Source organism: Aptenodytes patagonicus, chromosome 7 (assembly GCF_965638725.1).
Source record: "Aptenodytes patagonicus chromosome 7, bAptPat1.pri.cur, whole genome shotgun sequence".
Taxonomy (NCBI): domain Eukaryota; kingdom Metazoa; phylum Chordata; class Aves; order Sphenisciformes; family Spheniscidae; genus Aptenodytes; species Aptenodytes patagonicus.
The window spans coordinates 43,689,123-43,761,211 of NC_134955.1; the positions used below are offsets into that span (position 1 = coordinate 43,689,123).

Sequence of the window (72,089 nt, forward strand, 5' to 3'; positions counted from 1 at the left end):
GTCTGCCTCGCTGTCAGCTCTGCACACTGTCCCTCCTATATGTCATTCCTAGCTGGCTAGGGGTATACTGGCTCGGGTGGGTGTGGGCACAGCACAGAATTTCTAAAGACACTTGGGGCATTCTAAATTAAAATCAAGTTGCTTAGAATATTAAAACTCATATGGCAGGAAAGCACACCATGAAAACAATTTTCCCAAACCTCACAAATATTAAATTCACCAGTGGCTCAATGTCAGACTCAAGAAAAAGAATACAAAGCTCAAAATTCTTCCATTGCTTTAATGGCATAGTGCCGAGGTGTGCATCGTCTCAAATATACACTACTTCAGCTTTGTGGTGCTGCAATGAGACACAGACTTTGTCACCTAGCTATGCATTTATTCCCATTACTTAAATTCATCTTCTGACACAGACAAGAGGTTTTTTTCAAACTAAATTAAGTCACTACAATATCTTAGACCCTTACTTAGACCATGAACACAAACCTTCCTTCCTCACAGAGTCTCTGTAACTGAGCCACTGCTGTAGATGGAAAGATACCTCCCTAGAGTCCACACGTCCCCCTTAAAAGTGGGAAATCCCAAATGTCTCCTTTGAGAGATTCTTGCTTTGGCTCAAAATATCTTCTCCCCTGCTATTTTGGCCAGGTCCAAAAGAAGAAAAAACTTTGGAGAGTGTGATAAGTAAATGGATCTAAGAAAACAGTCACTTCTAATTAACTACAAGTGTGTAGTGATACTACTTAGTAGCGCTACTTAGTAATGATACTGCTATAATTGCCAATGTGACGCCCATCTACGAGAAGAGCTGGAAGGAGGATCCGGGGAACTACAGGCCTGTCAGCCTGACCTCAGTGCTGGGGAAGACTATGGAGCGGTTCATCTTGAGGGCGCTCACAAGGCATGAGCAGGACAACCAGGGGATCAGGCCTAGCCAGCACGGATTCATGAGAGGCAGGTCCTGCTTGACCAACCTGATCTCCTTCTATGACCAGGTGACCCGCCTAGTGGATGAGGGAAAGGCTGTGGATGTGGTCTACCTGGACTTCAGCAAGGCCTTTGACACCGTCTCCCACAGCATTCTCCTTGAGAAGCTGGCAGCTCACGGCTTAGACAGGTGTACTCTGCGCTGGGTCAAAAACTGGCTGGACGGCTGGGCCCAGAGAGTTGTGGTGAATGGAGTTAAATCCAGTTGGCAGCCGGTCACGAGCGGTGTTCCCCAGGGCTCAGTTTTGGGGCCGGTCTTGTTCAATATCTTTATCAATGATCTGGATGAGGGGATTGAGTGCACCCTCAGTAAGTTTGCAGACGACACCAAGTTGGGTGGGAGCGTTGATCTGCTTGAGGGTAGGAAGGCTCTGCAGAGGGACCTGGACAGGCTGGATCGATGGGCCGAGGCCAACTGTATGAGGTTCAACAAGGCCAAGTGCCGGGTCCTGCACTTTGGCCACAACAACCCCATGGCAGCGCTACAGGCTTGGGTAAGAGTGGCTGGAAAGCTGCCTGTCGGAAAAGGACCTGGGGGTGCTGGTCGACAGCCAGCTGAACATGAGCTGGCAGTGTGCCCAGGCGGCCAAGAAGGCCAATGGCATCCTGGCCTGTATCAGCAATAGTGTGGCCAGCAGGAGTAGGGAAGTGATCGTCCCCCTGTACTCGGCACTGGTGAGGCCGCACCTCGAATACTGTGTTCAGTTTTGGGCCCCTCACTACAAGAAGGACGTTGAGGTGCTGGAGCGTGTCCAGAGAAGGGCAACAAGGCTGGTGAAGGGTCTGGAGAACAAGTCTTATGAGGAGCGGCTGAGGGAACTGGGGTTGTTTAGCCTGGAGAAAAGGAGGCTCAGGGGAGACCTCATCGCTCTCTACAACTACCTGAAAGGAGGTTGTAGCGAGGTGGGTGTCGGTCTCTTCTCCCAAGTAACAAGCGATAGGACGAGAGGAAATGGCCTCAAGTTGCTCCAGGGGAGGTTTAGATTGGACGTGAGGAAAAATTTCTTACTGAAAGAGTGGTTAAACATTGGAACAGGCTGCCCAGGGAAGTGGTTGAGTCCCTATCCCTGGAAGTATTTAAAAGACGTGTAGATGAGGTGCTTAGGGACATGGTTTAGTGAGCATGGTGGTGTTGGGTTGACGGTTGGACTCGATGATCTTAGAGGTCTCTTCCAACCTTAATAATTCTACGGTTCTATGATTCTAATTAGCAGTAGTTGTTGTATTAGCATCAGTAGTAGTGGTGTTGTACTGTAGTAGTAGTATCACATCTACTATCCTGTAGTAATGATAGTAGTGAAGATTAAAAAGGAGTTAGAGTCGTACGCACGCCTGCTATGACCTTATTGGCATCACGGAGACATGGTGGGATGGCTTCTATGATTGGAGTGTTCAGATGGAGGGATACAGGCTCTTTAGGAAGGACAGGGGAGACGAGGAGGGGGTGTCGCCCTCTATGTCAATGACCAGCTGGAGTGCATGGAGCTCCACCTGGGGATGGATGAGGAGCCGACCGAGAGCTTATGCATCAGGATTAAAGGGAAGGCAGAGACAGGTGACATTATGGTGGGGGTCTGCTACAGGCCACCTGACCAGGAAGACCAAGCGTATGAGGCCCTCTATAGACACATAGGAGCAGCCTCACACTAACAAGCCCTGGTCCTCATGGGGCACTTCAACCACCCCGACATCTGTTGGAGGGACAACAATGCAGGGCATAAGCAATCCAGGAGGTTCCTGGAATGCGTCGATGATAACTTCCTTCTCCAAGTGGTAGAGGAGCCAACGAGGAGAGGTGCTATGCTGGACCTTGTTCTCACCAACAAGGAGGGGCTGGTGGGGAATGTGAAGCTCAAGGGCAGGCTGGGCTGCAGTGACCACGAAATTGTGGAGTTCAAGATCCTTAGGGCACCAAGGAGGGCGTACAGCAAGCTCACTACCCTGGACTTCAGGAGAGCAGGCTTTGGCCTCTTCAGGGATCTGCTTGGTAGAATGCCATGGGATAAAGCCCTGGAGGGAAGAGGGGCCCAAGAAAGCTGGTTAATATTCAAGGATCACCTCCTTCAAACTCAGGAGCAATGCATCCCAACAAAGAGGAAGTCAGGCAAAAAACGCCAGGAGGCCTGCGTGGATGAACAAGGAGCTCCTGGACAAACTCAAACACAAAAAGGAAGCCTACAGAGGGTAGAAGCAAGGACAGGGAGCCTGGGAGGAATACAGAGAAGTTGTCTGAGCAGCCAGGAATCAGGTTAGGAGAGCTAAAGCTCTGATAGAATTAAATCTGGCCAAGGATGTCAAGGGCAACAAGAAAAGATTCTATAGGTATGTCGGGGATACAAGGAAGACAAGGGAAAATGTGGGCCCTCTCCGGAATGAAATGGGAGACCTGGTTACCCAGGATACGGAGAAGGCGGAGGTATTCAATGACTTTTTTGCCTCAGTCTTCACCAGCCAGTGCTCGAGCCTCACCGCCCAAGCCACAGAAGGCAAAGGCAGGGACTGGGAGAATGAAGAGCCGCCCACTGTGGGAGAACATGAGGTTCGAGACCATCTAAGGCACCTGAAGGGGCACAAGTCCATGGGACCCGATGAGATCCATCTGTGGGTCCTGAAGGAACTGGCGGATGAAGTTGCTAAGCCACTATCCATCGTATTTAAGAAGTCATGGCAGTCCAGTGAAGTTCCCAGTGACTGGAAAAGGGGAAACATAACCCCCATTTTTAAAAAGGGAAAAAAGGAAGACCCGGGGAACTACAGGCCAGTCAGTCTCACCTCTGTGCCCGGGAAGATCATGGAACAGATCCTCCTGGAAGCTATGCTAAGGCATGTGGAGGACAGGGAGGTGATTTGAGGCAGCCAGCATGGCTTCACCAGGGGCAAGTCCTGCCTGACTAACCTAGTGGCCTTCTATGATGGAGTGACTACATCAGTGGACACGGGAAGGGCTACAGATGTCATCTACCTGGACCTCTGTAAGGCCTTTGGCACAGTCCCCCACAACATCCTTCTCTCTAAACTGGAGAGGTATGGATTTGATGGGTGGACAGTCTGGTGGGTGAGGAATTGGTTAGATGGTTGCATCCAGAGGGTAGTGGTCAATGGCTCAATGTCCAGATGGAGACTGATGATGAGTGGCATCCCTCAGAGGTCCGTATTGGGACCGGTACTGTTTAATATCTTAATCAATGACATAGACAGTGGGATCGAGTGCACCCTCAGCAAGTTTGCAGATGACACCAAGCTGAGTGGTGCGGTTGACATGCCAGAGGGACGGGATGCCATCCAGAGGGACCTGGACAAGCTCGAGAAGTGGGCCTGTGTGAACCTCATGAGGTTTAACAAGTGCAAGGTCCTGCACCTGGGTTGGGGCAACCCCCGGTATCAATACAGGCTGGGGGATGAAGGGATTGAGAGCAGCCCTGCTGAGAAGGACTTGGGGGTACTGGTGGATGAAAAGCTGGACATGAGCCAGCAACGTGCACTCGCAGCCCAGAAGGCCAGTCGTATCCTGGCCTGCCTCCAAAGCAGCGTGGCCAGCAGGTCAAGGGAGGTGATTCTGCCCCTCTACTCTGCTCTGGTGAGGCCCCACCTGGAGTACTGTGTCCAGCTCTGGAGCCCTCAGCATAAGAAAGACACAGAGCTGTTGGAGCAGGTCCAGAAGAGGGCCACGAAAATGATCAGGGGGGTGGAACACCTCTCCTATGAAGAAAGGCTGAGAGAGTTGGGGTTGTTGAGCCTAGAGAAGAGAAGGCTTTGGGGAGGCCTTCTTGCAGCCTATCAGTACTTAAAGGGGGCTTATAAAAAAGATGGTGGCAGACTTTTTAGCAGGGCCTGTTGTGACAGAACAAGGGGGAATGGCTTTAAACTAAGGGGGGGTAGATTTAGACTAGATATAAGGAAGAAATTTTTTATGCTGAGGGTGGTGAAACCCTGGCACAGGTTGCCCAGAGAGGTGGTGGATGCCCCATCCCTGGAAATGTTCCAGGTCAGGTTGGACGGGGCTCTGAGCAACCTGATCTAGTTGAAGATGTCCCTGCCCACAGCAGGGGGGTTGGACTAGACAACCTTTAGAGGTCCCTTCCAACCCAAACTATTCTGTGATTCTATGATTCTATAAATAGTTGAGGTGGTATCAGGATAAGTTAACAGTACTGCTGGATTTTTCTGTGCTTATGAAAGTCTGCTTAACTGAGAATGTTTCCAACTTCCTTGACCCTGTGCTTGCTTCTACCCTTTTCAGTCACTGATAGACTCATTTTTTCATTTGTGTACAAGATTACACACTGTCAGAGGTTAGCAAAGTAGGCAATTCGGAGGCTTCATTTTGGAATATTATTTGTCTGCTGACCTTGTAATACTATCATTTGATAACTGCATATGACACCAGCATTTAATACTCTGTCTGAGCTGGCAGATAAAATTCAAGGCTCAAATCAGTAACTGTCCAAGGACCTGATCACCACGAAGACGGCCTGCCTTTTCACACCATGCCCAAACTAATACTGCTTAAAGAAATCTGCATGAGCAATTAGAAGGGGTTCATCATGGTGGGTCACTGGCTCTTAAAATTATTCCCTTTATAATTTGCTACAGCAGAAACTTGACAACCTTGTAAGAGGCATGCAAGAAGCTTTTCTTCAGTTGTCTAAAATGGCTGATAAATGCTGTGATGTTATATGTCAGAAATAACATTTTCTTCGATGATATGGGTGGGTCTGAGGGCCTGCAAGGCAATCCTCTGCTCCATGCTACAAGAAGATGTCACAGACTAGGGCTCAAAGAGTACCAAAATGCTGATCACTATCTCAACACAGTTTAACAATAATAATAATAATAATAATAATAATAATAATAATGATGATGAATTGTTACACAGGCTTATTCATAATTATTAGTTAGAACTGAAATCTGATTAGATCTTCATACACATCCCTTCTGTATATCTGACAGCCCTCTGCTGAGAAATAAAGGTGAGTGGCACGTGCTCAGTGAAGCTGACCCACAGAGTGAAATGGTTTATGAGAAATGACAATATATGATGAGAATACAAAACTTGATAATAGGTTTATTTATTGATTGAAAATAAAATTCATGAACTGTGAAGCTGAAAACTGCACCGGAGGGAATTGGTCCAAGAGGACGGGGGGGGGGGCAGGAAGAGAGAGAGAGAGAGAGAGTGCATGTGTGTGTATTACATGTAAACTAAGTTAAAGGCTGCCTAAAGGCTTCTGATTCCACAAGCAGAGCCTCTGAGGACAGGATCTGAAAGCCTTTAATGCTACTAAGACTTTGTCAGTAAGATATTTGCATATTTTGCCTACAAACCCAAAACGCTGTATTAATTCATTTTTATTTACCTTTCTGCCGCTTCCAAAAGAAACCTCGCAGGAAGCCATTAATGACACAGCTTCATAAGAGATAATTTTCAGAGAGGCTTTGCAGGGGGAAAAAAATGTGTGTCAAATTTAGGTTATTAACAACATAATCCTTAAACAGACGGTATCTCAAAAACTAATTCATCTTCAAATTTGACTGTAAAAACTGCATGATCCTTCGCTCTGTGTGCGTGTGAATTTATATTGCATGTCTTTTTTTCTTCATGTTTACTAGAAAGGGAAGCAGGAGAGTTTTGAAGCATCTGGCTGGAGGCTGGAAAACACAATTTCATCTTCATGCTATCGCACCTTCCATTCAAATTCGGGTCCCTTTCTCCACAGTCCACCAGCAAAACCGCTGGGCAAGCAGCTTTCTCTCACAGCCCATGTGCAAAGCCATGGGGTAGTGCCAGGGCCTGTTTCCAACAGCGGCTGCCTGGGGAGGACTATTTGGGCAAGGTGGGCCAGTGGGGAGCTCTCTGCAGGGCACCCCCCGGTCCCCAGCAAGTGACAGACCAAAGACTTTGCTCGCTTGGGGCGTTTGCCATCTCTGGCATCACGCACGGGGAATCTGGATTGCCACAACTTACCGCAAGCCAAATCATGCTGGTATAATTTATCTACATACTAATTTGTCTACATTTAACCTATGTTTAATCATAGGTATACACATCTAATTTATCACCATACAGTAGCCCTTGTCTCCCCACATGCTGCATAGACCTCCCCACACCTTGCATCCCTTGTTGGGCTGGCACGTACATCGTGTCCCTGTGTACAGGCGAGTGCCGTGTCCTGGTTACAACCCATCAATGGCTCTCAGAGCCGAAACAAAAGGTTATATAAGTGAACTATACAAGGCGCCAGGCACCCGGGCCCTACTGCCCCGGAGGCTGGGCGGAGAGTGGGGAGAAGCAACGTCTTCATTACATGACCACCATCCTTCTGCCACCTCCTTGGCCACAGTGCCTGGTTGAAGCCAGTGAAGTTTTACGCAACTGTGAGGCTTCTCGGGATGGGGCAAGGAGGAAAAAGTGCCGCCTGATCATGCCCTGGCACCTCCAGCCCCTGCTCCCCAGTTGCACCAAAGTGGGTCTGCACCCAGACTTTCCTTTCTGTTCAGAAGAAGACTTGATCCATAGTGTCCTGGAGGAAGACAAAACACCTCTATTCCTCTCAGAGCAGTTATTCCCAGGAGCAATCCCACTGAAATCAATAGTACTCCAGTGCAAGTGTTTCAAAGCCTGACCCCGCTGCCGTGGATACACCTCGAGTCCATTACAAGGCCCCTTCTTCCTGTGATAGATGAACAGCTGAAATGTGCTTAAACGAGGGCCCTGGCCTTCCCGAGTGCCCGCCATCCTCGTGTGGCATGGACACGGGTGAGCAGGGAGGCGTACGGGGAGGCATATGGGGAGGACAAAGACATACTATAAGATAGCAATGACAAATTGTGAGCCAAAGGGCCTCAGTTTCTAGTGGAGCGTTACATGTGTTTTTAGGAAGGTTTTCACAGCTCTGTACTGAAAGACTACAGTGTGTTGCAGTTATGTTTGTTCCTTGCAGGTGCTGCTTTGTTTTCCTGGGGGTTTTCCACACGAACTGAGGAAACGTTGCATCTGGAAAATTGCAAGGTCAGCTTGTGCCGGTAGCTATTGCTGGGGAAGCAGCCCTGTGACACCATTAACCAGGCCACTGCCACAGCTAATTAGTAGCAAACCCTGAAGACGTTTCTTAGATCACGACATAGAGAGGTAGTGGAAAAAGTAAGAAAAAGATATTTCTGGGTAGGGGACTTCAAGCTGGGACATTTCCTAAAGCAATTAATATGGGAGGAATTAAAAACCAGAAAGCTCAGGAACGTATGAATGTCGGCCATTTCTTCCTCCAAATACAAGTGCCTGAGATATCTTTGAAAACTAGCAGCAGCTCTGTGCGACTGTGTCCTTTCCCGCTGTGTGCTGTCCCAGGGACGTGGCAGGGGAAGGTGCTGCAGCAGTGAAATCAGGGGTGTGGAAAGGGTGTTCTCCAATGCGCATGTGTTCACTGAGTGTGCACGCGTAGTGTGCAGAAAGGTCTCTTTGTGCTGATTTTCATGCCCTGTAATTCTAATATGACAATTATTTTATAATCCTTTAATATATTTTTAATTAATTTAAAGTTCAGGGCTGACAGTAGATTAGCCATATAGCTCAATTATTTAAATGCTTAAGCCTTTTCTAACATACCAAAAAAGAGGGGAGTTTAGGTCTTTCAGCTTTAATGCCCCATGATAATTTTTCCTCTTCCTTCAAAAATGGTTGCAAAACAAACAAATAAATAAAGTTAAATGTTCAGGGCTAGAAACTGTTTCTCTTTGCTGCTCCTCAGAGGTCATTAGCAAGGTTTAATCCTTACTTGCAGTTCTGTAAAACAAGCAAACCACAGGCAGTGATAGAACAGGGCTTGGGGCTGTGCGTTAGTGCAGGGCTGGTCTGTCTGATCGAGGTGGGCACTCGCATTGTGTGCCCACACGGCCTCGCCCGTGGGAGCAGCTGGCACCGCCGGAGGCGATTCAAGCCAGGCGAGACATGGGTTGTGCTCTGGAGGTGTCAGTCTGCAGACACCTGGAGAGGTTAGCCTGGAAGACTACCTGATTTAGTCACCATGTGAGTCAGCACTGGCAAACCCAATCCTCCACCCCCTTGTCTCTGATGAATTGCATGCATCTGCTTCCAGCATCCAGCAGGACTGCGATGCATCTCCAAAGATGACGATCCTGGCACGTGGCATGCTGCGTGCCACATCTGTCATGAAAGTAACCAGGACATGTCTTTGCTGCTAGTGGGTTGCCTATTGCTCACGGCCATTTTAATTTGGGTCAAATGCCTCCAAAATTGTTCTCACCCCACTATAGCCCTCTAATATTTGGTCTACCATTTTGCTCACCAAAATGTACACACTCTGCCTAACCAAACATGCTTGAGTTTTTGGGGTTTTCTTTGTTTTGTTTTGTTTCTTTTCTTGTCAAAGAGACATAGCACAGTATTCACTAGAGATTTAACACCTTCGGTGCAGGCACTGTTAAGCCCAGAAGTAAAAGTAGAAACAACTAGAAAGCTTCCTGGCCCTTGTAAAGTTTCAACAAAAATAAGATGGTTCTAAATAGTTGTCAAATACCTTGCTTAAAACTGTTCTTTGTCGATGAACAGGGTTTTAGTTGAAGTCATAGAAAGTTGTCCGATGACACCTTTGTGTTTCATTTTAACATGGTTTTATGACATTTTTTGTTTATGCTTCTATCTCTTCAGTAAGAGAAAGAATCTAATAGAGACGAAAAAAGGTATATATTCTGCTTACAAATGTAGGTGCGACAGATATACAACAGATATAACCATGTACAAACAACTGTGTCATAAAGATTTGGCCTCTTCCACCTGCAAAACCTCACGGGAAAATAAAGAAAACCTAATTTTGCTATAATAATTTCCAAAATAATTACTTCATCTGCTAGTCAATTTATTGTATCAAACTGTCCGCTTGATTTATCTGTGTTAATTATGTTTTAAAGGAGTAGCAGTAAAAATAAGAAGTGAAAGAATCATATGCAAATGTGATGTCTAAAAAGCAGTCATCATATTGGAAAAGAATTAGCTATTCATAAATGGTCAAGTTAAACTTACTCTGTATAATAGAGTAAAACATAAGCCATTTCAGGCAAGTTCCCCTGCTCCTGATAAGACATATTTTAAATAGATCTGATATCCTAATTATAATCTTCTCCCTCTGGGTAACAATGCTAGGTGTTATTCAGGTTAACATCCCCCTTTACATTTATTTTCTTTCTCTTTATAATGTGAAAAAATAAAACTGAAATGTATTCACACTCACACTTGTAAGAGCTTTGGAAGTTATGCAGCAAGATTTTTGGAGACCTTTTCTCCTGTCAGGTGTCACTAACACATACATTTGCCAATTCCCTTCTAGTGGTTCCTTTCAGGAGATCAGCTGCATTAATTTAACTAACTTCTCTACTGTGATTTGTAGTTAACAGAGACTAAAGCTGGGATAAAAGGAGCTTGGTGACTGCTTCTGCCTTTTGCCATCATTTGCTTGGTCTGAAGATAATGGTGGCAACACTGACAATGTTTAAAAAAAAAAAAAAGGAAAAAAAATGAGGAGTACTTCAGGCTTTCACTCTAAGAAACAAAAGGCAATTATCCAAAGACAGAGAGAAAGGGAGAGGTTGTTGAAAGAAAGCTAAGCGGTGTCTGCTGAGAAAAGATGTCAGCTTTGAAAAAGCATCTTTTTGACCTAAATCTTTCCTGTTGGACTCCCATTCCAGGTGTTCAACTTATCCATGTGGCCAACCCAGCACTGCGCTGCCACTGCTATATGAGGGCCCACCGCAACTTTCAGTTCTCCAGGCTCCTGCACCACCCGCACCTTTCCACTCCCCTGTCGTGGTTTAACCCCAGCCAGCAACTAAGCACCACACAGCCAATACATCCTCATTACCCACCACCCCCCTTCCCATCCTTCCCCCACCCACCAAAGAAAAAGGACTGTTCAGCTGGTGGTTTTGCCTGTGCCGGCAGCCGCACTGCACGGGAGGCAGAGGGGTATGAGACCTGCAAACCCTCCGCACCTCCGGCATGTGCTGGGATTTAAACGTGCATGCCCAGAGGTGGGATCTCTGTGTGTGTGTGCACATGTGTGTGTGCATGTGCACAAGTCTCTATATCCCTCACTTTGCCTGCTGCTGCCTCGTGCCCCAAGTGGCTCTGGAGAGACCTGTCCCCATGGGAGAGACACCTCTCAAGGATAATGTTGTATGCCTCACAATATAAATAATAAAGAAGCACCTCAGTCTTGTCTCCACAAAAATTCTCTTTTTTTTTTTTTTTTTTTTAATCTAGGCTTTCTAAACAACAGGGAAGCAAAGGGCATTATTAAACTCCAGCACAGTAAAGAAAAACAGGTGGCTAAAGTACAGCGTACTTAGTACTTTGGCTGAAAAACAAACCACCTTAGCACACACATAATTGCCATTAAAAAACCATATAAATTTGCAGATGATTCCAAAAGTGTCAAAGTCACTCAGGAGGGGCTACACTGGAAATGACAGGAGTGGGCTGGGAGGTTCCTCAGCCAGTCGTCAGGGCCTGGGGGGCACGTTCCTCTGTGGGGCCACTCTCTCCACTCACACGTGAGGTTGCAGAGGAAGGGATATGCCACATCCCATCAAGACAGGAGACTGTGTCAAAGACAGTCTGAACAGTCCCATACATCCAGAAGACCCTTCATATTTGCCTCTCTGCTGCATGCAGCTCCAGAAGAAGCTGGAAGAGGCATGTAATACACCCCGTGACTGCATGGAGATGGGTGCTAGTATGATTGTTTAACACTGAGGGAAGTAAAATGCATCACAAAAAGAAAAAGATAGGTAAACAAAGCAGAAAAGAATCTTTTTATAAATACATCAGGGCGTCTCAGATACATCACTGTGATCTATAAATTATGAGCCATTGCCTAACACAGCTTGTACCACTTGGTGGCAACACTTCCATGTTTGATTTATTGAACCTTTCTCATAATCTTTCTTCTGCTACTTGAAAGGACAAGTGTAGGCCCTGATATATGCAATTAATTACTGCAGAGAATAAAAATAAAAGTTTTGAATGGCTTTGCTACTGCTTTCTGTCCAGGAGTCATACTAAATAGTTTACAAGAGCATGTTGCTTTAGGTCCTGAGACTTTTCTAATAGGAAATGTTCACATGCCACAGAGCCATCACTGAGCAGCCTTGTACAGCAATCTCATCTTAAATACTGGCAGCAAACAATTTCTTCCAATATGCAACCAGAACCATGAAAGAAAGTGTTAACCAACTGCTTGCAGAGCATCAGGTGGTCTGGAAAGACAGGGTAGATGGCTACAACTGTGCAAGGTTCTCCATTGCAAGTGTGTTTTAAGACTGGTACACATCCGAAGGGCACTCAAGCTGTAGTCTTGCATGGTGCCCAAACAACAGCCATGCCATGACTCTTTCTTGCAGTTTAAGTTTGATCTGCGAGACTCATTCTTCAAGCAAAGATCACTCAGTGTCCCCACCTGCTCAACTCTTGTCCCCCCACTAAACCTGACAAGTAATGGCATTAATGTCAATAATTTCCCGAATTGCAGGATGTGCGGATTCACTGGCATTGGGCCCATACATGCAGTTTGTGGCGTCCTGTTCTGCCACATGTCCCTACAGTAACATGACCCCAAGGTTATCAAGGGGCAGGCAGGATAGCTGTGGGAAAAGCAGCCCAAAGTCACGCAGCAGTGACTCAGTGGTACTGAGAATGGGGATGCTCCTGGGTCTCTGTTCACTGCCACAGGCAGATTCTGGGTGGCAAAGCAGTCCACAGACAACATAGGTGAGGTTCATGTGCTGCGATAGCCTGCAGGAGCGCTCTCCAGCCCAGACCACTGTAGCCTCAGGCAGAACAGGGACAATGCAAAAGGCACCTGCATGTACCTATTCCTCACCTCTCAGGAGACAGAGCACAAATTCAATAGCACAAAGTCCTTGAGATCAGCAGCTGACACAGCAAACGGAGACATTGAGTCTTAAGACTGCAGGGGAGAAGTCTCCTAGATATTCCCTTGCCCTTTGTGCCTGCTGCACGGGGTGATGCTGGTCAGGTTGCTGGCACAGGTGCTCTATCCAGAGAGGATGGCAGTGGGGTCCATCCCCTCCAAAGTGCTGAGCCAGCTTGGAGAGGATGTGCCATTTGCAGAGGGTGGGGAAGCCCCTACCTCCTCCAAAATGGCCTCGTCTACATCTTCTGACCATGATTTGCTGACAAGGGGAATGAAAGGAAGCTGAGACTCCAACAATTTTCATGTGCTCCCTGGGCACATTCGCAGAGACTAAGCAAAGGAAATACACTAACAATAAGGGGGGAAATGTTTGGCTTATGATATTAACATATTTATAGCAGCAAGAATACTATAGGTCCCAACCTTATATAAAATTTTGATGGACTGCCAGTTTTAAAAGTGAAAGAAAAGTTTGCAAGAACTACCCATGGTATTTAATATTAATAATAAGCACATCTAGGCCCAAGTACTGATATTCCAAGTGCTTGAATTTACGATCACATTAGTTAACTCAAGTTCTTTCAGACGTATTGAAAGAATTGATGACTCAACTGAGAATTTACTTACAATATACTCGGAAATCGACACAGCTTTGCAAAGGGGAGAAAATGTTCAATGGAGGTAGCAAATGCTGACTTTCAGATGGACGCATGCACGTTCTCTTTCATCAGGACATGAACTGGGGGAGGGAACGGAGGTTCCTGCCTTCAAAACCCCATATGCTCCCAAAGGCTAACTTCTGATACCCCACTGTATATTTCTTCATCGTTCCCTTTTTTTTTCCCCCAGTATTATTTCCATTTGTAATGAATGATTGAAGATGATCTATAACTCAACATTTCCTAGAAAACAGAGAGCCCAACCAGCTGCACAGCTGCTCTGGATAGGAGGGAAAGCAGGATGTGCTCCCTGCTCTAAATCTGTTCTCGGCTCTACCTTGAGGCTAGATCCAAAGGGGCATTAGGCTCAGAATTGCAATTCCTGAATTTGAGACAGGAAAAAGAGGAGGAGAATCCACAGACCTAGGCACTAGGTCAAAAGGTTTGGGCATCAAATAATAGGATAAGTGTAACATGCATGAACTATCTGACAGGGAGCGGGTACAAAAGGAGCTACTGATACCTCGTTGCTGTGGAAAACATGGGTTCAGCTCTTTGCTGCGCAGGAAGACGAGAGATGTTGCTCAGCACAGAGCAGTGCCGGGCTGCAGGGTCCTCCTGCGGTATGTGCTCACCGTGCCCGACCTGCTGCACGGTGCGTGCAGTATGCGTACCTGCAAGTGTATCGGGTCAGAAAGAAGAGGGCAGGGGAGGACAACTGCTGAATTTCACTCCTTGGGAAGGGTAGACCTGGCCTCGTCCCGCACCAATGAGTGGTAGTGGTCCCCACAACCATTCAATGGAATAGGACAACCCCAAACCTCTTCCCTTCCATGGAGTACCTCGACCACTTAGGCTCCAAAATCACGCTTACATTACCATGACACAGGACATGTCATCTAGTCTGGTCAGTCGCTACTCACTGCTCCAAGAAAAAAAATCACTTCTACCTACATCGCTCCTGGCAGATGTTTCTCCAACCACATCTCTGGTAATGACATCTCCACAACTTCTTCAGGCACTCCAGTGGTTCAGTGTCCCAGCCATAAGAAAGCTCTTCCTAATAGCTAACCGGCAACTTCCTTGCTGCAATTTTATCCCATTATTTGTGTGGTATCTGTCACAGGTATAGAGAACAAACTATTTCCTTATTCTTTGCAGTAACCTTTCCTGCATTTTAAGACTCTTATTGTGCTTTTACTTCCTCCTTCTCCTCTCCCTGCTCTCCTTATCCCTGGAAGAAACAATCCCAGGCCTTTTAGCTTGTCCTCACAGGTCATGTTTTCTAGGTCTCTGATCATACTAATTTTTCCCAGTGGACTGATAGAAGAACATTTTTTGGCAATCTTTATTGAAGGCAGCCGAGCCACAATATTCCAGTTCAGATAAATTGCCTCTTGAATCCATGAAAATGTATTTATTCCCTCAGAAATGGAACAGCTTCAATGGGTTAACCAGTTAATGGTTAACCACACTTCCTCACCACAAGGACATGCTGTGTAGCCTAATACTCAGGATCTTCTCCTAGTGGGTGAATGAAGCCAGTTTGAATCTCCTTGGGTAAGCCTGATGTCAGACCTTCGGCATCCTGCCTCCGCGCACTGACAGCCAGAGAAGGGCAGAGCGGGGAGCTCCTCTCCCTCCTGCTATGGGCCACATGGGACCCAGGCCCAGAAGATTCATGTCTGCTCAGCACTGTCAAGACTGAGGCAGCTCTTGACCAACTAGAAGGAGGTCTGCTGGTGCTCTGGGAACTTTGCTAAAATAAATGTAGACAACTGTGGTGGTAGGCAGGAGGTTGGGAAACTCCAAATGTAGGTCTCTGGCATGCAGTGTAGCACTTGGGCACCCAGGGCCATGTGTATGCCAATTAGGTATTACAGTTTAATAAGCTGAGCAGTTTAACTGCTGGTGGCTTAGAGCCCTCCATCTCCCTGGCCATGGGAGGGATTCACGCCCCAAGCACTGCATTCATAAGATTGCACCACAGATCGCAGCACCGGCTTGGCTCTAGCCCTGTCATGTCCATGCATTGGGATTGCAGCGCAGGGAGCTAAAAATAATCAGCCTTTCCCAAATCAAGGAAAGATATTGCAGGTGAGGACCAACAGAGTGGGAGCTAAGTAGAAGGGGAAATAAAACATTTGAAGAAAGAGAAACCAAAACAACTTTCTGTATTGACACTGGTTTTTAAACTAAAGACAATTATCCTGTTGCAAGCCTTGGCTACAGAGAAAAACATCTTGTTGGGAACTAATTAAAGAATTAGCCAGTGTTTAACTTCTTATAGATAAAGGAGCATAAGCTTTGAAACAGAAGTGTTTGCAGTGAGCTTTTGAAAACTCTCTGAAGACAGCTGAGCTTAAGTCTGTTAAGCCTCTTCCTTCACCTATTAAATGTCTGTTCGGATGTCTTTTTTTTTTTTTCCCCCCTTTCTTTTTTTCTTCTTATAAGAGAAGCCCCTAGTACCTCTTAACAACAGGCATTTTCTCCCTTGCTTGGAGCATGGGGTGATGTGCTACCATACATCACAGTAATGAACACAGGGCATCCACTGAACCACTATAAAGGTGGGACAAGTGTCAAAGCTGGCACGAAGTACAGTGTTTAGTAAATAAAAAGCAACCCACTGTTGCTGCATGCCACAACATCACTCCAAGGTTACGGTCTGACCAGACCTTTCCCAGGCACAGCAGCCTTGCCTGGCCCGTCTGGATCAGCACCGTGTCCCTGACACAGACGACCTCTGGGTGCTGTAGGGGATGCCCAGTCCCTTTTAAGAAGCTGACCAACATCTTGGTCATGTGTGGGGCAACTTTCATCCAAGTTTTCCTGCCTATGACCTCTTTTTCCTTGCTGGGATATCTTTTATCAGTGAAAATTAAAACTTACATGGGTCAAAAAGCTGAACGTTTTACAGACCAGTTCCACCTAATGGCACTTTTCTGACTAGCCTGCTGGGCAATTGGTGAACTTGGCTGTATCCCCTATGCTCCACTGTATATGCCAGAGAATGGTGGTACTTAATGTATGTAGATCCACAAGGAGATCCTGAAATCCCTCTGCCAATTGCCCTCTAACACCACCGTGAGAACCCTTAATTTCTAAGTACTTACTTCAGGCATTGGATCTGCGCTTCTCCCAGTGCCTCCGCTGCCTATGTCTTGGCAGGGCCCAGCAGCTGACATCTGACTGAGCCCCTGAGATCATTTGGGCTCCTCTGCATAAGTGGTCCTCCCTTTGAGGGAGACAGACCACCCACCTGCAACTGGCAGGCACCCTCAGTGCAGCCCCAGCTACACACTCAAGGGTCCTACCACATGCAGTGGCAGCCACTGCACTGAGTTTGAAACAGCAGTGACGTGGCCACTTTATCCCCTTTGTGTACTGCATATAATAACTTTGTATAATAACTTTCTGCTCTCTGTATGGACTAGCCACCAAGACAGAGTGCTTAAATGCAACATGGGAGCTCTAATTCTCTCCTTGCTTTAAGGATCCAGTTTCTCTCCCTGCCAGAAAAATGCCATTAAATCTTCTTTTCTTACTTTTCTGGAATTGTTTTCGATTCAAGTTCAAGAAGAAAACCAAGCCTTGATTAGTTTCTCTTTTATTTCACATGAATACAACATATATTGAAACATGAAGATATCCCCAACATAAAATGTGAATTATTTTCTCTGTCTTGGGGGAAAAAAAAAGCAGCATTTTCCTCACTTTATTGGGCTATCAGCAGTCACTGAGGAGGAAGGCAGGCGTTTCCCACAGGTGAGCAGGAGACTTTACAGTACCGCTACAGGGAAATACCAAGCCCTCTTGGGTGCCTTGCATGTGGTTAGAAATAGCATGACTGGCAGGTTGATCAAGCCTGAGTTTTTGGCCAAATGTGAAGTGTCAGTCTATTTTTTCTTTTTCTTTTTCCTTTCAGATTAAATATGGAAGTGTTATGCAGTTTTCCCTGATTTCAAAAGTTTTTACATTTGTTTTTAGGTTTCCACACTAATGGTCCTTTCTTATCTCTGCCATTAGGTCTGGCCAACACCTTAGCCATAGGCTCAGAAGGCCCCTCCAGACCCTGAGGTCTCAGAGCCGCTGGGACGCGTGCTTGCGGTCATGCAGGACACTGCCTGAGGCTGCTGAAGCTCATCCTGGGCCATCCGCCTGGTCAGGATGGCACACAGGGTCTCATCCCCAACATCTGAGCAGCTGATGGTGAGGGGTGGGTGGTGGCAGGTAGGTGGGCAAAGGCCTTGAGTCCCAGGTAAAAGCATTAAGCTCTTTGGGAATACGTCTTTGGAGACATATTTTTCAGGGCTATCAGGTCCATCACAGGTAGCCTCTGTAAAACAGCCTGGGGCTGAGCTTTGCCCCAGATGAGATGCACCTGAGTTAAACAGATCCAGAGATGGAACAGTGCGATAGCAGCAATAGCACTGATTTTGTTTCCCACTTTGCATGCTCCTGACTGACATGCAGTAATGCCATGTTGCGAAAGAGCTGGCAGAGGACTAGATGGGAGAGCTGGGAACTGCTGTGGTTTACTAGTGCTGCAGACCAGCCTAAGCCTGCTCCCTCGTGAGAATGGCGCTAATAAGTTTTAGTTATAGCATGAGCAGATGCTATACTTCTATGTTTTTCTAACTGCCTCTCCTTCAGTTTACTTAAAAAAAAAAAAAAAAAGACAACTTCAAAGACGCACCTTTCAGGAACAGTAAATATTTTAACTATAGATCCCTTCCTATGTCAGTCCTGGCAAAGGGAATGAGTCCCTTCTGTACACTGGAAAATGCAACATATCTTTTCTCCAGTAGCAGTAGCTAGTGAAAGAGCCTGGGAGGTTAGCTGAGCCGTAACAAAGGCTTGGTGGGAAAATTACTGCTGTCTAAATTATTCCGCTTTCAAAAGATGTACTACATGGTTTCATTTTGCAGTCCCTTTAGGAAAAAGAACTGGTTTATATTACCAACACTGGTTGGTAGCAGAGGAGCAACATTCAGTTTTTCTCAAATTAATTCCCCCTGGAAATCAGGCTTCCCTCTAGCTGCACAGGGAAACAAACACGCACACACTCTCACATGCCTGCCGAGACCGGCAGAGCCTTGGATGCTTTTATCTTCCCTCTTCCCACAGGCAGCAGCTGCCGAGTCTCTGCTACTGCACTGCGGAGATGTAGCCGGTTCCTTGTACTGCTATCAGAGCGAGTGAGAGGGGACGGTGGCAGTAATGTGTCATCTTTCATAAACTTTAACAGCTCGATGTCCTCTGCCAGGCAAGAGACAACCCAGCCTGAAGAGCGGGGATGGCCAGCCTCTGCACAAGCTCCCATGGTGGTGTGTGTGCTTGGCACTGGGCGCTCTCCTCGGGCATAACTGGGGCTTGGCTTCAAAAGCAGCTTTTCTCTACCGTGAAAGCAGAGTTTGTCACTATGGCTGACCCAGGCAGGGCAGCAGCCACGGTGGCGGCGGTGGAGCTGTGGGGACAGCCTCACTCTGCAGAAAGGAAGCGAAAATTAAATTGGGACAAAACCAGCCTTTTGTCGTAGGAAGGTGGGACATGAGTTACCGACAGGGGTGGCCAGCAGGGACTGGTTGGTCATGTGGTTCACCCCGTGAGGGGTGGCAAGTCTGTCTACACCAATGGATACCCCCAGGAGTCTGTCTCACCCAGGCTTCTGTAAAGCTCACCAGCATTGGTGATGCTATCACCACCCCATGTAGCTGGGGCCGGAATGTGCCTGTGCTCGCAGCTGAGCAAGGCACTCAGGCACTCTCCTGGGAGGCAGGAGATGTGCGAATGACTGCCCTGTGCCAAGGGGGAACAAGATCCTCCTCCTCCCGGCTCCAGCTGCAAGGGCTGCCACGGAAAGGGCAGTTCCCTGCCAGTTCCCATATGCACCACCATCCTAATTCTTTTTTTTTTTTTAAAACTTCTTTTTTCACTGTTTCCATGCACTGGAGGGATTTGAATCTTTAAGTGCTCACAAGATGCAGGCATTACAGCACTGGGTGCTGCAGCACCCACAGGTCGCACCCTCAGTTTCCAGAGCAGTTCCCTCCCTCACACCCACACCTAAGAGACGGGCACTTCTGAATGTTACGTCAGCCAGCAGCCTAGGCATGCAAACACCTCAGCCAGGCCACCACTAATGCTGAAGATGGGGTGAAATGCCCACTTTTTGCACAATTCCAGCTCAATCTGCAGTTCTTGGACAGGTGCTGCTCCAAAACTGAGATTCATTACTTCCCAGGGCAGGGTTTTTACTGCTGTGCTGCTGGCTCATCTGTCACACAGCTCCCATACCTACCTGTGTAACGTTCTGGTCTGAAAGAGAAGCCTGGATGAAGGATGGCTTTGCTCCCTCTGCCCATCATCCTGACGGTAGCTGTGAATTTGATCCCCTCTGCCAGGAGCAAAGGCAAAGCCTGTGGAGGGTGATCATGGCTCCACACTGTAACCCCTAAATGCATAAACGCTTGGGCTCCCACTCTCAGCTTTCTGCATCAGACTCCCCAGCTGATTCCTGGGCTCTTCCACATCGGCAGGATGACATGCCTGGTCATGGCACACACTGGCAGAGGGCAGCTCAGTGCCAGTGGCCGCTGTTCCCAGGGTGCTGGGCAAACTTGTCCAACACACTCTGGAGCCCACACAACTGCCCTGTGGTCAATTCTTGTGCTAGCCCAGGTCTGCTCTCACCTCTTCCTGTCCTACGTCCTATTAATAGATAAAGCATAATTAAACCAGCTTGCCACAGTACCACCACCACCAGCTCTATAGGACAAAGGGGACCTCTTCTGAGCAGTACCGTCCCTTCTGCTGCTTCTTTGCTAAATTGGATGATGACTTCTCAGTTGAGAAATCTTCTGTGCTGCATACAGCATTATGGTGTTTGAAAGATCATGCAGCAGCAATGCTTCATAGATCATGGGGCATCAGGGACCAGGAAAATGCTCCAAGTCCACAGTTCTGGTAGTTACTAAATAGTAACAGCTGCATCCGAGAGGCAAGGCTTGTAAGGGGAGATAGTATTTTTTATTAATCAGACTAACACAGTTGGGAAAAAAGGGACACATTCAGGCACAGAAACCCTTCTGTTTAAATGCACTGGCTCTACTGTTTGGAGACCTCTTTCTCCCTAAGTGCTCTAGTTTAAACCTCCATTCCGATTTTGCCACTCTGAGGTGTTTTAGCACAAGACACTCAGCAGGTACAAGCTGAGAAAACATCAAAATTAAAGGAATTAAGAACAGCTGCATGTAATCACAAGTGATCTTAGCTCTTTTAGCTTGGACTACAGGGTCTTTCTTTCCATGCTTCTCACCAGCCACCCATACAGGAGACTCTAAGAGTCAGCCAGATTAACACTGCCTCCTCTCTCACCTCTAGCAGGAAGATTTACCACTGCGGGTGTCCAGCAAAGGAGCAGACCTGCATGCTGGCACTGACTAGGTTTGCCACCACATGAGAATTGCTGTTGACTGCGGTTGGCCTAGTGAAGTTTATTTAGCATCTCCAGCATTGTTTAAAATAAGCACACATGCAGATGAAGTTATCCCCTCTTTTCCACAAGACAGATTAAAAAAAAAATTCTATCTACGCTTTGTGAAAGAGGATGGGAGTTTTACCAACTCTGAAGTGGAAATACTCGAGAGACGAAATTATGTGGGAAAGGGGAATCAGTTTTTACTAACCTCTCTTCCACTGTCGCACTACTTTGTAATTTTCAGTGCAACCTCCGATATCAGATGCATTCTCAAGAGTCATGGGAATTGTCAGTGCAAATATATTTAGCCATATCCCTTCGGGTAGGTGGGGGAGGAAAGAGACCCCTAAATAGCTGTAAGATAACAATTACTGCAAGCATATTTGCTTAGAGAAAGTTTAGTCAGAGTTCAGAGAAAAGACAAGTCCTTGGCAGCTGGATGGCCAACGGCCAGCTGCTTCTTGAGCTGTCCCTACAAACCCTTACTCGATGAGGAGCATGCTCAGAAGAGAAACCCCTTTGCTTTCCTTAGGTCTTCTCCACGTGCTCTAAGCACTCTTCGGTGTAAATGAAATGCTTAGAGAAGTGGCAAATTATCTAGAATTCTCTCCCCTCTTTAACCAAAAAAAGTCAAATCCAAGCCCTCCACGATAGAAAGTGTCTTTTACATAGGGGGCAGAAATTCCCACTATTCACAATATTGCAAAAGAATTCAGAAAATTTCACAGCACGTTAACAGGCGAGTGAAAATGCCCTGGCATTCATTCAACTGCAGTGGGAGTGGGAGTGGGGAGAAGCCTCTGCCGTGGCTGCAGGAGAAACCTGTGGGACTCAGGCTGGAAAAGTAGCAGGGGGAGGATGTGAATGCTGTTAAAAATAAAACTTATCAGACAACAATTGAATCATGAGAATGTTATCTGGTTCAACAGGAGTGTGAAAACAAATAGGCATTTCAAGAAGAGGGTCACTAGCAAGGTAAAGAACTTCAGAATAGCAGGAAGTGACCAAGGAAACATGCCAAGCTGATGGCAACAAACAGCTCTCCCTGACAGCACACCTCTGTGCAGTGCCACCACCCTCCATCCAGCTGTGTGGCACTGCACCCACCTGCCGCAACCCTGGCCATGGTAAGACACAAGACTGAAAAGATTTGCACAGGACAAAGTTTAACATGACCCAGTGTTTATTGACTCCTGCCACATATTTTGGTTTTAACAGTAACAGGAACACAAAATGTGATGTAAAATATTACTAGGGGTTTCTGTATCAACCCAATGCAAAGTGCCAGCATTGTTGACCAGCATACAACCTGACAAGAGAAGATGTAGTCATAACTCACTCTCAGATATCTGCTGGGAGTACATCACAGTCAAAGTAGAACTAGTTATTTGCCTGCAAATAGATAACATTTTCTTCTAGATGCAAGTGGTGTTAGAGCCAGCTATTTTGCAACAACAATATATATAACATATTCCAACATCTTTAAAAAAACGTAGTAGGAAAGGACTAAAACTGTATAAAGAGAGAAGGAAAAAGAGAGTGGATCTTTTTAGACGCTACTTTGCAGAGGCCATTCCTCATAGAGCCAGAAGTAATCTAGAGAAAATAAGATTTATTAGAGGCTGCTTTGCTTAAAAGGCCAGTGGTTACAGCTTTAAGAATAAAAATAGTCTCTTGATTTTCAGTACTGGCTCCTGGCCTTTTTCCTCCCTGCACAATAAAACCACCTGTTGGAAATTGTGGCTTGGTGGCTCCGCATATTTTTCCAATGCAATTGCATTTGGAAAGGCAACCATATTTCTTAAAGAGCCACGAAAAACTTGCATGACACACACGTGGCATGTAACATCTTCACAAATATGAATGATGAAGGCACATTACCTAAAGGTTGAAAAAAAACCCCAACAAAACTTTTGGAGAACTAAAAATTAAATGCCTTAGAGAAACCACTTTTTCACAACTGGATAACAAGTGCTGTTTAGCCATAGATGTTTCAAACAGTTTGCCATGAAGACAAAACACAAGGAAAGAGTCTTCTTGAAATGCCCTCCCTACTGCAGCAGCCTGCTTCCCCCACAGTTCTTCAGACAATTTCATTCTTGCAGAGCAGTTTGCAACAATTCCAAGGACAGGCAAGAGAAATTTGTGTAGAAAACCTCAAGCCTGTGGATTCCTATATGACCAACACCCCACCCACCCCCCAGTTAAATTACAGCATCTTCAAGGATATCATCCCACTGATCTGGAAAGGGGGTAAAGGTCTGGAACAGAGGACTGAGGAATTGGTTTCAAAATCCTGTGCCCTCAACTTTTTAGTACTTAATTGTCTTTTTCTTTGTTAACACACATAATTCTCTCTGCCACAGAATAATTGCTCTCTATCTAGATCAGGAAGATATTGGCTAGAAATGAAAATATGTACTTTATTTACATAAAATGCATCTATACTCCAAGCTCCATCCACCACACATGTTGCTGACCACTGCTGAAGCCAGGTGGTAGCAGTAGTGGTAACTGAAGTACCTTTCTTTTTCAACCTTTATACAAAGCCTTTCCCCTCCCACCCCACTGTTTTTCCACTATTCTAGGCTCCAGTGAGATGTGTACTAACATCTTTCTAGTGCATTTTTTTCAAGGTTACAGTTTCTAAAGGCAAAGGAAGACTTGCTTTGCTCTGTTTTAGCTGTCTTTGCCCCTCTTTACAATCACGTAGAAGTTTCAAATTTACATGCCATTAACAACTTTGCATAGCAATACAACAGATCTGGTTCCCCCCCCCCTTTTTAAATAATAATCCTGTGGCCCTCCTTTTTCAACAGCTCCCATCTTTCAAAGGGTTACCTCTCACTCTCAGGGAAGAGCCCTAACTCTTTCTCCTCCCACATGAACATTGCAGAATGAGAATTTCAAGTTATCGTTAAGTTTCCTTCAAGTCTATGTTGTGTTACTTAGAAGCAACTGTAGTGGAATAATGTTTTTCCTAACATTAAAGGACATTTATCAGATTATTTGTCTTTTTCTAGTCTTGAGTTATAAGAATATTTGTCACACATGTTCCCTCGTATTCCTCTCTTAAGGTGCACAGTGGTCAGGCTGAACAAAGTCCCGCCCATAAGACCATAGCTGGATCTCTGGGAGAAGCCAGAGAGAACAAGGGGTTTCTTAGCACTACTGTATTTACATTCAGAATTCAAGGACAGGCTGAAGGATGCCCAGCTTTTTTTTTTTTTTTTTAAGAGACAGAACCACTTAAAAAAATTTCTATTACCAATTTTTATGTCATGAAAGTTATTTCTTTTCTGTCCTATGCAGCTGTTACCGTTCTGTCACTGACATTTAATAGTTGCCATTGCACACTACCTTTTCATTCTCTAGCTCAAGTGCGACAGAGCTGGCTCACAGACCCATCACTAGCACGACAGCCCGGCACAGTGTGGTGAACTGGTGCAGGAGACAGTGGTTCAGACAGACCACCTTCAACACTGCAGGCAGGTGGCACGGGAAAATACAGGACACTGAAGCGGGCATCTATTTGGAACATTTAGCAGGGTCTGACATACACACTGACAACATGAGACAAAAATGAATGCAAGTGAGTGTATTAGGTTGAGAACAATTAGTGTGAGTGATAAATACATCCACTGCCAGCTCTCAGCTTCCTTAAGAGCTATTCTGAACTGCATAGTAAGCGCTGGTTGTAGAAGCTTAGGCAGACTGGAGATAGCTCACCAGTTACTCATTGAGTCTAATAAGTTTAAAAAAATAATGGAGAAAAAAAATGTGCTTTGCCATTTGAATAACTCTGATCTCACAGCTTGAGCACAGCAGAAGTAGTTACCTGGCCAACTGAAACGGAATCGCTGTTTCATTCAAATTACCTACACATGCAAAGTTAAACAAGTGTGTTAACTAAGGATAAGCAGCATAGAAATCAAGTCTAAGTTACCCGTTATTTATCATATATTTGTCAGACTGCCAGACATATCTTTTCCTTTCAGATTCATATCTGTGTCATACTAAACATAGTAGATGAAGTCACGAAAATAACACTTAACTCTACATATCATTGGCCTTCAGTGCCAATGCATTGTGTGCCGTAAGCCTTCCAAGTTTACCAAACTTTTGGGAGAAAACAGCTGCTTTACCAAACTGTGAAAATAGAAACCGTACAACTCACCCTGCTCAGAACAGAAAGGAAATGGTTTTACAAAGTTGTGGACAGATGCATAAATACTACCCCCTCAGTCCTGGGACAGAAAGGGCAACACAACTGCACAGCTAGAATGTGACTCTCAAAACACAAACAAAATCCAGGAAATGCGATGACTGTGTAGACAAAAATCTGTTTGGAAAGTCGTGCTATCGAAGAGCTGAGCCAACATGCTGCGCAAAGTGATGAACAGTACATTGACAGGTCCACGTGGGACAGACCATAAGATGACACTCTTCAAAAATCCAGTTTAATTTCACATTCCCAGTATCTCTCCTTGCCCATTAGCAGTCTGCCACAGATTTTAAAACTTGTAACGCTCCTTCCCATTGAGCTAGATTTCCCCCCCCCCTAAAGTGCAAGTAAGACTCGGGTTTTTACCACTACTTCCAATGATCGTTATCTTGGTTACAAGAGCGATCAAAAACCAGTTGGCTGAGCCACTACCACTAGGCTTAGTGATACTTTTTTTTTTAACCCTGGTTACTTTTTCCAGCAAAAGGCAAATAGAAAACAAGTGTTCCTTCTGCCAGATGCAGGCATGACAAGAGGCTGCCTTAAGTACCATCAATATAAGACACACATGCTAGACACAACCAGTGCGTTCTTGTGCATAACAATAATTTGCCCTTGTTCGCTGGAAATAGAAGTCATCTTTGGGATCTTATTTCCTCACAAAGAATTCAGGAACAGTTGATTAGTCTTCATTAAGAGGTGCTTCTGTCTTCCTTGCATCTACATCGAAAAGATGAAAAAAGGAAAGGCAATTAAGCCAAAGAGTTCTGACAGCATTCATCTGAAAACTCAGAAACAGAATAAAGTTGGTTTGTTTTCGATAGACAGCACTTTCCATTTCAGACTCATGATATGAATTTACTACATGGACTGAAATGCTGTATGAATCCACAGCATGTTAACAAGATAGTCATACCAAAGTTTTGTATATTTGCCCTGTTGACACCGAAGACAACTCAGCAGTATTCAAGTAGCCCAATAACCTTTCAGACTCCAGATCTGTGATACTTTTACCCCCACTCTTGGCCCCTTGTTTATTGATCCACTTCAAGGGTGAAGCCAGTATTTGCTTTACATACCAGCTACATAGATGACAACAGTCTGTTCTGAAAAGCATTTGACTAATTATGACTTTGCTGGTCCACTGCTGCACTGCACACATTTAAAAAGATGAATGCTCTCCACGCCGTATTTTGAGGACCTGCCTGAGGCAGTCTCCGAAGACCACATCTTAAACTGCTCCAAACAGCAAACCTTTGAGCATGGCCCCAGGTAGGGTGTTAGAGCACATCTGGACAACTCAGTCCATTACTCGTATGCCATTACTACAGTAGCAGGCAGTGTGGCTGCCATTAGGAAAGCTGGGGTCACCTCTTCCCGGCCTTCTGCAGAAGTGTCTCTGGGCTGACTTTAAGCTATCTGTGAGACCCAGTTGAATGTATGTAGCTCTTGAAGTGCACCATGATCACAGCTACTCTAGCAACTGCCTGCCAAAAGATGCACTTATATATATTTCTAAGCTTAGTTTATTTCCAACTCATAATCTATACATTCCAAGGTCATTATGAATATCCCCACTCAGAAATTACTTGCAAATTAAAGACAAATCCCTTTTGCATTACTGCAGGCCCCAACTGCCCTTCATTAATATAGAAGACAGGCCCTATTCAGCCAGAACATTTAGAGAACATGATTATGAAACTGTTTGTGTAAGTCTCAAGACTTTGTGCTAAACAAAGTTTGGAGGAGACAAAATATACTTCTCAAATAACAGAAGAGCTTACAGACTCCCAGTGACTTGAGCAGTGACCTGGGGTGGGACAAAATCTCAGCAGCCATTTGGGAGAGAATTGGAAACTGCCTCTCCCGTGCTCCCCATCACACTCATCTGGGATAATGAGGCCAGGCCTGAATCTTCTTCTGTCACAATTTCTCCACTTCACGTAAAATAACTGACTAGTGATTAGAGATGAAAAAGCTTTCTAAAAATGAATGTCAACCATCTAGCTACAGAGTTATTCCCAGTCTGTCTCTGACTTTGGAAATATCAAAATGCATTAAGTTCTTTCTGGTGAACACTTAAACAGAATCATACCGGTTAAGTTCCTGAACTTTTTTTTGGCTTCTGCTCTTTCTTCAGCATCAAAATACCACACAGTCATGGCATATCTACAAAAGAAAGAAATCTTGTGTTTGTTTCAACTTTTGCTATTAAAATAGAGCCCTGGAGTTTTATGCTCATGGAGAAAACAAACACCCTGCATTAGTAGATCAAAAAAGGATGCAAAAGGCACATCTTTATAGACAAGTATAGACAGTATTTTAAATGTGTATTTTATCAAGATAGAAATATAGGTGAGAATTTCTGCTTGGAGGCACAAAAGAGTGCACAGCCCCTGGTAACAAAGGGCAAAAGTAGCTTACAGACCTTTGCATGTTCTTCCGTTCTGGGACAGCTGTAGGCAGCTCGGGGGTTGCCCTGAGTCACATCAGCTTTTTGTGGCCTGTTGACAGATGGTAGCCCCAAGAATCCCTATAGTGTTACGAGGGCAAAAGTATAACCCAGCATCTCCCAGCTAAATAGCTATGCCTGGCTTGGAAGATTTCTCCTGTCACTGGTAAAAGGGCTTTTTTTTCCATCACATAAGGAATCTTATCATTCAATCTTGTTCTTCCTCATTGGAAGAGAGAATTCCCAGTGACTCAAAAACAGAAAATCCACTCAAAACCTAGCTATCTATTTTTTAATGCACATGTATTTAAACAAACATGATGGCCATAATTTTAGATACAAATATTGGTAGAAGAGATGCTTTGCTTTTTCCTGGCCAAATATCAATACCAAATAAGCTACTTACCTGGTTGCATAAGAAGGCTGGACTTCATGTGGATTCCTTCGATCTGACCAAAAAAAAAGTAATCGGTCAAAAATTGGCTCAACATCTGCTACATAGGACTTTCCTTCTGGGAATATCCGAAGAATTCCACCATGCAGCTGAAAGAAAAGGAAAGGTTGCTTTTTACACATATAAACACCCACACATTCATGCAAACAATGACTTATTTCTCCCTCCTCAGCACCCAACAAATGGGGAATAAACATCTGATGATAACCAAGACCGCTACATGACAACACTGGAAAACCATACACTGACTCTCTTGGCCACCTTGATTTTCTCAAACAGCTTGTAATGTTTCAGCATAAACATCTGGCTAAAGTAAATGAACCAAGATAAAGACAACACTGGCCCTGTAACAAACAGCTGGGAAACTTCTGACCTCCCACTCACATCTCTAGAACCAGTGAATACCACAAGGCAGGTAAGGGCCTTCCACCTGACCAGTCTGAGATCAGACTCTCCTCCCAGCAATCACTAGATACTGCTTACGGTATTTCAGAGCCTGCATCTGATCATGCAGGAGTTAACTTTTACACCCTGGGAAGAGTGAAGTCTGTTCTATTGTTGTATTTGTAATAAACTTCTAATTATATTATATCTCCCAGCCAGTCTTTTCCCCTGCTTATGATATAGCTTGGTTTCTGTACCACATCATTTGTCTCTTTCCATGTGCCACCAGTTTCAGGGAAAAACCCTGCTGATCTGCATGCACTGCAGAAACTTCAAAAGATGCAGATGAACTCTGCCTCCTCCCTGCTGCTGTTAGAGGGCTCTTTGGAGGCTTTTATGCTGCACAACAGAGCACAGGGAAGATGCTGTCAACCCAGCACTGACCTGACTTAGTACCTCCACATGGCATGCAAACCTCAGTAAGAAACTACTAGGTCAGGTTTAAAGCAATATGGTTGCTTTCAAAGGCCAGCATGATTATATTGCATCTCCTCCAGCATACATTTGCATAAAGTTACCGTCACACCCACATAATACTCTCCACCAGTGTCCCGGATTTCAGTTAGCTTTCTTAGTGTCCACTTGGGTGCTCCTTCACTATTAGAGTAAGAGTGCAGTGCACAAAATAAATTGGATATTTGCATTTCCTCCCACATTTCCTCCTTCATTTTATTACATTGAGATATTCCACTGTCATACTCTCCATAAAGGAATGTATTTTTATCCAACAGTACATTTTTTAGTGGCATTGCCTGTACATCTAAACTTGCTTTTGGGGGTTCATAGTATTTACGTGTGCTTAAAAAGCATCCACCTAAAGTGGTCAAGAGAGGTTAGAGAGACAAAAAACATCGGGCAATTTTCAATAGATAATCCACGTGAATGGTTTGTGCCGCATTATGACAACAGAAGTGTAAAGAGACATCCTGCAATTTTACAAACCCTTATTTTGTTTCTAACTTAAAGGTATGGTAAATTCAAGGCTGACTTTATTGCCTTATAGTAATACAGGTAGAAACAAGAGCACCATCCTGTCAAGAGACCCACTGGTGGAGTCAAAGATGGAGAGGACAAACCAAGCCATGTGCTTGTTCCTCTTACTATGCCCCATCACTTCATAAGGAAGAAAACCACAAAGGCAACTGCCTGAAGATCTTCTGCGGGTTAGCCTGAAGGAATAGTATCAAGAACGCTAAAGTCCCAAATTTGGGCTGTCATTTTATTCTGTTCCCAGAATCCACTTATTCCTTAGTGGATTATGTTTTTTCTTTCTAGTGCTTCATTGCTCTTTCCTCTAAACAAAGCATAAGAGCCAGCAGCCCAGTGCTTAGAAGCTTTATTCTATAGCAACAAAACAGTATGTGTGTGGGATGTGAGAGAGAATAATAAGGAAACAGTTCAGATTCTTACTTCCAAAGGATTGCCATAAACACCAAGAAAATAAATGTAGAGATGAAGAACAGACCAGCTGTTCAAAAGTTCACCAGAGTTCACGACAGCTCCAAAGCTCTGTTTCTGAAGTATTTTTTCCTTCATGTTCTGCCTCAGCCCAATGGCTTACTCACCTTGGAGTCCCAGTTCTTATTCAGGTAATAAATACAGGTGATGCAGCGCCCGTCACCATTTGGATTGTCCACATGACGAACATACCCAGTTCCATTTCCAGGATAGCAAGCAACCATAGCCTGAATGAAAGATGAACATTGTAAAAAAAAATAAATTCTACAAGATGCCCACCTTCAGTTTTTCTTTGCTAAGCATCCTCCCACCACCAGTTCGGCTCAGCATTTTTCAGATGATCAATCCAAAACCTACAGCAGACACCACCAGACGTATCTTTGCACAAGCTTCTTTCACTGGATGAGTCAGCCAGTGTGAAATTCCAAACTGGAAATAAATACCCTTCATATTTCACAATATATACACTAAAGTAGGAGAAAAAAACCTGAATTAAACTAAAACACTGGTCTGTATGGTACAAGCTTATTGTTCTTTACAAGCTACGTGACTTTGAGACAGTTTCAGCTAAAGTTTGCTTGGGTTTCTAAAGATGAACAGTCATTGCAAAACTGATTTGCCAGTCATAATGAAAGTAGACAACGATCCCAGGATGTCATGCCTTACTACCACCATCCTCCTCTATTCATATCTTCCAGTCCCTGCCATATACATCCCTATGGTCCAACACAAAGTGAGGGTCTCCAGGAGGTGTGGGTGAAAGTCCATAGAGCAAAGTCTGCACAAACCTGCAACTTCTTTGTGCCGTGTTTGCACAGGGCAGTGCATGTTTGCTTTCATGGACTGAGCCACAGAACTAACCGAACAGCTTTCAGAAGCATACTTCTCTCTTTGATCATCTCCAGACTTGCTGATACAATCACTTAATTCACAGTTTGTTTAAATTTCACCTTGAATGATGAGATAAGCCTAACAGGAATTACTCCAAACCACACAACAGTCAACAGGTCTTAAAAGGGTTTTTACAGCAAAAATGTATTAAACTTGAGTTGACACCATTAGCAGCCTAAGCAGGATACAGGGAAGAGCAGATGAGACTGCTGGTAGGGTACCAGATCTTTGTCTCAGAGTCACTTCTTCACTATTGGGACTACTTGGTAGTGATACCAGTCACCTTCCATGGAGTTTACTCCACTAAAGCTGTGGCAATAGAAATCTTGTTCCCACTCCTCTGACATCTCCTTTCATTGCTTGCCAGTATTAGCAGCAAGAGTGATGGGAGATGGGCTAAGTTCGGCTGGAAAACTGGACACAGTATCCAGATGTGGTCTCCCCAGGGCTGAGTAGAGGGTGATAATTACTCCCTTACTGGCTGTGCTCCTGTGAATTTTGCCCTGGATGCTGTTGTGCAGGGAGCACACTGCAGGCTCATGTTCAGCTCACTGCCCACTAAGACCATTAGGGTCCCCAGGCTCCGCTGTGGAGCAGAGCTGCTCCCCAGCCTGTACTGCTGCAAGGGGCTCTTCCTTCCCAGGGGCAGGACTTTGCATTTGTCCATATTTAATTTCATAAAAGTTGCCATTGGCCTGTTTCTCCAGCCCATCTGCGTCCCTTTAGGTGGCAGCCCTGCCCTCGAGTGCATCAACTGGTCCCCCTCAGTTTGGTGTCATCTCCACACTTGACAAGAGTGCACTCTGCCATCTGCTTCAGGTTACTGACAAAGGCAGTTAACAGGTCAGGTTCTGTGATAGACCCCCATGGTGCTCCATTTGTTACCAGCCTCTAGGTATAATATGATTGATTAACCACCACCCTCTAAGCACAACCATCCAAGCAGTTTTTTACCCATCTAGTTTTCCACCCATCCAAACCATAACATCTGAACTCTGGATACAAGAGTATTGTACATGCCTATCCCACAGAATGAGGATGTGATTGTGCACCATTTGCATGACCTGCCCTTAATAATCTGCCAAGCACAGTTGATAGCATTTAAGATTGACAGTATAGGCTTTACCAAAAGCAACTGAAATTTTTATCTAGGAACCCCAGAAGTCTCGTTTTCTAACCAAGAATGAAAGTCTGTTCACAGGAGTTGGCCAGTTAGGATGGGTGTACACATACAGCTGCGAAAATACCGCTCTGTATCTCAAGTCATGTATGAATTGACTTTCCTTCCTCCCCACAAGCACCAGCAAATGATACCTTAAGGCACCAGTAAGTCACCAGAGCCCGCTCCTCACCCTGACACCTTAGGCCACAGCTGCTTTGGGGCTGGCAGCCCACCGGGGCAGGAGATTATGCTGAACAAGAGTGAGTACCTTTAATTCCCAGTAATAAGCCCTCTTCCATCACACCTGGCAGTTGGCTAGATGCCTTGCCATAGGTCCTGTCTGCTCTGTTGTCATTCTGCTGTTACAAACGGCTCCACAGCTGAACTTACATTTCACTAACAGCCTGATAACAGCAGTAAGGGCCAGTCTACAGCCTAGCACTGGAAACAAGCCTGGCTTAGGAGCACAAGCCTGGTGGAAACCACAAGCCAGCTGTAACTGCAATGTAGAAATGGTCCAAGGGAGCTGTACCCTCACTGGGGAGGATAACCCTCCTCATGCATCCCCCCATCCCAGCTGCTAACACAGCAGCTCACACGGGTGCACCCTTCACCCATCCCACGCACAGCGAGCTGGATTAGGTCAAACAATTAAAATAGTAACCCTTTGATAAACCTGATCCTCGTATGCTGGGGAATGTGACCCTGGGAGCTGAGAGCACAGAGGAGAGGGGGCAGCGATGCCAGCAGATGGGCAGGGAGGAGGGCTGTGCCAGGAGAGCTGGAGGAGCAGGGGGCTCATCTCTACAGTGAGCACAGCTGCTGCTGAGAGGATGCACGCCTACACTGCCAGTGCAAGGTCCGGCTCAGCAGAGCTCTGCTAATCATACCAGAGGGATGATGCACAGTAGGAATAAAACTTTGTTGACTGATAATACCTCATTTTAAGTCAATGTACAACACAAAATTATGGAGGCCTTAAGGAAGTCTCTCTTTGAAAGAGCAGACATTACTCCAAGATTACTGAACTGCCAAAAAATCAATCCAATATTACTATTTTTTAATGCCACAATCAAAAAGCTGCTGAAGAATAATTGACTGCAGGCCAGATCCTTAAAGGGATTTAGGTGCTTTACTTACTACCAAAATCTGGGCAGAAGGCCAGAGTTTTCCCTGGCCTCCCCCACGTAGTATGTTCTCTTAGCAGAACATGTGCTTTGACGCCGAGACATTGATGCATTATTTATTTATTTACAGCATGCACCTTTTGCAACCACAATGCACAGAGTCCCTGGGGATGAATAAGTAGAATAATTCCCACAGAATCCAAAAGCACTGGACACACTCTAGCCTAACTTTAAGAAAAGAGAAAAAAAAGTCTTCTAGTAGCAGCAGCGAAGGGAGAAAAGCAGAAGTGAAATATCCTTTTTCCTGGTATGGCGAATATTTGAATGAAGCCTTAAACAATGAAGGGAAATCATTCTGGTCCTCCTAGAGCCTGTTGAAACGATATCAAGCTTTATCAGAGCGCTGGCTGGAGCGGCTCCAGAGCAGATCAAGCTGGCCTCAGCAGGGATTCCAGCTGTTAGCACTACTTTTGGATTCATTCAAAGCAAACAAGAAACAGGGGATGAGATGCGTGACCCAGACTTAATTTAGGTAATTGGTGAACACTGGTATTTGCCAGTTTAGTGCACGGGCTAGCTACAAAAGCCGGAGGCTGGATCATCATACTCAAACTATTTACCAGGTGAGCCAGTGGAGTGTCAGTAAAAATGTTTCCTATACTTTTTCGGCTATTGTGTCCAGAAGAGCACACTCCATTTTTGAAAGCATCTCCCTTCATTAACCAACTCCAAACCTAAACTAACTATAGCAGGCAGTAATGAGCAAGAATGTACCTAACTTTTTTTTTTTCAATACAATCCATTACAATGGCTGCTAGTTGGCATAACTTCCCAGTGCAAGCACTCAGAGCAAATTTCAGCAACACCCCCACCCCTGTTTTAAGTTAAAATAGACAAGCGTCTTAAACAGCTGAACAGTTAAAAACTCTGATATACAGGTGCATGCCTTTGCAGTTGCACACACACACGCCATAGTTTGAAGACCAATGCTCTGGTGGTCTAGTCGACAGTCATGAATTAAGGCCTACAAAACTTGGAAAATGAAAATCAAATAGTCAAGACTGTAGTTTCTGCACTGTCATTTTCAGCGATGTTAGGTTTCCCGAGAGGGTGCAAATCAACCACCAGTTAAACAAGCAGTAATTACCAGCTTTAGCAAGGAGTCAGGAATAATCAGTAAACTTTGCATTGCACAGAAGCTTGCAAAAATAAGTTATTCATCATTCAGTTTAAGTATTACACTCAAGTCAGCCAGAGAAATCTGCAAGTCAAACTGCAAGACACCAGCAAAGTTTGGAGGCAGATAAAAAACAACGGTTCCACAGAGAGGATTTTTCCCTGCCTCCCAGTGCTAGCAAGGGGAAAAACAAATTCTCTCAGCTGATAGCCAGGACCATGCTGTGAGGCATCATTCTGCTACATTTCATAAAATAAGCAGCGCTGGAGTGGACTGATACTTGGAACAAAATGCTTCAGAGAATACCTCAGCTAGAAGATGCTTGTAAGTGGAAATGAACACTGCTTCATAGGAAGTAGTGATGACAGCAGGTCAGAAGGAGATGCTCTCCATGCCTGCTAGCACTAAGCCAGGGCCCCAGTGTACTCCTAGTGCAGACTGTATAAGTGGTATTGTAACCCTATACTGATCCCGTATTTTCCTCAGAACTAGTATGACCTTTGCAACCAGCAGAGAAAATTTGACCTGCGTAACTCTATCCTGCCAACACCAGCCACCCTTGCAGATTAAGCTAAATGCTCTACAATATGCTTTTCCATTTTCTGTACCAGATTTGTCCTGTATATTGAACAGCTGCTACTTTTGAGCCCTAGTGTAGATCATCTGTGTACAGCTTGTACATCAAATAGTTAAATTCAGAAATTACTTGTAAAGCCTGTTAGATGAAAGGTACTAGAAAGACACAGAGCAATACTGATCTACAATATCACTACAATGGTTTTCTAGAAAACCAAGGTATTAATAAGAATTAACGGTGCTACAGCCACTGCAGCTTTCAGATACATTTTTATTTGGCTGCACACTCCCAAGTTTCCCAAATTTCAGTCCAATATGTGGTTCTCAGTCCTGAACTCGAGCGCAAACAAAAATCACTTGACCAGACTTTAGGAAATGAGGACTACCAGGATTCACTTGATTGACTTAGGTCTGAGTGCATATTGTACTCAACCTGATTTTAGTTTGTAGACGCGCACAGTCTGTACAGCGAGAAAGGGAAAGGCACACAGCATGCTCTACATTAAAAGAACATGAGTAGTCTGACATTTCATGATCAAAGACAAGAGATTCTCAGTTGAGGCTTGTCTGACACACAGGCGCAACGGGATGTTTCTTAAGTACTTTCTTGTTGCACCCAATTGTGCCCAAGTGTTTTCTACTGCGTAGCTTATAATGGTTAAGTATGAAATATTCATGAACATTATTAAATATTAGTTTGTTTGAATTTATGAAAGTTAAAACACTCAACTGCTATACTGAAGCATGAACTAGGAAAATTGGTCTAATTTAATACTCCATAGAGATGGGAGGGAACAGAGGGAAGAAAATTATGTTAAAACGCCAAAAAATCAGAGACATTAGCTTCGTGCCTGTTGGAAAGGGAATCACCAATTCCAAGGGGGAGGGCAAAACCCTGCTCGCTTCAGTCATGCAAAACATGAAGTGGGCTTCAGTGGCAGTATTGCATGAGAAACCAGTACCTCATTTCCTCACCCATAACTTGATTATCAGTCTTCAGTCAAACAGCTGTTGGATTTACGGAGCTAAACCTAGCCTCCTCTCTTTGATCTGCTTCTTGCTCAGGGATGGAGGCAAGAGAGGGGAAAGGTTGTGTGAGGAAGGAGCCTATTTTTAGAAATTGAGAAACACCGGGGAAAGGGCTAGAATTTGGCAGTGCAAGACACCTGCACCTTTTCACTTCAACTTTCATCTTCATACAGAGGCCTAAACACAAGCCATGTGGAAGACAACTAAAAAGCAAAAAAGCCAACAGAAATAGCAATAAAAACACTGGGGCAGTTACCATCTTTCATGAAACACAAAGCAGACCAAACTCCACAAGCTCAGCTACAAGCAGTTTGCTGAAGACCTCCTTCATTAGCTTGCAGAAGTAGTCTTACACAACGAAGGTACCTTGGATGCAGGTGACAAGCGTCTACTGAAGGGCCAAATGAGGCATGTCAACCAAGATATGAATGGTTGATATGACCCTGTACTGGTAGGTGACTCATCTCTGGAGCACTGTATCTTGGACAGATTGACATGATCACAGCTACTTTTGCTGCTTGCTCTGGTATTAGATCAGCAGCCCTGAAAATTCAAGAGGAAAAGAGAAGACATTTCTATGGCCACACAAGTGAAAATGCATCCATTCTCAATATTTCTCATCTCAGGAGCACAATGCTGTTTTCACAATGCCCATCACCACCTCTTTTTTTTTTTTAAATAGTACCTTCCGGACGGGCAAGTACTTATAACTGTACAAAAGTCCTGTTTCCATGGATAGCATTTTAGCCAGGTGGTCTGGTACTTGCTTCTCCCTGCATGTATGCAACCTTGATCATCAGTTAGATCTTCCAAGAACTGGAAAGTTCATCTCTCCCTTTTTATTCTGTTTTGGTCTTTCATATGCACCATTTTAGCTTGATTATTGTTTCCAGGTGCATTGAGGCACATTTTGGAGATTTTTTTTGAGGAACAGCATGAAAGTGGGAATTGTGGGAGAGAGTATTGTTCTCATCTGCAGGAAAAAGATGCAAAGATACTGGTTTATCTTTGCTTACCAACCAAAAGGCTATTATTACCTGATATTATTCTAATTACCATAAAATGGAAAACTGTTCCCGATTACTAAATTTTTGTGGAACTAAGGGTAGAAACAAAGAATTACCCATGAAAGCTCTGTGCATGGATTATCTCCATGCCACACAGCTGTTGACGACTGGCATGTTATCTAATGGTAGCTCAAGGAGCCCCTAATAAGCTTTCAAAGCTTATGGAATCTGTCTGTAAGGAAGCTAGGTCACAGACTGATGCTGCTTTAAAAATTAGTTCTCTATTAAATAAATCTGTGATGAGGCTTAGGAAGCTTTTTTAATGATTGACAACAAAATTTAGTTCTTCATGGCCTGAAGAGTCCTATTAATGTGAAGGACAGCTTCGGCTCATGACTTTTATTTCTTTTCTTAGCAGAACACCCACTTAGAGATAAATCTGGATGCCCTTCAAGTTCAAGCTGGCTGCCAGGGCAATGCTGCTGTAAAGTGGGAAGGCATGAAACAGCCATACCTCGTGTTGGCAGTGGCCGTCTGCCACTGCCAAGAGAATAGGGAGCATTTGTGAACCAAGCCTTGGAGACGGTGGTGAGTTCTGTTGAGCTGTCCCCGTTTCTGGATACTCTCTCGGATCCTAAAGTGAAGGGGCAATTCAGGAAACTGTGGAAGGACCTGACCGAGGGAGTTCTCCGGTCTTCTGAGGAGAGAAATCTGACTTGTGGTTTCCTGGGCAAAAGTGTCCCAGGCATTCATCTTCCTTTGTATGCTGTCTACGTTGCATTTTTTTTTAAAGCCAAGTAAAATAACGCCTCTTGCTTTCAGACCACCACCCAAGTTCTCTGTTCAGCCTCTTGGCATGGCCAGGAAAAAACAGAGTACTGTTTAAGGAAAGAAATCTAAAATTGCCATAGGATCAAAACTGTCCTTGCAGTGAGCATCTTTGTCTCTTCTAATAATTAAAAGGATTAACCTTTCTTGTACGTTTAATTAATCTACGTATTTCTGCATGTATGTCAGTTAATGCTTTTCTCCAGTTCCCCAGTGCTCCTCTCTTGTATTCTGCAATGGCAAAACCAGGTAAGATTTTTATTTTACATCCTCCTCTGACCTAAAACTACATTTTAGGCTGCAATATTACTTGGTCGTCGTGCCTTGCACACACACAGAGACAATACAGTTTCAGAAGAGATCAGAGTGCTGTGAAGAGCAGGCATACCATCACGGCAGGACCTGAAATTTAAAAGGCTATTGCCAGTGAATTAGTTCAGTCAAGGATATTCAGATTAAGTCTCCAATTAGCAGCTGTAAACATGCACAGTGCATCAATGTATCAATAAAGGCTGTTTCAGTTTAGAAAGACCGCCTGCCCCTGAACTGCAGAGCCCTGGCTCCAGGCCAGTGAGATGATGGCTTAACGACAGTGCTACGTGCGGAGCGTGAGGCGATCGGCGATCAAACGCAAACTTTACTCCAGAGTACACTTCACAGAGACACTGTGGAGGGAAGAGGGGGAAACCCACGCTTGCAGCACACACACACTCAAGGCGCTTCTCTGTTCTGGTTCTTACTGGTCTCCCTCCCCCTCCTGCTGCGCACACACAGGCACGCACGCTTATTTCCCACACTTTAAAAAAAATATTTCGTTTAATTAAATTTTAGGATTATTTTTGCCTGTTCTTGAAGCCCTCTTTCATCACCCAGAAAACTATTTCAGTCCGCTCCTCTCCCCCAAGAACCAAACCTAGACGAGCTGCACTAACGAGAAAGCATCGCAAGCAATAAATGGAGATAAAGCGTCCCCTGTAATGAGTCCCGGGGGACATGGTGACAAGCGCCACCCCCATAGAAAAGCAAGTTCGTAATTAAGTGCAGGCTCATTAAGGAAAATCTGTAAGGACCATCCCTGGATGTTCAGGTTCTCAGTGGGGAATAAAGGCATGGTAACCAGCAGACATCCTCCGCGGAACATCCACATCTCTGTGGTAGAAAGGTAATTTCATAGTTCCTTAAATATTCTAGCTTTTCATTCTTTGTCAGCACTTAAGACCTTTTCAATTCTGCTACTAATCACCCAGAGGATTACAACACTTCTTTTTTCCTGCAACATTTAAAGAACTCTACATATTTTGATGTTCTTGTGGGTACGTTAATAAAGGTCAGGTAAGACAGCCACAACACAGGCAAGCTGTGTTTTGCTGGTGTCAGAGTTGCCCAGGCTGGCCAACATCCCTTTTTTACTATTATTCATTTATTTTTAGCCCGTGGGCGCAGGGTGAGTGGGCAATGCTGCCCACAAGACTTATCAGCTCACACATGGTAGGCGGCACCCTTAACATCTCCCGTGAGCGTTTCACTTTGGAGGCTCGTGGGGGGCACCCCAGGCACCTGCAGGCAGAGGAGGTGACGAGCCACCACCTTGAAGAGGATGTGCCAAGGGGACAGGGAGGCCCTGGCTACACAGCACGCTCCCTCCTTGGGGTCACCGCCACAGCCCAGGACACCTCTCACGGCCTCGCATGCACCTGCCGTGGCAGAGGCAGCACCACACCAGGGAGATGTTTTTCTTCGTCCCCTTTGGCTCAGTGAAAGTCTCTCTCTGCTGCAAGAGAGGGTGGCAGGGTTTAGACTAGCACAGTCACACTTGGTGGGTACCCCAAATATGCCTCAAGGGTCCTCCCAAAACTGTCAGAGCCATCTGGGCTTCTGAGGTTGCCGAGACATTACTGCAGTTCTGAAGTGTTTGTTATCACAGCAGTAGCACCAAATTAAGGCTAATTGATCAGACCAGTTATCTCCTATGTTAACTTCGGAAGGAAGTCATCTCACTCACCCCCCACCTCTCTTTTGCTCCCCCCCACCTTTTCAGAGGACCTTGCCTAGCTAACAGTACATTTATTCCTGCATAGGATTTTGTATACAAGAATATTTATGGATAAAACTCATTAAAATTGCCTATAATAAATTACCATCAGAAATAATTTCTGCTATGCTTAAACAACATGTGTAGTCTTTACCTCTAAGGCTTTGCCTGCACATAAAGTTGCACTGCTCTGACTACATGTATACATTACAAGGGTACAATCTCTCCAGTATGGGTACAAATTAAAGGGGATGAATGTGTATACAGTGACAGAGCATCCTTCCACGCAGGAAGGGAAACGAGTTATTCAGATTCAAGGCAATTTTGTAATATAGCTATACACCTGTTCTAAGTTTAGGCAATAAAAATGTATTAGTAAAAAAAAATAAAATAAATCCTTCTAAGTGTTGTAGTGCCTGCCCTCCGCACCACCTGCACAGTTGGTACTTGCACAAGTAAGATGTGTGTAGACAGAAACGAGGCAACTCTGAACAAAGAAAGCATGCATAAACACAGACATGCATGCACACAAATTGAGCTCCAGTCCTACATTTGCACATCTTAAAGCTATTCACAAAAGCTCTCAGCTCACAGACAAGGAAGCCTGGTCCTAAACCCAGCTGCGAGGCAACATCAGACTCCGGATCTGAACACCGGCTGCTGAATTCCCACTTCTCTTTTTCCACTGGTCAAGACTCTCCCACGGATTTATGCTGCCACCACCTGACAGAAGAGACCAACCCTACAGGCTGGCTGCATTGCGGCCGCTGCCACGGGCTTTGACTCACCAGCCGGAGCAGTGGCCCTGCACAGGGACACAGCCATGCCTGAAGTACGTCCTCCCCAGCTTCCCCTCCAGACCCGTTCCGGGCCTGCTGCTCTGCTTCACTGCAGTCCACCCTGGAGCCTTACCCAGCCATTCCCACTGCAACTCACTGAAGCAACAGCCCTTGGGAGGCTTCTCAAGACCCAGTCCAGGACTGGGTCTTAAAGTAATAATGTTCTTCGGCATTTAAGGTAGTTTTTGCAGGAAGCACAGCAACTGTTGAGCTGGGAGGTGGTCTCTTCTGGTGTGGGTTCAGAATGTTTCCTGAGGATGCAGAAAGCCTGGAGTGGTCTTTCTGGCTCTGTTCCCTCCTTTTTCCTCTTCCCCTCCAAAACCTTTCCTCTCTGGCAGCCAGTGTGAAGAGAGCAGCATGTACTCGGAGCCACCACAGGGGCGGTCGGGGGTGAGCCAAGCTGGAGGTTGGAGGGGGACTGCTCTCCCAGGACGCCAGCTAGTTGGGCTGCCAGAAGAAGCAGCCCTCACCCCTGTCCCTCCTGTTCCCTGGGATGGAGATGAGAGATGGTGGCTGCACAGGCATGACAGGCTGTGGTAAGAGTCAGGGTAAGAAATCCCTTGGTGAGGGGCTGCAGATGGCTTTGCTAGAGGTGTGGGGCGCAAGTGCTTCTCTGCAGTGGGAAATGCAGAGGGGGAAGGCAGTACAAATAGGTGGTGGCAAGTCAGAGCTGTAGGGGTATATATGTGTGTTTAGGTGTGGGGGTGAAGTAGGTACTATGTCTGCCCATAGCTGTGGTCACCATTGGCACAACTGGTGCCTTTCCCAACTGCAGCCAAGACATTGTACTAATACAGCTCATAATTAGCAGCAATAGCTTCTACAGATGGTAAGCAGTGAAACAGGCTTTTAACCAAGTGCCAGCAAAAGACAAAAGTAAGCTAAAAGAAAAAAACTGTATTTGTTTCAGTTGCAGACATCTCCGATAACTGCAAATAAACAAACAAAAAACAAGTCAACTACATTTTCATCCTTGCCAAGAAGTTATCACTGTGGGTGTCAGACTGGCACTGAGCCTTTAGGTCACCAGTTAGACATCAAGTTATGTCCTGAGAAATATAATGGTAAAATACACAACCTTGACGCTTCAGCCTTTGACCACCATCAAATGTTGAATTATAGTAAATTTGGCAATGAGGACCAGCATTTGCAAATTCTCTCATTGCTCCTCCATGAAGAGGAAGTCTGTAAACAGTTAACCAGGCAGTGACCCTTCCTGTTGGCCTGCTTCAGAGACACCATGCACATGCTCCACAGACAACAGAAGACAGAGGACAAGTTAATTTAGGGAAGCGGAAACATTGGTGAATACTGTAAAGAACAGAGTTATCGATACGTCCTGGGGGACCCTGTTCTGTTTGTGCGCATCTAGTCATATGCCATGGTTTATATGCCTTAACAGCAGGACATGGTACAGCATTTACAGTGAGGCTTCTCATTTTTCCACTTCTCAAACCACTTCTACCAGATTCCCTATGGGAAATCAAAAGGGGAAGGTGCAGTTATACATATAGTCTTCAGCAGCAAGCACAACACCCTAAAACTGTTAACAACCTAGGAACAGGCAAGTTGAGGACTAATTGACACTTCCCCCCCCCCCCTTTTTTTTTCTTAGTATCTCCTCTCCCAAATTCCCCTGGTTCTGTACTTTTTCCTACCCACATGGTCCAGCAAGAGGCTGTGTGCAAGAGACTTTTGTCACTCCCTGGAACCTCAGGGCAGTCAAGAGACTCCATGCCAGCATCCACCTCGGAGCCCAACAGTGCCTCGCACCCCAGGCTTTTCCCATTCAGAGTGGCGTTCCCCAGCCTGCACTGACTAGCAGCTATCTCCCTGTATGCATTACAGGAATAACTGCTACTGTTAATGGTATAAAACAGGTTTGCCACAAGACAGTCAATTGCAAAGATCAGATAAAAATCCTAACTGCTATCTATAACTTCCATCAAGTAAGGCTCCTTGCTCCCTTGCAAGACACCATGTAAAAGATGGCCCGTATTTCAAATCTAAGACAAAATGTAGACAAAGACTGGGGATGGCACAAGAAATCGCTGCAACTTTTCCTAAAGTTTTCTAAACATACTCTAGCATAGTCTAAGCCAAGCACCAAAGGATGTGCTTCAGTCTCATTGATTTCAAAGAGCCTTTAAAAGAAGTACTTAAGTGAATTGCTGAACTGGGGCCAAAACTTTAAAAACATTTGCCTTATCAATTTGTAGAAAAAAATTACAGTGCAAGAAGACCTAAGCAATGATTAATTATTATTATGACTTACAGACAAGAAAAATACAAACATATTTCTCGTTTGGATTTTCAGGTCCAAAAAGAAAGCACAGAAAAGAGTCTATTGTGACCAAAGGGTTCATATGAACTAGATATATACAAGACTCAAAATGGTTATCTTTTTGCTACAAAGTAGGATGCAATTCCCTGATGTTTGGCAAAAGATGTGCTGTTTCCAGCTGACAAAGCGTTGGACAAACTGTTTCCAGTCTGTGCAGATAGTGTGCTATGCTGTACTCCTGCAATTTATGCTATTCATTTTAAACTGGGTGGCTGGCGGCATGAACATTTAGTAAGCCTCCATGGAACCATTACGGTCAGCAAAATCTCTTGCATTACTTTATTTGTGAAAAATCAGAGCAACAAGTAGCTTGTTTAATCAACTACTTTCTATGAAGTGCTTTGCATGGTGGCACTAAGTTTCTTTGTCTACAAATCTTATCAAAACACAATGACAAGAGAAAAATGACTGTAGGGAAAAGCTCCTTTTTGTCACTGACAGATAGTAGATGTGTACGTGTAAGTGAGTGATGGAGGGGAAATGGGACTTACAGCTCTCTCCAAATCACTCACAGGAATGGTCAGGAGTGGTGTGCTGATGGGATGACATGCCTGTGAATAGTTTAAACGGTAGGAGACAGTCTACTTGGCATGAGCCTCCTTCATGTTTTCTTCCTCCACCCCACTGACTGAACAGCTACAACAACATTGTCTAAAACAAATTGCTATGTAACGTTATGCATCAATCAAAACCTTTTGTCAAGCCCCACCACGTTCTGTGCCAATGCATCAGTTATTCACCCTGGAGCCCACCACAGGGGCCATCAGCTGCCCTAGGCACAGGTACCAGAAGCAGTTCCCAAAACACCTCTACCCGAGAGCTCCTCTACTAATCCAATAAAACCTTTTCACAGAAGCTTAGGGAATCTTGTGTTGCTGGCAGCTTTCGAACAACGTTGTTTCAGTCTTCAGCTTTGTGACAGAAGGATTACAGTCATGATAAATCCAGTCCAGGGCTTCAAATTCCCTCAAGTTGGTATACACACATCCTCCTTCTCCATAAATCTAAAGCCAGCAACACTTACTCGCAGGCTTTCCTTCCTGACCTCCTCATTCTCACAAGCCATCCACTGCAAGATGGATGAGCCTGCTGGTGCCAAAGGACCACTTGCCCCTGACCTATTACACAATGGGAAAAGGCAATCCAATTGAAACAGGAGCAGGAGAAAACTTTTTAAAAAGTGAACGCCTCAAAAAAAAAAAAAAGAAAGAAAAAAGTACTTTGACTTTGTAAGAGTCATCTTGAAACATTTGATAAAAGTATTGATCTCTTCCAAGTATGTCCAGCCTGTTCAGCAAACATCAAGATTTCATCTGATTAAAAATGCATTCATGTTTGGGTCATTGTGGTTTTATCTTCTCCCCCCATCCCACCCCTTCCACATATGGAAAGGAATTGCTGAGGGAGTACAGACACTGTTGAACATCACCACCATCACCCCCCCAGGAGAAAAAAAAAATCTGTGCAGGATAGGAGAAAGAGGAAGGAGAAGACATTTCCACATACTAAATCAAGCAAATTGCTCAGGAAGCAACATGTAGGGTAAGGCTGTATTACATTGAGCCACTATCCAGATAAGTTTGGAAGTCAAAGCAAGAACAGTTTACTGTGAAATCAAATAAAGACACTGGGATTAACACAGACAGCTGGAATCCTTAATGCAAAGAAACAAGTTCACTTTTGCTGTGTACATGCTGCCCTGTATCAGTGTTATGAGCATCAATGCATCTCCATTTAAACATATACTATTAGCAGAGAGTTATAATGAACTGAATTATTCATTAATAATTACCTTGGGAAAAGGCTGTGTACAAATATTAATAGCAAGGACCAGCTCCCCTCCCTCCCAAAATGCCAGCTCAGCAGGAGGGGGCACTGAACTCTGACTGTTGCTGCGTTCCCCGCTGGCTCTCCCAAGGATACTGTGTCTTGCAATGCTGTACACACCCCCACCAGTCCAAAGGACAAACATTCCCCGTACCCAGAGGCATTAATGCCACCTGTATTACAGTGTCCCTCCCCACACAGCTGTGGAAGGTTTACATTGACATTTAATGAACAATGGGCCCTCATACAAAAACAAACTGAGAGGCACGTATTTACTTCGGGCTTGCAAGTAATTGGGATATTGGCAGGCACACCACTAGGGCTACCACTGCAAGTCTCTGGCTTTAAGAGCTGACGTAGTGGTACTGGAAAGGACCAGTACCAGTGCAATGGATAAGAAGGCACTAAGAAAAATGAGCTACCAGTGTGGGACAGGTTGTGGAAAACCTCACTGCTTTGCCATCATTGTGTAACTCCAGAGTCTAATAAGACTCATTAAGCACTGCTTGACTGCAAAACTACAGACCATATAAAAATGTCAAGTAACCTGCCCTGATGCCACAAACGTGCACAAACTCAGGATAAACAGACCACTCTGCTCTTCACATTGCCCGAGAGCTCAGACTTATTTCCGTTCTCTTACAGGATCAGCCACCTTCTGCCCTCCTCTCCGACTACAACTGTAAAGCACACAGACAGGTTCCTAACACGGTGTAAGAAAGGTCGCTGCGTGGTTACAGACCTCTCCTCCACAAGAGAGGGAAAGGAGGGCCAACAGCAGTTACCTGGCTGCCAAAGGCTCTGGTGTAATGCACACTGAAGATGGCACATGTTTTCCACTGCCTACCATGGAATAAGTCTACCAGTTCACTACAGGCAGGTTCTTAAGAGTGACAATACTTAACAGGTACCGAATTCAAGCTGCTTGTAACTTCAACACCCAAGTATGAGCTCAAACACCATTCCACAGAGGCTACCCGCATTTCTGAACCCACTTACAGATATGTGCATCGCTGTCTGTAAAATATTGACCCGTTTCTCCAATACCTTGTCCCTGCCGAGCAAAGAAGCAATCTGAAAGATTCTCCAAGTGCCTCTTTCAGAGAAGTATCTTCTGAAAGTTTCAGAAAGTCATTCAGAATAATTTGATGAAGAACAAAAACAAGAGCTAATATGCCCAGGTTTATACTCATTTAATGCTCTGATTGTCAAGTAAAAATTATACATTCCTGTGTATAATTAACCAAGCTAACTAATCTTGCTTGACAAACACAGATATAAACATCAGCTTTGACACCAAGCCAAAGCAACCACTCTAGGATCTGTGCCAATGCTGAATTCCTCAGTCTGATATCATAAAACGACTTGTCTGTTGTATTTACAGTTCCAGTGGCTCTGGACTCTGCCGGCAGCTGGCCAGGAGAACAGATTTGAACCTACCCATTATGCCAGAACATGTGCAGTTGATTAGAAGAAAGAAATTATGCATATTTCTTCTGGATGGTGGTATTCACCAGACCTCCCATTGTAAACTAATTGCAAGGCATGCTGCTACACAAGTATCAAAAATCCTTTGTAACATATAATAAACCAGTATATTTCTATAGGCAGTATTGCTCTTCAGCTCTATAGCCAGTTTTCTGTTATCCTGCTCCTTATATCCACAACTCTAATCTGAAAATGCAGCACTTCACCCTGTGTTTTGATTGCAAAGGATAGAATTTGAATGCTATAGAACAGAACTTTTCTTTCTTCATACATAAATGCAAAAATATCTCACCTCATTACCTGAGTTAGGAGGGACTTGGTAAAACCACTCAACCCAAGCCTATGACATTTCATGCATTTCTTCAATCCTCAGGGACAGAAATCTTGGTAACAACCTGCTAGACAGACCATATTTCAGAACCTACCTAAGAGTACCCCATGATGTGGTAAGCAGAAGGACCCGCTCTGGTTTTCAGGAAACACTCACTAGCCATGAAGTGCCACCACAAAAGACCTGCTTCTCCTGCAGCAGTCACAGAGCGGGCCCACCAGGGTGGGATGAGCAGGGAGGTGTCATGGCTATACAAGCAAAGGGTGCAGAAAACATCCCATAAAAAAAGTGAAGAGATTTTGAAGCAAGTTTTCAAGACGGTTCACATCCCACAGGAACTTCTAAATTAGCTAATCTCATATTGAAAACACGTTTTTTTTTTAACTTCAGGCCATATACTTGACACTGAATGCGAGCAGTTGGGTTCTCAGCTAGAAACATCAGTCATGGGCTTCCTTCAACACAGGTCAGCTCTTAGGGTTATGACTTCTTGCCTTATTTTCTAACCAGTGGGGCTCACTTGTGTCCAGCAGGCACAAGATAAGCTCAAGGTCCCCAAAGGCAGCCCTGACATGGATTTCAACCCATGACGGCACGCAAGAGGATACCAGTGACTCACAGCGGGACACGCTGCTGTCAGGACCGGGTGCAGAGTCCACGCAAGGCACAGCCACGCCAGTTCAAAGTACCTTCCACCCCTTGCCTGTGAGGACCAACGCAGCCCGCTGGCAGCACGTCAAGCACTGACTCAGCCGAGGTGGCCCAGGGCAGCAGGCGCTGACGACATCACTCTGGGACCCTGCCTGACCACAGGGAGAGCTGCCCTTCTCCAGCAGAGGCAAAACGTGAAACGGGGAATAGCCACAGCCTCTTAGCAGCAGATGAGCTACCCAGGCATCCCGCTGCAAATGCAGCTTTTATGTTTCCACACACCGGCCAGCTGATCTGGTTCCTGTCAGTCCCGTCTCCTGCCTCCCCGCAGGAGGGACTTCCAGGGCCCAGGATCCCCAGGCTCTGCAGCATCTGAGGCTGCCAAAGGGACGGATATCCCAAACTCCACAGCACCTGGCACATCTGCAGCTTCTAACTTTAAAAAAAAAATTCCTTTCTTATGTCTTGAAGGAGAAATTTCTCAAATGGCTTCTCTTCTGGAATATTTTCCTGCCTTGTTTTGGGGAGGGGTTTAAAGTTGTTGCTTTGATTTATTTATTTATTTATAATACAGGGATTATTTTTCTACAGAGCAGACATTTCACCACCTACCAAATTTTGTAATTGCCCCCGGAAAATTTTACAATACATGGCAGGCCCCTGTGCCACCTCTGCACCTGAACAATATTCATTTACAAGTGGGCTCAAACCTTTTACAGACAGCATCATCTCCACCATCCCCTCAAGCCCCTGCAAATCCCAATTAACCACAAGAAGGGACTTTGAGACCTGAGGAGTCAGAAGCTGCAGCACATCACCCTTTCACCTGCGGTCCCCGGAGCACCACCTGACCTGGGGGCACTCCAGGTGACTGGCCATGGACACCAAGCTGTGGCCTCACTTCCCACCCGAACCACCCGCCAGCTTTTCTCCACCAAGCATCAAAGCTCCAGCAGAGTGGAGACAGGTCCTCAAAACCAGATTGACCTCTGTCCTCAGGCCAGAGCATCCCTCCGTACAAGGACGTGAATCTTCTCACACTGAGAAGACTCAACCTGGGTCAAGGATGCCTTGTTGAGATCCTTAGCTATTTACCTACTACAAAAGGGGAACCATGGTATTATTTTACTAGAAAATGGAAACTAGTTGAGGAGAATGCAGAAACCAACAAGCAGTGCATTGGGTCTGTTAACAGAAAAGTCCTTTATAAGAATGTTATCTGGTTATTTTGACCATTTAACCATGTCAGCTAATATTTTTAAATATGAATTATTCCAAAGATAGATTTGGATCACTGGTCTGCAAAGATGAAAGGTTGCATTTCATTATCAGCCCTCAAATGTCAACCAACAGCTCTCCAGAGTATCCAGTACCCTTGTAAAATTTTACTTCCATCCATTCTCTTCGATGCAATCTTAACTTTCTTGTAGTGCTGTTGGAAGTCATATGGAAACAGCAAAATCCTGATTCATTTCTCTCATTTAGCTACAGGGAAAGCTTCCTTTATTGTACAAAAGTCATTCTTGTCTTCTTATGTTTGTGTAGCTACAAAAAAAAACCATGAAGCACATCACACTAAGCAGACAGTAAGCTGACGGAAGTTCATTTACTAAGCAAACCTCTCCCTCTCTTCCAACACTTAGGCTGAAGATTAAAGTCATACTATTGTTTTAAAAGCATAAACCCCTAAAGAATGATGAGGCTGATATTACATAGATTCATTTCCATGACAAGAGGAGTTACCATGTAGTCAAAGGCTTACACTTTAAACAAATTGCTCTGGACTCTTAGCCCCATCTAATACCTATATCCCAAAACAATAAATTATAATAGCACATGTTCAGCTAAGAAGTTCTGGTCTAGTTGCTCAGAAACACCCCACACCCCTCCAAATGTTAAGCCATGGAAGTTTTCCGGGCATCCATTTATGTGTATAGTCTAGCAGATAAAATAAAAATACACTGAATTTAAATTTGGGGGTTTTGTGTACGCATTCACAAGACTAGAAGATAAGCAAAATGGGCAGGTTTAATGGTGGAAGGGAAATGTCTATAGGTGACATGGGAACCTGCATGCACTGCAGTAGTCAGTTGGTTAGTCACAGGACTAACCTTCCTGCTGAAGGCGTCCCACGTCTCAGTTACAGATGGTAGCTGCTATTCCAGGGCCTCACATATCCATGGTACTTATTATTATAAGGGGATTGGTTACTATTGATTTCTGATGGAAATTCCTCTGCATTTAGTTTTACAAACGATAATTGAGTCCCTTTCAGTCCTGGACTGTTGTGTAGCACTTCCATGTGCTGTTTAGAGTCTGACACCTTCCACACTAAAGCACAAGGGCCAAAAGTCTCTCTTTATAGCAAGTAGCTTGGTATCTATTTATAAAGCAAGTTCTGTCCTGACTGCTGCTATTATTTGTACAAGAGTTACTGCAAGAACACCACAACCCAGTTTTAAAATCGTCTCTACAACCTAAGGTCGCTCCCCAAAAAGACCCTTCTCCCCAGCCATGGCCTTCAGCCATCCAGTTGACCCTTTCTCCTAATATCTTGTACAAATGCTGGACCACCTCCTTTCACTCCAGTCCAACTTTAACGTAAGCCCCTGTTTTTTTCCCTCCAGGTGGCCAGCAATGCACTTTCAGCAGTAATCGGGCAAACAGAAGTCACCCAGAAAAAGAACTAGGATGACCTTAAAGGCATGCCAAAGCAGAATGGTTATTTATACCTCCTAACACCAGGCTCCCACTAGGAATAAGTGAAATCCAGTCTACTCACATTTTAAACCAAATCTACCCAAGCTTTAACTGAACTGATGATCAGTAGTAGTTCAGTGGAGCTAAGCACAGGAGCAATGTTTCAACCTTCTATTATTCCCACCACTGTGTGGAAGTGTGCGGGAAGGGGGGGAGGGGTGTGGTACTTGCACAGGTTTTAAGGTGCTCCCAAGCAACTGGTAAACATCACCGTACTGTTTTAGTTTTCTGTGGGGAAAAAAAAAAAAATCTCAGCACCACTCACGCGTCCCCTTAGTTCAGTGCAAGTTGTGACCTTTTCTAACTTTTCACTTTTGTAATTTTTTAAAAGTTTCATCATTTCTATTTCTGGCATATCTCTAAAAGAAGTGGATGTTTTGAAAATGTGCTATATATTATGGAATTCCGAGTCAGAAATAAAGAAGTGGGGATGTTTTCAGCATTCAGGACAATGAAGCAAACTTAGTTCCAAGCCAGTCCACTTTGCCACAGCAAAACAGACAAGGAAAGAAAAGCCAAGTTACCCCAAACTGAAGTAATGACATTGCAAGTGCAAATAAACTTTGTTAGGAAAGAAACCTATAACACAAGTGTCCTACAACAGAAGTACCCTCTCCATTTCTGAGCAAGAAAGCCTAGGAAAAAATAACTCTCCCCTTCAAAAAAAAAAAAAAGCTTGCTGTGCTCAAACAGAGCAACCCTTATTTTGTGCCACATACCCAATGCAATAACGATAACCTCTTCAGCTGTAGGAAGCTGGCATGCGCTGGACCATCGAAACTACTTTGGGTAACACTATCAATGGGCGCAAACAACCAAATAATCGGATCCGAGCTGTGTACGGGCGCAGGGAGGGGGTAGGGAGCTTTTCCGTCCACCTGAAACAATCCTCCAAAGGAAAGTCATGGTCAAGGCTAGGCTTTTTTGGCGGGGTACGTCCCGCGTTGGCGGTCCCCGCTCTCCGCAGCTGGGGCGAGCAGCCAGCCGCGGCGTGCAGCCGGGCTCCGGCCCCACCGCCGGGAAGCGGGGTGCCGCCTGCAGCCCCCCGCTCGGCTGCGAAGTGATCCCCGATGGCATACGGGGGTACGGGCAAGGGCCCGGCCGGGGTCCGGCAAGCGAGGAGCCCGGCGAAGACCCAGCACGGGGCACCGCCGTGAGCCGCTCCGGAGCGCTGCCGGCACCGGCGGGGAGAGGCACCCGCAGCGAGCAGCCCCGCTGCCGCGGCCGCGTTTTTAGCAAGACCTCCGCACCCGCCGGCCGCCGGCAAGGGCTGGCGAGCGGCTGCCCCGCGCGGGCGTCCCCCGGGCAGCCCACGGCGCCTCCGCCACCCGGAGCGGTGCTGGGGGACAGCCCAGCGGGGCTGCCTAAGCCACAGACGCCCGCGGACAGCGAGGACGCGACACGGGGCGGGGGGGGAGCCCGTAGAAACTTTCCGCCGGGTCCCACCGAGAGCTGCGAGCGGGTCGGTCCGGCCGGGAGCCGGGGCCCCGCGGCCCCTTACCTTGGATCGCTCCTTCACGTAGTACTTGCCGAGCCGGCTCCCGCAGTACATCACCAGCCGGTCTACCAGCGTGAGGAGGAAGTTGATGGCCTCGCAGCCCTCCTCCGTGCCCCCGATCCACTTGATCTGGTCGCCGCGGAGGTGCCGCTTGGCGACGCCGCGGCTGGGGCCGGCCAGCTGCCCGTCGGCCAGCTCCCCGTCGCGGTGCATCCGCTTCACCCGCTCCAGCACGCAGTCCCCCACCACCTCCCCCAGGAAGTTGTCCAGGTAGCAGAAGCCGATGTCGTGCAAGCAGGGCACGACGTACTCCAGGGCGATTCTCTCCAGGTCGAGCCTCATGATGTGCCCCAGCGGCATGGCGCTGCGGGGACGGGCGCGCCGCTGCCCTGCCGGCGCCCGCGTCGGGAGGCGGTGCCCGCCGGGCCGCCGCCGGCTCCAGGCCGAGCCGGGCAGGGGCTCCGCCGCGGCGCGGGGCCAGGCGAGGCGAGGCAGAACTTTCGCCGCCGCGGCGGGCTGGGCTGGGCTGGGCTGGGCTGCGCGGCCCGGCGGTGCTGCCGGTGCCCCGCGCTGCTGCTGCTGCTGCTGCTGCTGCTGCTGCTGCCGCCGCCGTCCGAGCAGCGTGCAGAACCCCCCGGGGCCGTGTGGGAACGGCGCCCGGCAGCCCCCGCCCGATTTATGGACCGAGGCGGCAGATGGCCCCGCGCTGATTAATGCGCCGGCTACGTGCGGGATGTGTGCTCGCCCCGCCGCCCGCTCGCGCGGCGCCGCCGCACGTGGGTGGAGCCCGCCCGGCGCGGCACGGAGCGGCACCGCGCGGCGCGGCTCGCCCCGCCCGCTCCCCTCCCGCGACGGCCCAGGCAGCCAATCGGCTGCCGCGGGGCGTGGCCAGCCCCCGCGGAACGGGCGGCGGGGGCTTCCACACGTGCGCGCGGGGGGGCGTGGCCTACGGTCCCACAAGCCCCGCCTTCCCGGGGAGTGGGCGTAGCGAGCGCCATTGAGGAATTCTCCCCTCGCATGTCGGCGGCGCTGCGGCCCCCCCCCGGCCCCGCCGAGCCGTCCCGCAGCCGGGCCGGCGGGCACCGGCCCCCCGCCTCGCCCTGCTCCGCCGCTCCGGGGCTCTTGGACTAGTCCAAGTGAGGTTTGCAAATGCCTCCCCCGGAGTTCTCCTGCCGCCTCTTTCGCCGCCTCCCGCAGTGGCAGTTTCAGCGCCAGACGGAAGTATTTCATTAGGCGGCAGGTGCAGCTTTTGTGGGCGAGGAATGCGCTATTTTTTAAACGTTTTTGTAATAAAATAGTACTTGCCTTAATTATTTACCCCTGCCAGGTTGTTTGGCTCTGCTGGCAGGAAACCCCTCCCGGACTGTCAGCGACTTCGCGCAGCGCTGAGACAACTTGAGTCAAACCGTGACAAACTTCGTTCCTCGCTTCCAAACGAAAACGCGCCTTTCCCCGGCGTAACCGTTTTTCGGTAACCCTGTCCTTGCACCGCCCGGCCGCGAAATACCATCCCGCTGTCGCTCTTCAGTCTGTCCCCGACTGAACGGCACGCATTCAATTAAAGATGCCTCATGAAAAGCAAAAAGCAAATAATTACTGAGCTCCGCTCACAACACACAACATGCCCACGATTTGCTAAACAAACAAACAGACAAACAAGCAAACAAAGCCTCCACAGGAACCAAAACTAAAGCAAAGGCGCATCACGGAGAGACGCTCTCTGCGGCCAAGCCAGGCTGGACACCTTGCGGGACAAGGCGCCCGTGCCTAACTCGGTGTCACTGAAGTTACCGGCACCACCTTCCCCTCTAATTTTGCCACCCCGCAGCCCCCCGCGTGACGAGGGCATCCATCCCGCGCGGCGGCGACCAGTGCTGTCCCACGCGCGCCGTGGCACCGCGGCCCGCGCGGCCCCGCGGGACCCGCGCCCCCTCCCCCCCCCCCCCCCGCCCCGCCAGCACCTCCACCGCTGCCGCCCGGCATCCCCGCGGGACACGGGGTGCGCGTGTGCCCGTGGGGGGGACGTGCCCCGCGGGAGGCCGCTCACGCACCGGCGGAGCGCCGCGCATGCCGCCGCCGACGCGCAGCGGGCGCGGGGCTGCGCGGAGCCCGGCCCGGCCGTGCGGCGGGTCCCGCGCTGCGGCGCAGCGGCGGGCCGCGGCACGGGAGCTCCGTGCCTTTTAGCTGGAACCCGGCACATTTCACCCCCGAAAAAGGCAAAATCCAGGCTGGTTCTTTTCTTCCCCCTCAAGTCGCGAGTCCTGCCAGGATTACAAGCAGTCCGTGCTGCTGATGCTGCTTGAGCTGCAAACTCCAGGCCCCGACACATGCCGGAGCGGGTCGCGTATCCCACGTTTGTCCTCCTTCAATCCGGCAGTATCTACCCCCCAGTGCATAACGCTAAGCGCAGGTCTAGTCCTCTAAAGTTATTCCCCGACAGCTCTGTCGAGAGCCAAGCAACACTTTTACATCAGATAAATTCACATGCGGTGAGATAGGGATTGTCAAAGGACTTTATTTGATTTAGGCACACACTTCACATTAAAGTGTGGTTATAATTAATAAGATACAATTCTGAATCTTATTAATCCCTTAATGCTTATCTGAAAAATCAGTCAGGCATGGTAAGCTAAGAGCAGCTATAACAATCAGCAAGGGATGCAAGATTAATTCAACTGCAAAATGTCAATGTTATGAAATTTGGATACATTAGGAAACATTATTCCTGCATTGTTGTACCGTTCCAACATTTTTGTCATGTAAAAGCCATGGTATGCCAAAATCCTTTGATTTTTCTTGGATTTTTCCCCCTCTTTCTTGTACACATGTACATGCGTGCGCACGGTCCTGTGCCAGAATCAAGTATTTGTAGACCCTTGCCTTCTAGCCTTTTTATCAAGTGTAATGCTGCCACTTTGACAAGTTGAAGGCTGAGAGGGATATCTTTTGGCTATAGCTGAAGTTGGTCATTACAGCTCTATTTTTCTCCTTTCAAGTGTTTGAAATAACGTTAGGCAGATCTGCATCAGAAAAAGCCACCTTAGAGAGTTAGAGATGTCTTAGAAAGCCGAGTCCACGGCCCCACTTGCAGAGTGATGTTCAGAGAGTAGTAAATACTTTTCTTCCACGAGCATCTGTAAGTCATGTCTTCCTCAGGAGGGCATCCGCTGCCCTTTGTTGGCAAATCAGGTTTTCTGGTGGCCAATGTGCTTGTTCCCTTGAAGCATGATGTGTTTTTCACACCTAGCATTTGCAGTAGCAGTCAGACACATTACTTTTCCACGTGAAGATAAAATACCAGGAGAAATAAGCCCCAAGAGTAGTGATTTTATTTATTTTTATTTACTGGTGCTATTTTACTTCATCTGTTTGCCCCTGATTTTTGTGGGAAGTGTGATGATGATGAAGGTGTGTGACAGAGATTGTGATTGCTTAGATTAGAAACTCTTTCCCCATGCATACAGGTTGCACCCAGCAATAGTCTCCATATCATTATACTGGAATGAGTTTGTAACCTAAGCAATCACAATCTCTATCGCACACCTTCATCATCACCAAGGAATGGCAAATTCTTGCCTAGCCCACAGGCACTCTGCAACAGCTCTCTCATTCCCCTTAGGGGTACCAAAGCTGAGCGGAGAGTTGCTGCGCTACCATTGCAGTAACTCCCAAGTGAAGTCATCAACTTGCCGATATGAGAGGCAAAGCAGTTCTCAATATATACTGTCCTGCACAAGGACCACCCAGAGGAACAGGAGAGCCGGAGCAGGACCAGACATTGAAGCGGCCCAAGCACTTTTCGTGACCACACTACAGCTACCCGAACAAGGCTATGGTTGCACGTATAATATGTGTTGCACAGGTCACGAATAACGGCATGAAGGTGTGAAATAAGGCAATTCACAATGTCACCTGCACCTTTGGATGTGCACAAAGTTTGTTTACAGTGCTGTGTATTGCAGGCATGAGAGGTGTCACCACATTTTAATTAAAAATCCTACATCAGTCAATTATATATGAGCTATCCCTCTGCCATTAAAGCTGTTTATCCTTACGCTGTAGAAACTTTTGTTTTCCCTTCTAAAATTCATTATGTATTTTCTTATTTTCCATTCTAGAATCTTATTTTCAAAACTCTTTTGAGTCCTGTGTATCTGTTGCTTACACCTGCCTCCACGGTACATAATAGAGTTCAGCAGACTAAAACAGGACATTATCACGCTGGCAGAATGATTTTAAGGAGGTTTGTTTTAGAGGATAAGAGCAATTGGTAAGTGTCAGTAAAGCCTGGATACCTTGTTACATGCTAATGTATTTTTTTTGACAGCAGAGTTTACAGATTAACTGCTTCACACTTTTTAGAGCAGAGAGTTTTAAACATTTTGAGTCTTGTTTTCAGATTCTTCCTTTTGGAAAGCCAGACCACTTCAGTGCCAAGAGCTGAATTGCAAAGGTCCCAGAGAGAGAAAGGGAAGAGGGGAAGAGTATTCTTTGTATCAGGGAGAACTGAAAAATAGTATTTTTAATACCTCACAATGTGATGCGGAGCTGACATCTCATGATCTAGTTAGACACTAATTGAAGCCTTGCCTACAGAAGGAAGTATTCTGACGATGTTGGTATGGCTATACCAACCCTTCTCGCCAAGGGGCAGGCAGTGTTTGCATGGGGATGACACAGCACCGCTAGCAAATCTTGCCATGACTGTTTAAGAGGTCACTAACCCCACCTGCCCTTCCCACCCCTCCGCTGGAGGTTTCAACCTCTCCTCCACAGGGCTGACAGAGGGAAACGTGTGGTTTTGCCTCAGCCACTTCAAAAATGCAAGTCCAGAGCCTTAAACCCACCTTCACTGGGGGCTTAGTTTTACATGGAAGCAGCTGAGGCATCGGCACCTGCGCCGTTCCTCTGCCTGCTCTGCAGGCAGCAGCTCCTGGTAGAGCGGCAAAGCAGCCATGTTTTCGTGCGATGTCTCCTCTGACTACAACAGTGAGACTTGCCGGAGCTCCTTTGTCAGCACCCTTAATATTATGTCATACTGAAAGCAGGTGTGAGGGCAAAGGTACGTGTCACAGCTTGAGCTGATCTAGCAACTTGTTCAACGGCTTTTCCCCCACACCCCCTTTTTGCACTAGCTTTGGCACACTTTGGACTCCTCCACAGCCGATCCCATTTGCTAAGGTGGCAGAAAAGCAATCCTGAGCAAAACAACAAAGAAAGAGTAATTGTTTGCCAGTTGGGAGAGTTGAATTTGTCTCGGCTCAGGTCCCATGAGACCCGCTGGAAGAATGGGAACCATTGGGACTGACCCCTTTGGGCAGGGCTGAAGGGTCGATAGCTCAGCCCTCGCTGGTACCTTTCCTTCACTGTCACAGTCATCTGGCCTGCACCAGGGTTCAAAGTTAGTTAACGTGATAAAACTTCAGGGCAGGCTTTGACTCAGCTTAACATCTGCTAAAGATTGCCTTGTTTGTAGTAGGCTGTTAACACGCGTTAATTGATGCACCAGCAAGTATCTTCCAAATCCTGGTCTTGGGAAAAACCAACGCTATAAATGTTGTTAGCACTAAGGGAGCTCAGCTAGCATCAGCAACAATTGAGTGTTTTCTCAAAGTTTTTCAAAAGCTTTCTAGTTGTAAAAACGGCCCTTTGGGAAGTGAGATTCCCAGCTTCCTGATGGGATTAAGTGCCCTTATCTTGTTCCAGCAGCCCCTGAGATATGCCGAACCTTAAACTTGCAGCTTTTACTGGCCTGTTGTGCGTCTCTTCTGGAGGAATGGATGTTTGTGGTATGCCGTCAGCTGTTTGAAGAGCTGTGGGGTGTTCAAAACTGTCCTGCAGGGAATTAGCAAGAGAACAGACTGCAAGTGGAGCAAAGTTGCGTAATAAATGCAATTAATGCACGATGGTCTGACAATATAGCACTTGGCAGTTAATTTTATGGCTATCAACTATCATACTATCAAAAACTTGGAAGTAAGCATGGCTATGAGGAAAAAAGGCAACTATTGAGACTTTTATTATGTAAACAGAGAAGTTCAATGTGGTAAGTAAACAGCACAAACAAGGTGAAGCAGTAAACTTTGGTAGTATAATATTTTTGTAAAACAAAGATTCAATGATTTTTAAATTGTTAACATCTTTTTAGGAATCTGACTGTACAGACATCCATATATATTTTTTGATGTTTTAGAGAGGTTTGTCTTACCTTTTTGATTTGGAGTGCTAAGAACTACATCTAGGGCAAGTACTTGCATTTGAAAGGAAATAGAAAATTACCATAAATAACATTCTGACTACCTTAAAACTGATTTCCTTTTTAAATAGATATTCCTCCCCAGAAACCATATCCTTTGCTACCAAGTGTATCTCAGTGTTTCTGGGATTAAACAGTAAATCTCAACTACAGAGAAGTAAGTCTGCCCAAAATGGTGCATTGTAATAAAATAGAGAGTCTGCCTAGGAAAGTAATAACCCACCGATCAGAAGACTGGAGCCATAGCTGTTAGCTGCATTGCCAAGGATTTTGAGACAGAGAGCCCTCAGAAACATGGATTTTGACAGACCAGAAGTCGAAGTTCTCAACATTAAAGAGATTTCTACTGAAAGGACCAGGCTTCGAAATCTTTCCTATGTCTTTTCTTTCTCAAAGACATTAAGTGGTCATTTAACATCAATATAGGTGAAGAAGAAGAAAGCCAGAAATACAGCGTTTAAAATATCTTCCCTGCTGGTTTGCAGTTGTTGAGTTTCCACACTTCTAGTTCTCCCACAGCTTCCAAGGAAAACAAGAAATAAGTATATGATGTAAACAAAAATCCCCTTTCTCAAAAAAAAAAAAAAAAAAAAAAGAGGATCTTTGGGGATAGACAATTTTAGGGATCAGACTTTCCACTTTTCCAGTTCTATTAGTCAATGAATGAGCAACAGTTTATTATCTGGATTTTATAATTAAAGCCTCCACTGTGCAATTGTCAGTACAGGCAAACTTCATTTCTGGGAAATCTCTAGCTGGCAGTGAAAATTACAGTTGGGTTTCAGCAGTTACTGTCCTGCTGAAATGGCAGTAAGATAGTAGAGTTGTCTGGGTTGATTTGTGGTTGGGGTTTTTTCCTGGTTGTTTTGGTTTATTTTTTAAGTTGCTGAAACAATGAACAGCAGAAGACCTTATAAAGGAAGAAAATCAGAATTCTGGTTTTTCTTACATTTTTCTGATCGATATGGCTACAAAAACATTGTCTTCAGTATGGGTGAGTGGTGATATTGCTTTATCTTATTTCATCTCCTTGCCTTTTTATTTACGAAGTCCCTACCTACTACTGGAAAATTTTTGAGGAGCTCAGTGAATACACATTTTAACTCTCATACCTTATTTCTCAAGAATTATGGTCCTCCACTTTGTCTTTAGAATACAAAGTTAAACAACTTTGTTTTCCAAGTTAAACAAACAAACAGAGAATGAGATTTTTTTAAACCACCTGAGAGAGAAGCCAAAATATCTTCCTCTAGATTACTTAAGATAATTAAAGCAGTGTATTTCTGCCCTCTCTTTTCTATCCTACAAGTAGTGGTGCATTTATATACCTACAAAGGTGCTTTATACTAGTATATAGACTTTCTTTGCATCGAAAGGAGAATAAATCCTATAAAATATAAGGCACATTCATATTGCTGTACCTATATCTACACCAGCAGTTGTACCAATATAATTATTCTGTCAAAAAAAAAATCTAACAAATACTGATTATACATGTTGCGTATAGCCAGGCCATAAATAATGTGGTACCTCTGCCTACCTAAATGCTTATCTGTATCATAAAGATTTTTTCGGTTATGTTAATGAAAATATGGCATATACTTTGCTTTTGTTTTCATTATCTTATTAAAAATAGAGTTGACATTTTTGCATAAAGATCACAATAAAACATTTTGGATTTGGGTTTCTGTGATATAAAATTAACACAAATGTAAGCTTGAAAAAGCTTATATTCTGAGTTTGATGATTAGGAACAGATGTTCATGGACTTGGACATCTTATTGTATGTATAATTACTAGAGCTGTCCTCCTAATCATAGCATGCAGAATTGATCACTTACCATATCTAATTAAAGCAATTTTTCCTCCTAACACAGAACCATGAAAGTACTGTTCCCTAAATTCTCTTCTGAATAGCTTGCTAATAAAACTTACATCAAAGATTTGTTTTCCTCTCTTAAACTAATGTTTCTAATAAAATTCATCTATTTTGTAAGAAGTTTGCCAGATGTTATTCTGAGCAAGTACTGCCTGAGTATTACTTTGGCTGCATAAAATGTAAAATACTTGTTCATATCAAGTTATAAAATTAATAATTTACACATATAAATAGTTGCAGTGTCAGGCTTAAAACAAAACTGAAGTCAGTTTGTCCTGTACACAGTTCCAAACGCCCTCATGGCAGGACATACGCTTTGTTCGATTTAAAATATGACTTGCTTTTTTTTGTAAATAAAGTTTAATTAAGATCTTGACACATGCATTTCTGAGAATCTTGTTGGTGGCTACCTCTTGTTCACACATTTGATTTTCTGATCTTCTTTTAATCTTTTGCTGCCTCAAGAGCTGATTGCAAGCTATCCGGCCACACAATAGCAACAAGAATCAATGATGTTATTAGGTGATTACCATAAGTTAAAAGTTAACAGCAGAATTCACAGTAGCTATCAATCACACTTGCACAGCTTTCAGCTTATGTTGGGCAAATGCTACTCTATTCCACTTGAACCTCAAAGTCCTTGTCCTGGTGTTTGAATAGGGTGGACACGGCTTTACCATTCCTGACATGGGGTTCCCACTCTTGCTGGCCAAACGATGTCACCTTTCACAAATCACATGCACCTCAGCAAAAAAACCCACCACTTGTAATTAAAATCTACCTTTTCAAACATTTCCACCTAGCCAGTAGTATCTTTCCCCAGTGAACCTTTCAGGAGGCAGTGCAGAAAAGAAAATCCAAGACTTCATGTAGCGTGTAGAAAAAGCAGACTCTTAAGAGGATTTTAAAGTATTGTGGAAAAAAAGATACTGTCAATATCTTTTCTCATAAGAGCTGAAATTATTTTTTTATTGTGGTTTACAATGTCCTATGGGAAAATTGAAAAGGAATCTGTGTGTCGCAGGCACAGTATGGTGATTTAACTGCTAGATAAGGGTTTTTTAATGGGGAAAGGCCTTGTGGAATGACTGTCTTACCTAATTAGTTATAAAAGCAAAAAGTGTGCAAAATATTATAACCAAAGGAGGTCACCATTTATTTAAAATGCTGGTTTTATTTATTATTTCATTCATATACTTTTAAAGCATTCATTTGGTAGACAAGCCAATGCTCCTACAACTCGTCTTATGGCAAAAGCAACGTGCCAGTTACTCCTAAGTCATTCTCACAATGGATTGATTGACTTTAATTCATGTTTTCCATCATCTGTCCATAGAGGCTTGGTATTCTTTCTTTCACTGTCTGTTTGACTATGAAATGTTAGCATGTCGGGATGCTGGTATGTCCAAATAAAACCCCTAGACATGGTGACCCTAATCTGTTTGTGAAGAGGGACATTTTTGTCCTACAACATAAACTTTTTTCCATGAGGGATCTTTTGAGCTGCCTTTCCTGCACAGAAATTGCAGTAATTAGGCTCAGTTCAAAATGTCATTCTTACTTAATAAATTGATCAATCCAACTTTGCAGTTCCTTCATTGCCTTTTTGGGGATTTACAAGGCAGAGGGTAAGCAGCTATTTACTGCCAAAAACCCAGTGGAGGTTCAATAGCAACCTCAAGGGAGGTCAAGCCTGGAGATCACAGAGCAACACCACTTCTGGGAATGTGGGTGCCCAAACCAGATGGGAGCAGCTAACTTCTGCAGTGAAGACTTACCTTGACTTAAGATAATTTGAGCAGATATCAGGTAATTGCCATATCCAGCGATTGGAGCAGCTAGGCACATGTTCAAGGCTTTACGACTATGGTAAGTGAGCCTCTACATCATTCATTCTTTAGCAATTTTCAGAGAAAAATATCTATTTTTTCTGGGTGTATGGAAGGAAGAGAAAAACACTCAGAGAACACCCATGACTAAGCTTGTCTCCCCATTGTGTGGTGGTGAATGGAAACTTCATCTGGGCTCTTATCTGCATTGCTGTGCTCTGAATGGTCTGATGTCATGACCTGAACAAGAAAAAGAACAGCCTTAAAATTGTTCCTTTTCACTCTTCCCTAAGGAAGAAAAACTTGTTTATGTTTTGCAAACAAAGATTTTAGCAAATGACCGCACCCTGACTTAACTAGGAATTATTACATGATTATGCTTTCTGGCTTAGGGGTGAGGAATCACCTGAAGAGATCTGTGCCACATTGCATTGTAATTTGAGAGGTTGATTACACTGATTTTTTTAGGCTTGCTCTAGGTACGAGTCTATCCTGGGGGCCCAGGAGTCTATCCTTAAGGCCATGTTATATCCCAGGAGCTATTCTGCCTTTTCAATGTAAGAACAAACTGCCTGATGAAAAGCCCATTGAAGTCTTGCATGTGGCCTCAGCAAAGTCTCGATGAGGAAAAACACGCATATTTCTTCTGGCAGAGTTATTGCTTTTCTAGAGGCCAGAATCTCAATATATTATAATATATTGATCACAGAGTGGATTGATTCATGTTCATTTTTCTCTCAGCATTTCTGTTAAAAACTCCCATGCCTTTTCCATGAAAGACAGAAAAGATAAATCAACATTCTAAAGATCATCTTATAAATAAGCTGCTATTTCAGCAACAAGCTGCCTGAGTGTATGTGTATTATTAAATATGTGACCAGGAGCAGTTACAGCATTGATGATAAGGATAGGCTGATTTTACAGAGAAAAGTGGATCATCCCATTAACCTGTCTCGTATCAACAATACACATTTTAGTGCAGATGAAAGTAAACTTATGCACTAAGAAGCAAAGAACATAGACAAGATTGGGGGCTCTGTGTGCCTGTATATTTAGATGTATAATAGCTAAACTATATATTATTTTGTGCTTTGGGATCTACAGTGATTTTCAAAAGGCCCTAAAGGTCAGGGAAAATAAGTTTGCTTTGCAGGGTCATGGCTGAGAAAGCGATGCAATCATGACAGAAGTGTTGGCCTAAGCACAGGAATTACTCTGTGAGAATTTACTTTGCTTTAGTAGAGACATGTGTGCACCATGCCTATATCTACCTGGCACTGACACATCCTGCTGATAATTTGGCATATTTCTTTCTACTAGTGCAAACCCTTCCCAGTGGGCCACATCAGAGCAGTGGAAAAAGTGACTTACACTGATACAGCCATCTGAATACAGGTCTTCTCACATTCAACAAAGTGTCTGGTAAACTTTTTGAATGCTGCTGTCCATAATTCAAAGTCCCAATGATCTTAAAAGGCTTTTTATATTACGAGCTGCTACACTCCCACTTCTACTCTCTGTCAATGAACATGAACTACGTGGTCAGTAAGGTGCAGGGAGGAAGCCATGGATTGTCTTGGACAGAGAGGCAAAGAACAAGTACAATGAATCATCTGAAAGCCCAGCATTGGTCCAGGTCCAACCCTAACAGAGACGGAGCCCAAAATCTCACTCAGCTGCCTGAACTTTTATTACTCCACAAGAAAGGAAACTCAGCTAAACATTTGATGCTCACACTAATCTCTGTCAAATTCCTGAACAATAACCTTGAATTCAAAGTAATGTTTGCTGTACTTAAATTTTGAGTGAGCATCTCTGGCCACTTCGCAGTCAAAGACATGTATGAGTAAAATGTGGGGATCCTGTCTTTCCTCCAGGTCATTCACATACTTCCAAATCACCATCCATTTTCTCTCTCACAAGCTTTTTTTCTGATTCTCCACTACCTAAAAAAAGGAAAAAAACCCCAGAAGTTTCCTGAAAATGGATCATAACGTTCCTCGAACTCACTAAAATCTTCTTTTGAAACAGTTCGATAATTTCCAGCAAGTGGCCTCCTCTATCCTCACATAACCCCAAAAGGCACCTTTATTATTGCCAAAAGCATAGGCTGAATGCAAGAGCAAAAGACAGTGCTTAGGGATGGCAGCATTTTCACTTCAGTGATATAGCACATGATAATTTGTTGATCATTTTAAAGCATGCGATTCAATCCATTAATGAAACATATTTAAACCATATGAAGTGTATTATGCAGTATTTGCATGACAAAACTAATTTACTGTAATGCTATCATATAGAAAAGTAGAGGAGTAAATTATATGATAGGTGCACACAAACCACACTATGTTACATGAATGAATGTGTGGTATGAAATGTGATACACACATATAAGCAACTAAGGGAAAAGATATCTAAGATAGCTTACAGAAATTAAATTACATTATTTCCTAGCTAATATATGTGGTTTTGAACTAGAACAGGATTTTTTTTTTCCCCCTGCTACAAACTCCATCACAGATACAAAAACTTGCCTTGTGTGTGTATCAGAAACCCACCTTTTTTGTTCAGACACAGACCTGAGTAGTGGATTGTGCCATGCAGATTTCAGGTTATGCTCTGCCTATCTTGCCATGTGATAGAAGAATGTATAAATGGCAGTATTTATTTAGGGGGTGTGAAGCAGCGGCAACATCTACACTATAATGTTATGGTGCTCTAAGGAGCTTGCCACGGCCACTGAGGGTCCGCTCTAATCTCCCAGTGCAGACACGCGGTGATGAGCCACCACTGGAGAGGCAGAGGAAGGGAGGGAGCCAGAGAGGTCGCTTGGCAGAAGCCTATAAAAACTCACTGGAGGTAGCCACACTCAGTCCTGTGGCTTATAGCCATAGAAACCTGTTAGCATTCATGTATTTAAAGTCAGTATTTTACAGGATGCTTAACACTTTGCCAGCACAGCACAGAAGAAGAAACTGAATGTGGCAAGAAAGGAAAACGCTCCTCATATTGTTCCAGCAGCCCTTCTCAGAAGGCTGTAAAAGATATTGGCTGCATATTTTCCCAGCTTGTCTCCTGCCACTTAGGGATTCCTCTTGAAAGATATTCCCTCAAGGATTCTGTCTGGACTAGTTTAACATCCTTCATTAAATACTTCCTCTGCTTACCCTTCCCTATCCCTTTACTTCAGTAGTCCCAGGAGAAGTTTTACAAGATGCTGATCTTGCACAGTAGGGAAAAAAAGCACTCGGCACCCAAGGCCTTAAATAGAGTGTTTGCTTCAAGACTTTAATTAAGGTTTAAATATATGTTTAAGTGGGGAAATAAAAGGACTAGGAACAATTACCTGTTCTTTGTTTTTTCAGTTCACCTGTGACCTCAAGGAGCAAATTTCTGCAATATCTTTCTGCACCTCTGCAAAATTTCTGGTGAATGTTTGAACCATAGGGAAAAAAAGGGTGGTGAGTGTGTATTTTGTGAGCTTATGTCCAGAGGCCACAAAACACCAATAGAAGCAGGAAATCCTATGGTGTTGACTGTGGCAAGTTAGGATGGTATACCTGGGAAAGCATCCCTCCTGAAGTGCCTAAATTGCCTGAACCCTCTTCTTCAGCCTGGGCTGATGGCACTGAGGCATTCCCAGTGACCTGTTACAACATGGGAGTTATTAGCTCCCAGTTCTCTCCCTGGCAGGTGGGTGAAGATGACAAAAAATAGCACCCACGATCAATTAGGAACTTGGAATGAGTGTATATGGGGACTATAGTCTCCCTGTACATTTTCTCACTGAAAATCCACAGCTCCAAGGACATGACGCCCCCTGAGGTTTTAGTTTCATTGCTGACCAATATAACAACCAGATTCACCAAACTGTACATCTGCCCTGCAAACACAGCACTCACAAGCAGTTACACTTAATTCCTCTCATGCATGTTCTCCACCCTTGGGCATAGGCACTTCCAGCGTCCTTCCCACCACAGCGGGGTATATCCTGACCTAACAATGGGAAAGGGCTTAATTACTCAGTCCTCATACATGCAGGTGAGGATAGGCTCAGGAATGAGGCAGCCAAATAAATTAATAGATTAAACAAAGCAAAAGTCAGTTTGCTGAACCTCAGCTCCTACTATTATGATGAGAGCTGGTATGCTGCCAGGGCCCCAAGAGCATCCCTGCTCCTGGAGGTCTGGCTGTGGGGTTCAGGGTCCCTTTGGTGGCTGTGGGGAGAGGCTACCTCGCAGCTCTGCCACGAGCCTCAGCAAGGGCTGACCCCCCTTCCCGTGGGAGGTGCTTTGAGCCAAGCCTCTACCATTTGACTCCCACGTGAGCTTGACCATCCCAGGGCTGTGTCTGACCCTGGTTCCCCTCACTGGGCCTGATCCTGGCCCCCATCTGCAGGCTGACATCTCAGCCTGGCCATATCCCTGTCCCCAGTGCTCCCCAGCCTGCCCTGGACCCTGGCTGGGGGCAGTGGGATGGTTCTGTCTGGGAGGCCCTGCCCTGCCTGCTCCAGGGAAGCCCCGGCTGCTCGCAGCACCCTGATGCACAGTGTGGGCTCACTGCTGACGTTTCTAATGAGGCACGGGTGCAGCAAGTAAGATCAAGGACAATGGTTACCCATGTATGGTGCACTTCCACACTGCCACGCAGAGAGAAGAGCTGGGACACGACAAGGGGGCTCAGAGTCAGCCACCCCACCAATAACATTTTTTGGATTAGCAAAATCAACCACCACGTGCCTCAGCAGTTTGCATTTTTAGCTAACTTCTGGGTAGATTCGAAAGACAGAAGCGTTAGTATGTGGCTTGTGCTAATACAGGTATATCTGATGCCACCACACACAACAGCAGACAGACCACGACGAATAGTACAGCCCAGTGTCCATATTTCAAAAGAAAATGTAAAAAAAATTGAAAGGTTCCTAAAGAGAATGATAGGAATGGCAGAAAACCTGCTTTACAGGGAGCCTGAGGAGACTGTATTACTTCACAGGGAGAAAAGTCTTTAATTTGCTATACAAACATACAAAACAATCCAATGGCTAGAAGCCAAAGCTTCAATTTCAGATTAGCAATAAGGGGAACAGCAAGGGGAATAACTTACCAAATGCAGAAACAAATTTTCCACCCTTTGAAGTACATAAATGACTGTTAGAAACTTTCCAATGTCCTCTGTCTTGACCCAAGCTAGGGACTAAACTATGAAGCGCCACTGTGAAAGTTCGATGGTTTCTGCTACACCTATGGGCAGAGAAGGTGCCTATGGGCTGCTCCAGATGTCAATCTACAGCTGTTAAATAATTTTTTTCCCCAGGAGTTTGACAAGAAAAGGTTATTTTATTCTTCTACAAGAGTAAATATCTTTTACCAAATTGGCGTAAAAATGTTGGAAAGTACAATGCCCTTGATCCTAGTTCAAGCAAGAAAACAGAAGAGAAAGGCAATGGGAGGTGATCCTTCCCTCTACTCAGCACTGATGAGGCCACACCTGGAGTACTGCATCCATTTTTGGGCTCCCCAGTACAAGAGAGACATGGAGCTACTGGAGACAATCCAACGAAGGGCCACAAAGATGATGAAGGGACTGGAGCACCTCTCCTACGAGGAAAGGCTGAGAGAGCTGGTGCTGTTTAGCCTGAAGAAGAGAAGGCTTCGGGGGGATCTCATCAATGTGTACAAATACCTGAAGGGAGGGTGCAAAGAGGACGGAGCCAGGCTCTTTTCAGTGGTGCCCAGTGACAGGACCAGAGGCAATGGGCACAAACTGAAACACAGCGGGGTCCATCTGAACATCGTGAAACACTTTTTTACTGTGAGGGTGACTGAGCACTGGCACAGGTTGCCCAGGGAGGTTGTGGAGTCTCCCTCCTCGGAGATATTCAAAACCCATCTGGACATGGTCCTGGGCAACCGGCTCTAGGTGGCTCTGCTTGTGCAGGGAGTTGGACCAGATGACCTCCAGAGGTCCCTGCCAACCTCAACCGTTCTGTGGTTCTGTGATTCTGAGAACAGACAAGACTGAGTGGGTCATGAAGCAGTGAAACAAACCTGTGGTAGCCACTAGTATTGCTTGCATATATTTTTGAACATGATATTGCATGACTATTTTTTGCTTGCATCACAGACGTTTTTTTCCCTCTGGTCTGTGGAGCTAGACTTTGCTCTGAGTTTTATCAGTAGAGTCTGAAGCCAGATCACTCCAAAGAACCTGTGATGTGGTGTTCTTCCGCTAATCAAATATCCACCTTTTGATATGGTGGCATTTGGCCCTGGGGACAGAATGAAATGGAGCCTATGTGAAATGTCCAGCCAGTCTCTGCCCAACCTCTTTCCAGGGGAAAAGTACTAACACCTTGAAATGGATGAAAACATTTACCGTAAAACATCAGACCCTGTTCTAACACTAAAAGGGTTAAGCCTTCTATTCTGTTAAATTAACAAAAGTGCTGTTACTATTTCCTCCTTGCTTGCCAGTGTGGTTTCCTCTGCAGTAACATCTGTGACACCACAGAATTTTTCAAGACCTAATTAGAGATGTTAGAAGAGAATGTTTGTTCACCAGGCAGTTTGGGGAATAATGTAATTTTTTTATATATATATATATGTTTGTTAAGCATCTTGAATCTTCCTCACATCCCCATGAATCTTGTGTGGTAGCAGCCCTGGAATGCAAAAATCATCTAGGGAATTCCTCAACGCTAAGTTTAGCGCTAAAGAGCTAATGACTTCAGTATGTTGTATTGTTTAGATGTGAGGTTAAATTCAGAGATCAGACTCAGTTTCTTTTCTGGAAAACCAGTCTAAATACAGTTAGGGTGGGCAAGTTCCATTTTTGACTGCCCTGCATTGGACCCTGGAGGCAGGCCCCTGGGAAGTGCAGAACAATTTGTTTAGCAGAGCAGTAGCTTGGGTAAGGAAGAAAAAGGCATTAACTCAGTTTTTAATTACTAATACTCCAATCACTAAAATATTATCTGTCACCAGAAGAAGGAGCAGTGTTAAAAAGGACCTCTGGCTTTAAGGAAAAGTACATTCACTGAATTCTTCAGAAAAACAAACAGAGCTTACGTGTAAGTTTAATTCCCACATCTTCAAAGGACCCAGCTTATGTAAACTGGCTTATATAAATCAAAAGATGCAAAGGATCTAGACCACTGTAGTTCCCTAAAATCAAATATGTCCCACTTTAATTTAGTTTTATAAATTGTTATATCTAGAATTTACTTTCCAACCCATGTTAATGGCTTTCTGCCTTTGTTCAACCCTTTTTAATCTCCTGACCTATTTTCAATGGATAAGAAATTGCCTTTTGGTCATATTCCCACATCACTGAAGTGACTGATGAGTTTGGCCAGAATTCTGTGCCTTTAGAATACAAGAGCTAAAATCTGCTGTTAATGGCTACAGCTATGCCTAGAAAGACTGTGAAGTAAAAACAGAGTTGTGCAATCTGCTAGACTTAAAAAAGAAAAAAAAAATTACTGTCACTGGAAATAGCTGGCCACCACTGGAAAACAGAATGTAAAAATAATTATTTTTAGCTGTATTTATGCAACCAGGGCAAAAGACAGTTAAATCAATAATAAAGAAAAAAGATGACTCAAATACAGTCTTCTATGACCTGTGCCAGATTCCAATAATGAAATAAGTTTATCAACAAATATTGTAAAATCAGCAAAAGATATAAACCCATATCTCCATCTGCTTTCTTTTACTCAACCTTGGTAAACTCACCAGAATAGTCAAATATGATGATGTGAAGATAATCTGGGAGTTAAAGAAAGTGGTTCCCATAATACAGCAGCACCAATTACTCCACACCTTTGCCAGACCAGCTAGTATTTTAGATGTCTTCTCTTGGGTAATCTGAGAAGGTTCACTAAACCTATAGTACAGAATACAGTTTTCTGATCTCTTTTGCAAGGCCTTGCGATGCCTTATATGTACTTAGCATAACCTTTGAATATGCTAATGAACACTGGTGCAAGGGGGTAGCACTTTCAAAAATAGCATTGTGTCCTCTGAACTCCAGACAGATTCCTATCCATAACATCCTCCTCCCTCCTGCTGGCTGCTACCTGGCAATAGTCTCCTCTGTACAAAAAGCAGTCAATAGTGTCAGCCAAACCACTTAAATATTGAAGCCACTGAGGCTAATGCAGACCTTGCCTTCTTGCTTTATCTCAGCTCCTTAGAGGAGGAGGGAGGGAGCGACTGCATCCTCTGATTTGAGATAACTGCAGTGCAGCACTCCAGTGCACATAGCACCTGGCCTCCCGCTGCTGCTCACAACTGGCAGCAATCTGTTCACAGGCCTTTCAAAGGTGCATGTCCTAAACGTTTTGTAATATGAAAATGTAGGCAGACTTTGTGATTTCCATAGGTTATTTGCGATTTTGCTTTTGTGAGTCAGCGAACATTATTTTGGGCAATGGAAAGCCTGCTCCTTACGCACCTACTCCGTCACCATCCTCAGCTCCTGACATAGCCCCTGCAGTCGAGGGCAGCCCCTGCAGGTCCCAGGGCTGGGATCCAGATTAACTCATCATCCAGCTGGACTGGGCAGTAAACGGAGAAGGGATTTTACTCCCATATCCCAAGTTCTGCACTGAGCACTCAGCCAGGGTTAAGAATTGGGCTAAGAGATACCATTAATAACTGCAGATTTTGGAAGAGTTGAAGGAAAACATCAATTGACAAAAAACCTCTTACATACCATTTCTCCATGCCAAACAAAAGGGACTGTACGGTAGAGAGAATTTTCATGGTGATTTGATAGTAGATCATAAGCTTTCCACAAGCCATTTTTAAAGTCCTATGTTTATGAAGCTGGTGGTATGTTTGTAAAAGTTGTATAGCATGGATTTAATATTATATGTAGAACTGAAAAATCAGTATATATGAGAAAGACAAGTTTTCCTACCTCTGCTGTTTAATTTATGCGGAGAATGGTTACAAATCAGTAAGGAAGATGAGAAGAGAATAATGTAGGTCTTCCAATGTAAAAATACCTGCCTTATCATTCCTTTCTCTAAGGAGATTTAGATAGACATGGTGCAGACTGTGAACTCATATTGACAGATAAGCAGAAGTATAATGTGGCAGTGAAACTGGTAAATTAAGCATTTCTAAAGAGATTACCTACTGTTTAATGCAGGATACTTTTAACAATCAAAGAAAAATCTATGCAAGTTAATTTTGCTAAAGACATTGTCATTTTCTACCAGCAAGACATACTGCATTTTGCTATTTTACGGCCACTGATGCTATTCTATTATTCTGTACAAAAAATCATCTACAGAATTGTCCATTTCTTTTTGTGGTAAGGACAAAATAAGCTTTCCACACTAAATTAAGCTAGATTAAGATTGTATATTTTAAAAAAAACATTCTCTTCTGATGCTATCTGAAAACAGCAGCAGGCTGCACCAACCATTACCATTTTTTTTACATGTAAAATATCATATGTATAGCAAAGGTAGCTGACAATAGTAGTTTAAATCAGTTATGTTATATACTGAAATGGGAAGTCAGAAGTACATAAAGGAACAGAAAACCAAAAAAAAATTTCCATAAACTGCATTCTAATGTGACAAGAAAAGATTAGGCTTTACGATGACAAAGACCAAGCAGAATATTGAATACTAGCAACTTTTTTAGTAAATGTGTGCTATGAATGCAGAGCTTTGGGCATAACACAAAAGTTGCTTTGTAATGACAAAATTTCTTTCACCCCAAGGTGAATTTGATGCTGAAATACATTTCTGTGAAGAATACTGTGGTTCTTGTAAAAACTGAGATAACCGTAATGACTCTTTAGTTATTAGCTGAGACTTATGACAAAATATGTCTGCACCCAGTGTTGCTAATAGCACCAGGTTGATGTAGGTCTTTGTTCCTTCCACACAGCTCAAGTCACATGAGGATAACATTGACCTTATTTCAAGGAAGAATTATTCATGTCACTTTTACTTATAGAGGTTGTTCACCCAGTCATGCCTGACTGAAATAGAAAGGATGGATTTACAAATTCAGTGCCAGACACACTGAGTCGACAAAGTACTTTATTTAATCTGTAAAATTAGTTCCAGAGCTACAAAAGGCAGAGGGAGAGGCAGATCCAGCACGCCTGCTGGAAGAACTCTAATATCATTTAGGACCTCAAGCAGTCACCTGTCAACTTCTATAGTCTCTTCTCCTGCGCAGACTTTTTCTCTCCATCCCTAATATAGTCCATATACTTGTCTAGCTACACTGCTTCATTATTCATTTTTTTCTTTCCACTTCCACTATCATCTCTGCACTACCATATCTCACACAGCCCAGTCTCTCAGCTCTCTCAGGTCCTTATTTTTCTCCCCCAACAGAACCTCTGAACACCTGACAATCTTGAAGGTGTCTTCATAGGATTGCTCTCTGAAAAGTACACTTATTCCCCACCCCACAGTCACC

At 44.9% G+C, this 72,089-nt stretch overlaps 1 protein-coding gene across 2 annotated transcripts; it reads right to left on the reverse strand.

Annotated features, from left to right (window-relative positions):
• Window positions 1-22,239: 22,239 nt before the first annotated feature.
• Window positions 22,240-52,095, reverse strand: EGLN3 (egl-9 family hypoxia inducible factor 3). Of its 2 annotated transcripts, XM_076345015.1 has the most exons (5): window positions 51,678-52,095; window positions 30,215-30,334; window positions 28,158-28,294; window positions 27,395-27,468; window positions 22,240-26,019 (listed from the first exon to the last, which is right to left on the reverse strand). In XM_076345015.1, exons 1-5 carry the CDS (start codon window positions 52,032-52,034, stop codon window positions 25,982-25,984), a joined length of 726 nt encoding a protein of 241 aa, XP_076201130.1. In that variant the 5' UTR covers window positions 52,035-52,095; the 3' UTR covers window positions 22,240-25,981. The 2 variants fall into 2 exon arrangements, with proteins under 2 accessions (XP_076201130.1, XP_076201131.1); XM_076345016.1 differs by lacking the exon at window positions 30,215-30,334.
• Window positions 52,096-72,089: the final 19,994 nt, after the last annotated feature.

Bases quoted from the DNA above. Each gene is read 5' to 3' on its own strand.
- EGLN3 (XM_076345015.1), bottom strand. From the start codon at position 52,034: ATGCCGCTGGGGCACATCATGAGGCTCGACCTGGAGAGAATCGCCCTG. The intron at 30,335-51,677 runs GTAAGGGGCCGC...TCTTTCATTCAG, and splicing joins ACGTGAAGGAGCGATCCAAG to GCTATGGTTGCTTGCTATCC. The intron at 27,469-28,157 runs GTAAGTAGCTTA...TTTCTTTTGTAG, and splicing joins CAGCCTTCTTATGCAACCAG to ATATGCCATGACTGTGTGGT.